At 46.3% G+C, this 71,401-nt stretch overlaps 2 protein-coding genes across 2 annotated transcripts; one reads left to right on the forward strand and one right to left on the reverse strand.

The window, feature by feature from the left end:
* Positions 1-1,962: 1,962 nt before the first annotated feature.
* On the reverse strand, positions 1,963-43,270 carry PAH (phenylalanine hydroxylase). Its single transcript, XM_074871868.1, has 14 exons — positions 43,171-43,270; positions 42,920-43,046; positions 38,671-38,778; positions 28,179-28,362; positions 19,394-19,482; positions 17,234-17,301; positions 14,249-14,445; positions 13,744-13,879; positions 12,374-12,443; positions 10,636-10,692; positions 9,531-9,626; positions 9,065-9,198; positions 5,963-6,078; positions 1,963-5,373 (listed from the first exon to the last, which is right to left on the reverse strand). The coding sequence occupies exons 1-14, from the start codon at positions 43,179-43,181 to the stop codon at positions 5,330-5,332; spliced, it is 1,437 nt and encodes a 478-aa protein (XP_074727969.1). The 5' UTR covers positions 43,182-43,270; the 3' UTR covers positions 1,963-5,329.
* An 8,527-nt stretch (positions 43,271-51,797) lies between these two features.
* On the forward strand, positions 51,798-54,532 carry ASCL1 (achaete-scute family bHLH transcription factor 1). Its single transcript, XM_074869482.1, has 2 exons — positions 51,798-52,933; positions 53,167-54,532. The coding sequence occupies exon 1, from the start codon at positions 52,236-52,238 to the stop codon at positions 52,908-52,910; it is 675 nt and encodes a 224-aa protein (XP_074725583.1). The 5' UTR covers positions 51,798-52,235; the 3' UTR covers positions 52,911-52,933; positions 53,167-54,532.
* The last annotated feature ends 16,869 nt before the right edge of the window (positions 54,533-71,401 follow it).

Here is a 71,401-nt window from a genome sequence, read left to right on the forward strand (position 1 = left end):
GGGCTCCTTTGTGGGAAGGCAATTAGCCTGAACCCCATTTACATCTCCCAGTCTGGGTTGCCCTGCACAATGCCCTTCCTCCCCACCCTTTCTTACCTCACTGGGGCCCTCTCTGCATTGACCATGCCCCCAGGGAACCAAAGGGGTCTTCCCCCAAACCCTATCCAGAGACCTGATCCAGAGTCAAAGTTCATTGACTGCTTCTGAGCTTTTACTGCCCACAGGATCTGACCGAGCTAAGTGCTGCCCCCAGGCTAAATTCCTCTGCTGGAACTTGTTTCTGTCATGAATTTATTTCCAGTGAAGTAGACTCCCAAAAAACCTGAGTCACACCTTTCTCACCTCTGGCAGAGCAAGTTCAAGGGGGATTCAGCTCTGGTCCTGCCAGAGCATGGCATCCCTTGACATCCACCGACATGTTCCAGCTACAGTGTGCTGGAGCCCCTGTGAAGTCATCCTGCAGGCTCACAGAGAAGATCACCTCTCCGTCCTCCCTTTGCAGATGGAGCCATCTCTGATGCACCCTTTAGCTGATCCTGCCTGGGTCACAAACCCCAGTGACATATTGCTCTTGTCTCCTCCCTGGCCGGAGAAGATAAAGACAGCACAAACAAATTTTTTTCTCCAGAGACCATGACAACACCCTGTTTCCCCTCGGCCCAAGACTGGGAAGGTCTCGCTTTCCCCCTCTATTGCCTGGCGGAGACAGACAAACCCCGGGTGAATTTTGGATCACGGTGCCCAGGAGGCAGGTCTCAGCGTCCTGAGGAGCACGGGCGCACCCAGACCTCGGGCGCTGGGGGCTTTGCCGGGGGCGGCGAGCGCTGGCCCGGGAGGGGCCGCCCCGGCCGGGCCCGGCGCCGCCCGCGGGCAGGGCAGGGCGGGCCGCTGTCCGCGGTGCTGAACCCGGCCCCCTCCGCGCCGCGGGACCCTCCGCTCCGCGGGCGGCCGCGGGCCCCCCACCCCCGCCCAGGGGGCTCCGGGAGGGCAAGGGGGCACTTCAGAGGCAGCTGAACTGCAGCTGAAAACGGAACGGGGCGGAGGAGAAGAAGTGGGATTTAAGGGGGGAAAAGGCTCTTCCCACTCCCACCTTCCCTCAGCAGTGGCGGCAAGGCTGGGCGCAGGAGAATAAACCGAGCTGGGTCTGACTATCTGAGTCCAAACTGGGCCTCTCCCATGAAGGGTGGGTGCATGCATCCCCACATCCAGGCCACAGGCATGGCACAAACAACAAATGGCACAAGGTCTCCTAGTCCAGCTACATGTGGACATGTAGGTGAAAGCCTAAGGGTTCAAGATGCATGATTAAGGCACTGGTCACAAATACTGGCAGAGCAGGGACGTCAGGGCCCTATGGCTGTCTTTATGCTCTAGTGTCAGAGTCCCATCTCTATACATTTGTACATGGTTCTGTGTATAAACTGAGGTTTCGCTATAGAGCCAGATTGGACTCACCAGCCAGTGTGATAGTTGGAGCAGCATAGGCAGAGCTTACAGCACAGCTTTGCAGCCCACTGCAGAACCAGCACAGAGAGCCCTGGTTCTCAAGGTGGTGAAATATCCTTGCCCAGCCAGTGGGCACTCCAATAACACCTTTAATCCATGGACAAGCCCAGGAAGGCCTCTGCTGAGACATCCCAGAGTCCTGCTTTCAGCACTTTTTGGAACCTCTAGCAGTGCAGAAGCAGAGGTCTCAGGCTGGGTGCTGCAGTTTAAAGGTCTATCCAAGGACCGGAGCACATTGTGTTATCCTTTCCCAAGGGGACAGGCAGCTTCTCCTTGCAGAAGGTGGGACTCTCCTACCCCAAGAGTAGAAACCCTGTCTCATGCAGCTCCCAGGGATGGGTGTTTTAAAAGGCTGTGGCTAATCACCACAAACAAAACAACCTGCCTGTTTTTGATCTGTTACCATCACAGATATCTCCACCCTGTATGAGCACACTGCAATTCATCTGAGATGGATACGGCATTAATATTTCTGTTTATTTAGGTTATTTTAAATGGTTACATTTGAACATCAAAAAAGTCTTCTCTGCCAACTGCCAGCATGGTTTGAAGCAGTAAATATACAGATTTTAAAAGAATGCATTCCTGTGGATTCTCCCTGTGCTTAATAATTCTCTTTCAATAATTTCTGCATCCTTTGGGGAATAAAGTGTCCCTTCTCCGAGTCTGCTGTCAGATCTAGGCATCTTAAGACACTCAGAGGAGACCACCTCCCTGTGTAAACTGTGCTGGGAAGCCCTCCTTCCATCACCATCACTGACCTTGGCCAAGGTCACTGAAAAGGAAAAGGGCCTCATGAAAGGGCTTCTCTGATACCTGAAACAGAGCTGGAAATAAGGACATTAAGAAATGTGATCATAGTGGGATAGAAGAGAGGAAGATTACTTAAAAGATAAACTTGGGATAGGTTAGTCAGAGTAGCATACAAAGATGTACAAAGTATGCAAAGGTAGGACAGTCAAAGCTTTGCTCTATTTCTAGGTAATTACACACAGCAAGAGATTTTTTTTAACATTAGTTTCATGAACTTTTCTGGATGAGTTGTAGTCAACCAGTGCAAGACAGCCTTTTTTTGAGTTGGAGCACACCTCAAATGGGCATTCTCCCCTAGCTGGGTATTTAATTCTGATTGACCTGTGTGGTTACCTTACAGAGAGGAGTTACACTAGACAGAAGGCAAAAAGCATTTTGCTACACAACTTTAGTTTTCTTTAAGTATGGAAATAAGAAGTACTATTTAAAATGCAACTTATTTGTACTATTTAAAGCACATATGCACAAGCTAATTTGTTCTGCAAGAAAATCTGCTTTCAGTATATTCCCTCTGCTTTTAAAATAGTGAGCATTGAACTTTGTCTCATCTATCAGTCTTGCTGAACAGCTATGTTATGCTGCTTTGGCTGGAGTTATTGCTCATTTAAACCTGCATTAAGGGACACAGAATCAGACATGTGGCATCAATACTCTTTGACCATTCCACTTGCACATAAAAGAAAACCATGAATCCTGGGTTCTCAATATCACTATAGATTTACTGCTGTTGTCACTCATAACAACAGCCAGAAGCAGAGGAGCTTGGAAAGCTGTCTGAGGATTAGTCTGAAAGACTTCACCCTTGGGATGAAATTGTCTCTTTGTGCTACACAGTTACTTTATGGGTCCTATTATATTAAGAGAGAAAAATATGGGCTACTTTCACACTGAAAATACATGCCAAGCGGGATTGAAAGATCTACGCAGACATTGTCATGAGAAAAAAAAAAAAAAAAAAAAAAAAAAGGAAGAAAAAAGATACAGAGATAAAAAAGCTTACTTCAAAGCACCAAAATGATACCATTTTGCATAAGTATATGTCTATTGAAAAGGGTTCCAGCTGGTATCCTTAGATTAATGTTATTACCCACCATAAATATAATGGAAACAGCTGTACTTTCTATCTTCCTAAAGGATGATGTTACATTAAAGCTCCATTGATTTTCAAACTATAAATATAAGAGTAGATAGTAGGTATGAGACTCATGAACTTTCAAATCCCTCTCCATCTTTGGATCTTCTAACAGAAATGTGACTCCTGAATCATGTTAGTATCATGATGCATAATTATTTCAAACTGGAAATACTGTTCTGGTTTGCTTTGCTCCATTCTGTTCCAATGTACAAGCGCTGATCTCCTTCTTCCTTCAACTAGGCAGCTACAGGGAGGCATTATACAATGTGGACCAGTCCAGAAGGGCATTTAGCTGATTTGAGTGAAAGTTATTGGATAAAATACAGAAATAACTTCCTGAACAGCAAAGCTCTTCTCTCTCCGTGGCTCAGCCATTGGGTTAAGCTGGAATCACCCTTGCTTCCATTTGCTGTCTCAGTTGAGCTATACTCCAGGAAGAATAAAACTGCTTTCACCAAAAAAAGGGAGATTAAGGTTCAAGTGGGAGAAGGAAGGAGTCTCTAAAAAGTATCATGATTTAGGAGCTGTCTTGTAAGACATCATGTTTGGGTTTGAATGCACTCAGACTGGGACACAGCTAACGCAGGTCTTCCACAGCTTTGGTGGGGGGGTCTAGCCACAGGTACAGTGAGTTAGGAGTTGGAAGACTCTGATGTCTTCAACTGCATTTTAAGAACCACTTCCTCATTTCCAAGGTGCTGGTATCCACCTTCTGGACTGTGAGTCCAGAAAGTTAGGAAACACCTTGTAGCAGTGCTGAATAAAACACTCTCAGAGAAGGACACACAAAACACAAGGTAGCCTTCACACATGAGCCTTCCACAGTGAGTAGGTGTGGAGCTATTGAGAGAGGTGTCCCTTTTCCATAAGCTGTCAGGTCCTCAATCAGCTCTGAATCCATGGCATTACACAACATCACAGACAGCACAGCTCTGAGACTGGACTAATAAGGCCTTGATGCCCTGCTAAAACATCTGCATGGCTTCTTGTTTGCACAAATCATTGACAAACTGACCTCACATCCAACTGCAAAAAGTCACACGGACTTGCCTTTAGGTAACTCTCCTCTGAAGGGGCTTTTTTGTGGGTACTGTACTGAGGCAGAGACTCCATGATCTGGATAAGCAGTCTCAGTGCCTTGCTGAGGGACTCTGCAACCCAATGACATATCACAACATACAGCGTTCTTGACTCACACAAACCTTTTTGGGATCAGTGCTTGTGCAAATACAGTGTATTTATACATGGTGATCAATCTTTGTTAATGAGGCTGCAGCATACTTGCTGTCCTTTCTGCTAATAGCAGCATCACATTTTTAGGAAAAAAAATAGTATTTCAGGATAGAGGTGCTTGTGTGTAAAAGTAGAGGTACAGAGGGCCAAACAGTATATGTATACCCCCTGAAAGGTGTAGAGTTTGGGACTCCATGGGAACCTTACACAAATGTGTGGGACCGAGGGGAGAATGACTGTGGGAGAAAGCAAGGTGGATTAGTCTGTTAGTCATTGATATCCTGTCCCTGGGCCCAGGGTGGTAATGCAACCTCACAGCTGCAGCAGAATATAGCACTGCATGGCAGAGATCTCCTTCTGCTAACCTTGGGCACAAGAGTTATGGAGGCTTTCCCCAGATTCCCAGAACTAAGGTCATATTTATGCATTAGTGAGAGAAAATGGATTAGTGTCTGAAGGCCAAAAGAGTCAAGGGTCACCTGCAGATGTCTATTTCTCTCCTAATCTATAGTAATTAAGATATATAACATATGCATTCATGCAGTACACAGGAAGATAATAGACTGAGGCTAGTTGAAGACTGGTATTTGCACATGGCAGCTTCTATTCAGTAGCCAGTGATTAGCAAGTTACAGCAAATCTTCATTTTATCTTCTGGAGGGCATTGCAAAGGATCCCCATCTCACCTGCAAAGGAAACAATCAGAGAAGTTAATTCTACATCTAGCTCATGTCTAACACTCCTGTATGTATTCACGCTTTATATTCATGCCCTGAAAGAATAAGGTGAGCAAAGAAGTGCTGGATTGGACACGTTTATTAGGGTCTTACTGGAGTAACATCTGCAGAGTCAGCCATACAAGGATGGCTCACAGGATCAGGGGTGCTGGCTTTCAGCAGTGGTAGGGGGGGAAAGTCTCAGGAAGAAGGCTAGAATGGCAAAAGGAAATGTAATTAAAGTCAAGCTTTTCCTTTTCTTCCTTACTGAGAACAGCTAGAGCCACACATCAGAATCCATCACAAGGCCTTCTGGCCTTTCCTAGCACCTCCACTAAAACTAGGTATTTCAGAGGTAGCAAACTCCAGTCAAGTGGAAATGCTATTTTCAAACTTGACTAGAATTAAGAAGCAGTTTTTGCACCAGAAAGGAGATGTGTACTGCTTTATCTTTGTCAGGCTCAGCGCATTAAATGCAACCAGATGAAATCTGCTTTGTGGTTGATATTTCTGATCCAAGTTTTAAGGAATTCAAGGTAACAAATCTGTAGTTCCTTACTATTGATAGTGTCAGCTAAGTTCTTCAGTTGCTTTGCATTGTCCAAGACTTCAATCCTCTGGGTGTAGGGGTTGTACCGAACAGAGAAAGGACGAGGGATTGTTTGAGCAAATTTCCTGAGGCAAAAATACAAACACACATACAAACTTGAAAAGATCCTTTTTTCAGTAACTCACTCTTTTCTTAGTGTGTGCATTTGTTGGTGAGGGGAATAAGAAAATCTACAAGAGGAAATAACTGAAATTCCTGCCAAGTAATCTGAGACCTACAGCATTCTGTAACATGCTTGAAGCTGCATTTGTCCTTACCACCTTTGTTTTTTTCTGAACAGGACTAATTATGCTATTGGCATGGCAACACCGCTCCTGGTATAGGTCAACTATGTAGCTATTGGGATTTGCCAAACTTCAAAACCTCATTTTCCTTTCAGTAGTGCAAAATATAGGAATTCTGATCCAAGTCTGCAATTTATGGAAAATAAAGTCAAGTACCTATGCCACCCTGGCATACCAAGGAACAAACAGAGTGTTAACTTCTGGCCTGGTTGGTAGTGGCTTCTAAATCATTGTAAAGATAGGAGATAGTCAGTGGAGTGAAGCAGCATTCTTGCCACCCCTTATTTGCAGCCTTCCCTTCTGCAAAATAGTTAATTCTGTGGCAGAAGCATTAAGGTTTTGGTATCTTGGGAAAACATTAATTTGCATAACCACAGAACTGTGGAAAGGAGGACTCTGAATGGGATGAGATGGTCAGAGCTATTGTTCCAGGCTCCTTGTAGACCCCAGCAGGATACTGGTTTATATATCTGCTTTGGATTACTGAAGTTATTGCTGAAAAAGGAAGGGAAGCACGCAGGAGTTGATTATGGAGCCCCACTATACAGACTGTGACTCAGCATGGTAAATCCCATATACCCAGAACAGTGGAATATGCTGGATGCCACCTCCACATTGCTCCCTCAGTTTAGTCCTAATTATTATCAGCTAAGGCCATTGTCTCAAATCGAGTTCAGTGTGAGCATGCCATAAGGTGGGACAGTGGAAAAAATTATGTTGGCTATGATGAAAATGCTTAGTGGCATCAGTCCAGTTTTGGTAAGAGGAGAGATCCACATTAGAAGACAGTCTTCCTAAATCTCAGCTGAAGGTAAGATCTTAGGAGATGAGTGCCTTAAGCTGAAATATTTTAGGTCAACCTCAGAATAATTTTTAAGGGAGATTTTCTAGTGCACACAAATACACATGTCCAGGTGCAAGCCATGAACACAGGCACTGGACCAACACCCAGACGTTTATTTCAGTTTAACCACTTTTCCAATTTGGTCATTGAAACAAATAAAAGAAGCTCCAAGATAGTTTGTATAGAGTAAGACAGCATCTTCCACTTTCTCAAGGAACTTGCTGCTCAGTTAGAGAAGTATACAGAGAAGATAGAAACTGTGTGCAGGATATTAGTAACACAAACCAGAAGAGAAGGCCATCTTTCTCAGGTGTTAGCCCAGAGAAAAGGCCAGAAGGAGATGCTGCAGGCTTATGATGACTGAGGAAGCAGCAGGGGAGGTAGCTAGGAAGATCTTGGAGCTGGGGAGCCTGGGACTGCAGAATATCTTGGGTGTCAGTATGTGTTTATCTGTGAATCAGGGAGAGAGAGAGAAGAGACTGCAGGTCTGAGACAAGTCCCTGTGTGGCATCTCTAAATGAAAAATTTGTTGAGCGTGAACCAAGGCTAACCCCCAGTGGCTTGGCTAACATCCAGAAATATGGTGGTGGTTTTTTTAAACAGAAATAGAAATATTGTTGTGAGGTGGAACCCAAGCTGAACCCCAAACACAGTCTGAGCCATTCCTGTTTCAAGAACCAGAACTGAACTTGGACCATTATTTCAAAGTCTTGTTGAACTGGAACTGAATCTGTATTTGAGTCACAGATGACTGAAAGATTTACTGTGTACCCCTGTAGTCTTGTAAACACACTGCTGGTAACAAGCTTGAGGCTCTGTATTAAGCTAACCACACAGGCCTCAGGATTGGGGTTATTAGTCTTGCTTGGAGTTTTGTTTAGCTGTAATAACAATTGTCTAATGACCATGTAACTATTACCTAATTTGTTTTAGCTTTGCTTAATTCTGAATAATTGTGTGCTATAATGCCCGTCGTTAATAATTTTTATATAGGCAGGAAAAGCAAGTAGTTACGCTGTACATAGCGAACTAAGTCTGACCCTAAAGTAATGCAGCATAAAGGAGTACCAGCATGGACTGATAACAGAGGTCTTAAAGGCGTGAGCATAGGATGATGCTGGTGGTCCCTAGGCTATCAATATCTCCCCGCTGATCAAATATTCACAGTAAAGCAAACTTAGGAGCTGAGAAAAAAAGAGTTTTAGAGGAAACAAAAGGGACAAAGAAAAGATATTTAATATAAATAGTAAAGTCAGAAGTAACACAGATTTGCAGACCAATGTAGGAAGAGCAAGATGTAAAACACATTAGGAAACATAAAAATGGCCCTGAGGAAACCTGGGCCTTAGGAGGAAGAAAGAAAACATCAACACCATCCACCTCCTCACAAAAGAGAGAAAGAAACTCCATTCATTAACATCACAGCCCTGCTCTGAAGACCTCAGGATGCAGATTACTTGACTACTGCACCCCCCACCACCAGACTGAAACTGTTGATTTAAGACACAAAAGAATCTGTAACTTCAGAGGAAAAGGAGTAGATATAGGAAAAATTTTTGTACAAGAATTTTTAACTATAGTTAAAACAAGAGACTTGCTTTGTACTGGTTAGCTAGCTTTGACCCTAGTGTTAATATCATTGCAATTGGACTAATAATTATTTTTTTGTTGCATTTTGGTTATACAGATGAAACACTTGACTAGACTAATCACAAATTCTTGGCTTCATGTATAAGGTATGTTCCCCTTATTGACCATCACAAGATTTTAAGTGTAACAACTGCTTAGTCTCTTTAAGCATTGCACAATTTTTTCTAGTGCCTCTCAAAACATTACTGTCAACCCAAGACCTCTTATGGCAATGGGATCCACTGTATTGGCAATGGACAAGAAATTGGGTTTTCTGTGAAATGACTGGATTACCTTAGCTTTTCTTTTGCATCTTTAAAACTTTCAGCAACATAATAAACAGGCTGGAACTCAGTAACAGGGTACTTCTGCACAGCAGTCTTCTCCAGGACAAGAGGCTGAATCTCAGGTTTACTTGATAAACAATACTATGAGCAAAAAATGTAAGAAATTTATTTCAGTTAAAAAGTGCTTGAATTTGCTGTGAAAGAAATATAACGCTACTGAATGCAACCCAGTTTCAGACAGGAAAGAGTTGCTCCTGTGGAATACAATGACAATGTCACTTACTCGGAAAGAGGAGGTATGAGTCCCCTGTGTGTGTATACACTGACACATTTATTAGAGCTCCTCAATGAAGTATGACATTTCATGCTACTTCTATGAATAAAGTACGAAGCAAAATAAGGATCTGAAGACATTCAGAAGATAAATTTGAGCTATTATAAACATCTTTGAAATGTTGTTTTATAGGACACACCTGCAGCTCCCCAAATGAAGACAGCAGCCCCGCACCATATGCCTTGAGTGAATCACCTTCTTTACATAGTCCAAACTCCACCGTAAACCAATAAACCTGGCAAGAAAAGTAGACAGAAGCATATGGTTCCTTGATCAAAAAGAGTAGGTGCACATTATTGATTTGGATACATTTGGAGTTTACATTTCTGTTTAAAATGTTGTCATGTGTCAAATATCAACTGTATAGATACAATGTCCTCACAGACTGAAATTCTTCTCCTGGAAGGACACAGTGCTAGACTCAGTGTGCCTGCAAATCAGTTCAGTTCCCTGACAAACACAGTTGTGTTTTACTGTGCTTACATTTGTCAGCAGAGCAGAGACAATGAAACTATAGCAATAAAATTTCATTTTGGCTGGCCAACCCAGCCGAAGTTTGAACCTTAGTTGATAGAAGTTTGTGTCCTGCTTCACACAGAGGGCGTCTAGCTGCAGCAGCAGGAGAGCGAATGGGCTGTTAGTGCAATATTGAAGGAAGATGGTGTGTGGCCTAACCTGATTTCTTGGTCTGTCATTCTGAAGGGACTCCTGCTCTGGCTCAGAGAACTACCTCATCTATCAGAAGCAGCAAAGATGGTGCAATGCTTTGCCCAGGTGAGTTGATGCTCAGGACACTAATCTCATAGGGGTATCTTTGTTTTTGTTTGAAGTTTGCAACTCAGAAGTCTCAGAGTAGGATTCAGCTGAGCCACATGGACTGCAGAGGACATTATCTGCCTGACAGGGTGGAAGAGAAGAGACACTTGCAGGTAGAACAGCTACTGAAGCTGCTTCCTGAAATTTCCTGTGGGGATGTAGTAACATGTAATCTCTTCTTGCTCAATATGTTTGTGCTGGAGGAAATCTTGTCTGGGCTTCTGTGTTTAATCACAACTGTCACTTTGAATAAGGGGTGCCAAAGCTATTTTCCTTTAATGCAACTGTTTCAGGGTGGGGTTTTCCAACCATGAACTTCAGTCTGTTCCCATTCAACTCTATGGGAGTTCTATCAGTGACTTCAGTGGCAGCAGAATTAAGACAACACAGGGCGCTTTGGAAAACTGAGCCCTCATTTATTAAATTACCGTAGCAAGTTTCTCGATGAAATCATCCGGAGCTCCCAGAGATGCCAGTCCAATTTCCTGTAACAATAAACCATTATTCTTCAAGCTGTTTATTGCAAACATTCTTCCTGTCTCTTCTTATGTAATTTTTCGCATTTTAAATGTTACCATCGCTTACTACCACACACAAATGTTTACAGAACATGTTCCTATCGTGCAACATCAATTTTAAACCAGAAATCTCTCCAGAAATGAACAAAGGGTCTTGTCCAAATGTCATTTACAAGGCATGATCCTTTGTGCCTGTTACAAAGCCCATTGAGGTCAAATAAAATTTTCCTCTCTATTTGACAGGCTTTTGGTCAAGTCTACAATACACATCTGAGAGAATGATACGGTCAAAAGGAGGTAAATCAATCACACCCACACATCTCAAATATTCCTCTTTGTTTTGATGGGCCCTGATTGCAGTAGTTTTCCTGGAGCCTTGAATGAGTTATATTTTTTGAATGACAGGGCACGATTTGAAAGAGCTTATTCATACCTTGGGAGCTAATGGAGACTTTCCCAAAGGCATGCAATAGCTGGATTCAGAGGACAACCACACAAGACTGTATATAACCAGGTTCCTTTCGCAGTTTGCTCCAGTGAGGACTGCACAGTAGAAAAATCAGAGCACCCCACACACACGTACCAAAAGCATGGAAGCAGCCATGACCATGTCAAATCCTAATAAGCCAAGGTGCAGTAGGGCTTATCTTGAAGGAAACCCCAGTTCTCTGAAAGGGCAGAGCCTGAAGGCAATACTGAGTGGTTACAAACTACATCAGGCTGACTTTCATCTTTTGAGCAGGATGTTACATCAAGTCCATTTCCTTCCTTCCTTCCTTCCTTCCTTCCTTCCTTCCTTCCTTCCTTCCTTCCTTCCTTCCTTCCTTCCTTCCTTCCTTCCTTCCTTCCTTCCTTCCTTCCTTCCTTCCATCATTCTTTCTGTCTCTCTTTTTCTTTCCCTTCTTGTCTTTATTTTTCTTTCTTTTCTTTTTTCCCTTTTTTCCTTTTTTGCTTCTTGTCTGTTCTTTCTTTCTTTCTTTCTTTCTTTCTTTCTTTCTTTCTTTCTTTCTTTCTTTCTTTCTTTCTTTCTTTCTTTCTTTCTTTCTTTCTTTCTTTCTTTCTTTCTTTCTTTCTTTCTTTCTGACTTTTCTGTCTTTGTGTCTTTCCATGTTTTCTGGTAAGATGCAGCCAAAAGTTTACTCCTTCACTGAGGTTTGGCTTCTTTTCAGAGACGTTAACACTACTAAAGAGAAAGCTCCTCTCCAGCCTTCTCCCATGCTTGCAGCTGGGACAGTTCCTCACTTTACTCAGCCTCCTCTGTGGCTTCAATAGAAAACAAAAAAAATCTCCACTTTCCCTAACATTTGGACTGCATGGTCGGGCAATAATTCATCTGACTCATGAGCCATTTAATTTAGCTCAGAAGGATCAACATCTTCAAAAAGGTTTTTAGATGATGGCTTTGAAAAGGGTTTGCCTGTAAAAAAACAACTCACACAAGACAGACATTTGGAGTTTGAGTGTATGAGTTCACCTAAGTGATTTGTGTCAAGATTTCAAGCAACAAATAAATCAGCCTCAGCCACTCTTAAACAGTATGCTTAAAGGTGAATCCACCCCACCCCTCATAGCTCTTGGTTCATCCTCTGAATTACTTAGTCTCTGGTGTGTTCAATTATATAAATAGTATAACCACTGAGTAACTTACCTGGGAAAACTGAGCAAAACTGGGATCAGCAAAAAGAGGCACATGTCCTAGCAGCTCATGGCAAATATCACTGCAGGAAAACATGACATCTGAATAACTTTAATTCAGGAAAAGTCCAGCAATGCTGGATGAATGCCATAGAGTCAGCACATGGTCAAGAGTGCAGTGCATCTGCTCCTGCCAGCAAATAATGCTCAAGTCTCACAGGAAAATATTTTGCTCTAAAATTATTCTTGTGATGGAAACTCTTGCACACTCCAGAGTTTTCAGTGCTTTTACCATCATACATCCCTCAGAGGAAGGCTGATATATTATTTGTTTTTCCTTATGGAAGAAAACCATCCATTCAACTGTCTGCCCCACTCAGGAAGGCCAGAAAGAAATCACCCCACCAAAGAGAACATGGACTTTTCAGTCTCAAGGACAAGAAACCTCTTTAGATGAAGTTCAGGCTACTACAACAATTCACCATGGTGTCAACATATAACTCAGATCTCAACTCTAGTCCCTGTTCATGTCCGCAGCCTCCCAGTGTGAGGTGGAAGCTTGCCCTTCCTCAGGTAGGATTATTTTCATCACAAGCTGAAGTTGGCAGCTGGACAGGCATGTTTGGGAAAGAACTCACCTAGGGACTGCTAGATTTTTCAAAGACAGAGAAGTGATTTGTTAAGATGGAAAGGGGAGAAGAATAAGATGGTCCCAGGAGGGCCAGGTCTGTGGAAGACATTTCAGTCTGGCTTTGTGCAAGATGAGAATGGGGTGAGCAGGGAGGAAAATCAGAATAATGAGGGGTAGAAAAATGGAGGGGAAAAGGAGGATGTGGGAAGAAGTAAGACCAAAAAAATGGTATGGGAGAAGAAGAAGAATTGCAAAAATATAAAGTAGAGGAAGAAAACTGTTTTGAAAACAAGTGGAAAACCACATTGGACAGGGACAGAGAGAAACATTACAGCATAAAACTGAAACAGAGAAGGGATCAATGATCTGGTCTTCCTCTATCTTGCTGCCAGAAGCTTGCTTGAAACATGTTGAGTCATTGCTGCACTAAATTTCACACCACTGTTTGGGTGCTAATAGCTAAGCTAAATGCCTTTGTACACTGCTCTCTCATGTCCCAGCCACCATGCAAGCATGCCTTCAGTAGCAAAACTGTCTCATCTGTCCCATAAGAACTTGCAGAAGAGGATGCAGCTTGTTAAAAAGACTAGAAATCTTCTGAAAGAGTTTTCAGAAGAGAGCAGTCGCTTGGCTGCTCTTCATTAGCTCTGTTCCCAGGAGTGCTTCAGAATCCCACATGGTTATTATCAGTTGGGCTGACCCTGCTGTTAGTCTGCTGCAACTTTACACATTTTCTGTGCCAGAGTACTTACGGCTCTGGTGTGTACATTGGTTTGGATGCATGGCGAATATACTGCGTAGAGTGGAATACTCGGAACGCCAGCCCAGCCAAGAAATCCCGAGAGGAGAGCAAGCCTGCAACAGGACGCAGGCGAAATCCAGTGCAGGCTGAAGGGACAAAAAAATGGCATCTTAAAAACAGCTAGTATGTTTGATTTATCCTTATCCAGACTCCTCACAGTGGAAAAAGGTTGTTAACTGATTTCTTTGTTCTTCTTATGTTAAACAGAGTTTAACTGTGAAAGAGGAGGGAATTTTCTACCCATGCATACCACCATCACCGTATCTGAGCATCTGTACTATTGTACCTCTGAAAGTTTTAGAGAGGGACCTGGGACACAGGCTAAGTGATGTGCCCAAGTACCATGGGGAGCCTGTGATAAAGCAGGGACTGCTTTTCCATCTCTGGAAGCACCACCCCCACTGAGAGCTGAAGTCTTTCATTTGATTTGGTTCTTTTATATGCTTCAAACTTACTCTGCAAAAATTTTGAAATATCTTCAAGCTGGGGAATGTTGTCCTCCTGGTAGCCACAGTACTTCTCCAGCAGAGGGAATACATGGTTGTGTTCATAACAAGCATGAGTTGGATAGAGACTCTTCAGCTCCCTGAAGACAGTGCCCCATGTTTTCTTTTCTTCTTCTGTGTAGATGACTCGAGGAATAGGTTGGCCACTGGAAAGAGAATGGACACCCTCCATAGGAGTGACAGAGAAAATGTCCCATGCCACCAGCACCATACTCAGGAGCTTTACATTGGCTGGCCGGGAGCACTGGTGCAGGAGGGGAGATGCCTTTGATCTGACATGCAGGTGCAAAAGAAGCCTCACTTGCTCCTAGGCACAGGCTGAAAAGGACTCTACTGACCTCATGAGATACTGGCCTTTGGACAACTCTTTGCATTATTGTGGTAAAAATAAATCAGTGCTCTTTTGTCTTATCAAAATGTTATTCTAAAAAATATTTGCTGCCTCTTGGTTTCAAGTTATTTTCTTTTCTAGATATGGAGCAGCTGTTGTATTTCTTGCTCTAATACACCATACATTAATTGTTTTGGTTACAACAGGGAAACCATCAGCTCCAGAAAACTCTGTTTGTTGAAGGGGCAGAGAAATTCTGATCTGTGCTTTATGTTGTAACAGATGCAGACTCCAGCCAGTTTGACTTTTTATAATTGTAATGAGTAATTTTGAGTCAAATCCCACCCTCAGGCCTCCATGTGCTTAGCTCATGTTGAAGCTAGCAGGAATTAGACAATCACAAGCAATGTACTTTGGCCTCCTGTGAATAGTCAATTCCTTAGCAATAATGATAGGGCCATAGGTGAATCCATCAGCTTTGAAAAATCAAAGGGTTTTAAGTAACTTAATAGGGTTAACATCACTGCTGGAATAATGCTGGAGCTTTCCAAGCCCCAGAGACCCATTGTTAAACTCCTGATGACACCCCACCATCTCCCACTCCCTCATTTTTTCCTTGAGCCTCAGGGCAGCTCCTCTGGAGCACCATCATTTTCTGTCTCTCTGTATCAGCCCTCCTTAATCTGTGGAGCTTTAAACAGCATGTTGAATTATGAGGATTGCTGCGGGATTGTTGTTCCTATAGCACTCCTAAGTAATCCTCGACCGCCTTCCAAGGCTACAGGGAAAAGCTATGGCTTAAAAACCTTTCAAATTTCAATTAAAAATATTTAGGGATCAACAGAGCCAGAAGCAAAGGAAAACAGAGGGAAGAGGCAAAATAAAGCAAAGAAAAGAGAAGTTAGGGAAATTAGGCATTCAACAAAAGCAATGGGTAAATGTATTGGGAAAGAAGGCAAAAGAGCAAAGGCAGAATAGAGAGGCAAACAACAGGAGGAAAAAGGACAAAATAGGTGCAAAAGAAGGGACACAGAAGAGGATGGAATTGATGCTGGGGAGAAGAGCACAAGACAAAACACCACAGACCCACCTCACCTTTGTAGCTGGGTAGCACCTTCACAAGCTAAGCACATTTGCCTTTTCAGATACTTCCCATGAAGCCAGATAACTTTGTTGCTCTCCTCCTGCCCAATTCTCTGCATCTCTGTCCCTTCATGCTAGAGACAACCCCTTGAGCTCTCCTTCCCATTGTAGACCCCGAAAGGCATGTCCACCAGGTGTAACACCCAGGGCAAAACCATGGATCCATCCAGGCCTTCCTGAATCAACACCCAAAGTCACAAAAAACACATGCTTCCTTACCACAGGTCCCAGAAGCCCAGACATGGGCTTTCACACCCTTTTTACTGCTCTGTTACCGAAAGACCTAATTGGAAAGTCCAAGAACTTTACATAAAAGGTGCTTTTGGGACACAGGTCCAGGTCTGTATAGACTCTGTTTCCAATGTGTCTGAGGATCTGGATAACCGACTAAATATTAATTAGTCAAATCTCGGAATATAATAGTTTCATCATCCTAAGATGGCTTCAGTTTGAATCTTGGGGGACGGGGTGGTTAACATGTTTTTTATCTCATTTCTAGGTAGGATTTGGTGAAAGCCTGCAAACTAGAGACCAGAATTTGCTATCCATTATGCAGGAAAGGTAAATCTTCTGTGGGATACCTATAAACAGGCATCACATTCATCCACATCTGGCCACAAAGTCTTATCCAAATATTCTAGTTACAAACTGGGCTCCTGACTTTTTTCACCTGACTTTTTGTCTCTCATTTTGTGATTAGATTATTAGCTTTTTGGCTCAGGGGCTATCTTTTCATCGCAGTCCTGTATAAAGTGGAGCCCTAAATGTACAACATATGTTACTTTATCCTTTGCAATCACAATTTTTACCAGTCTCAGCAAGAATCAGGCCCACTAGGACTGATATAGATGTGTGAGGGGCTCTGGGAACAGAATTTTATCTCTTCCAGATCTGATCACTGAAAGCAATCAAGCAAGCCTGTTCTAACTGAATTTATCATCTCCATTTATTTTTCTTGGGAAATGAGAGCCCAAATTGCAGACTGCAGCTGGGTCAGACATGATAAAAGTAGAGTATCAGGCGCTGGATTAGCATCAGAACCATAAGTTATTCATTATTTTAATAGTGTGTGCAGCTCCTGCTTTAATGTAAATGATAGGCACTCCTCCCCCAGCCTTGGTTTAATGGGAAGAATACCAGAAGCGGCTTTATTCAATGCTCAGGTCTTTGTAGTAGCAACGGAGTCTGCTGCTCAATTAGACAACAAAGCCAGGGAAGAGGGGTGTTGTGGGGAAAGAAGGGAGGCAACGTCCTCTTCTGAACGTGTGCCTGGAACAATTTAGTTTTGTTTTACTGCAATTTGGGGATAAATGCATGAACAGGAAGATTTAAACACATGGCAGAGAAAAGCCAACAGCAGGAGGATGCTTGTGGAGGAATAGGCTTTGCCATCAGGGTGAGAGCCTTAGGAGAGGGCAGGAGATGCAGGCTTGCTTTCTGTTAATGCACTGAGCACTCACTGTCTGTAGTTGTAGGCAATATCTGCAAACTCCTTCCTCCGGGCACGGTACACAGGATCTTTGAACCCCTAAAGAAAAACAGCGATGGTCAGTGGAAGGGCAGCTGGTGAACAGCCCTGAGCACCCTCGGGCATGGCTGGTCCAGTCCAAAAAGTGCAGGAGGGTGACTGGGGAAGCTGCCTCCGTCCTGCCTGGCTGCGCTCACACAGGGCACCACTCCTTCCCAGTCTGCAGGGCCACCAGAGCAGCCATTCAGTCACAGCCTCCCAGCAGGTCCTGCCCCCACAAGTCCTTTCTTTTTCTCATTTCCACTTGCTACAAAAAGAGGGAAACATGCTCCTTTACAGCACCAACAAGGTGCTCCCACAAGAGCAATACGCTGAATTAATGGCAGATAACCATGTCCTTCTGGTTTCTCATGAAGCTTGTTGCAGTCCCTGGCTGGGATGATCTAGAGGAGCAGAGTTAAAACACATTAGAAACATACTCATCAACTCAGTCAGACTTTTTAGGCGGATTTTCAGCATGAGCCACGCTTAAAGCTGCTCATTTTCAAACAGTTAGAAGAACAGTAGGCACTTACCAGGCCAAAAAGCCCTAATTGCACTACAAATTCAACCATTTCAAGGGATTTAATTACTACAGAGAGTGTCTAATAGGCCTTGTGGTTGGGAGCTTGACCTTTGCAGCTAATTACCAATAAAAATAGGGATAAGAAATATAATACCTAAACCTTCATCTAGGATAACCATTCTCCTATCCCAGTGTGCCTGCTATTTAGACTAAAAGTTCCTCAGGGCTAGGAGTGTCTTCACCAGCTAAAGTGGAGAAGCCTCCTTCCAAGCTAGGACACACTTCTTTAGGGCAAATAGCAACAACTGGACTGAGGGACTATGAAACACAACCAAGTACAGGAAACAGCTGAAGCAGGGTGGAGATCTAAGACTGTGAGTCAAAAAGAGGCAGAAAATGGCCTTAAAAATGAACTGTTGAAGATTAACCTGGCATAGAGGTATTTGTGATTAAGTCCCATATCACTTTACTAAAATCACAGGCTCCTTTAATTCCCTTTTCTTTCTGCACTCTGTATACTGTAACACCTATTTACCCCAGAAGCTGGGTTTCTTTTTAAGGCATAAACTGTTCACTAACTAATTCTAGGAACTGGAGCAGAGATGCTTCATTCCTTTTAATATCTTTTTTTTTGGTTTCTTTTTTCAAATACAATCTTGGTCTATTCCCGCATGACACACAAGGGGGCCATTGACTCACTGTATCTCCTTTCTTTCTGCCTTTCACATGACCACACTGAACATCATGAATCATTGTACATGATACATAACACATCTCGAATTAAGCAATAGGTAGTGAATGACTAATCACCCCATCTCAATTAAACTAATAGCAGCAATTTTTGTTGCGCTGCATGTAATTTATTTATAATCACCCTATCTCAATTAAACTAATAGCAGCAATTTCTGTTTCACTGCATGAAACTCAGCGTGTTTTGACAAATGAAAATAAGTTGTTGTTTGCTTGGAGAGGGAATAGAAGCAGAAAATATTCGTGTATCTGGAAGAGCTGAAAAACTGCTGAATAAATTTTTTTATCAGCTGTGCCAATGAACAAAACTTTCTGACCCTACGATTTAAATCACAAACTTTTTGAAACAAGGACCTTTCCTCTTGTTGTGTCTCACCATAAAAGAATTACGTCAGATTTAACAACCACATAACAAGGCACTAAGCTCAATCGTGTGTATGTAATCAAGGATGAAAAAAGCAGTCTTCCTATCTCTGGGCTATGATGTGTTGCTTCTGAAGTTTTTGTTGCTAGTGATTCACAAAATGAGTCTGAAGTCACCACATCAGAGCCACCTGGGAAAACTAGAGGTGTTCTTTTGGTGGCCCTGTGCTCTGATGACCACTATGACTTTTAAGGTCCCCTAGTATTTGCTCAAATTAAACAAACCTTTGGTTGATTTTCTTCATAACCAGGGTTTGGGCTGATTCTAACTGTAGAAATGTGGTACCCTTCTTGTCCTATACCATGTGAGACTTAGTCTACTAGTTCTGTCTTAAAGCAGAGCAAATCTAAATGAGAGAAACATCTGTCCCAATAACTAGAAACATGTTAAAAAAATAAAGGTCTGTTTCTTACAGGATGATCAGCATCCAATTCTGCTCCATAGCTGAGGATCTGATTGGCAAACCTGTCCAGCTCCTGGATACTTCTTGGGAACCATGGCACTACAAAACAGAAAAGAAATAGAGACTGGTATGTTTCTTCATTACTTGGTTTGGGCCCTTCTTATGGTCTTTCCATATTTTCATCATGAATATAAAGAAATATATGTAAGGGGCTAAATTCTTCAGGAAGCAATGGCCTTTCCCTGTAGTCAGAGGCAAGAGTAAACCCTGCAAATTGTCTTGAATGTGTGGCTGTTTTGCACTATTGGAAGAATACAGAACATCAGGAATGTCTAGCCCTTGGCACAGAGCTGGCTTGTATGTTTATGATTTTCTGTTTATTATTCTGGTCTTCTGGCTTACCAAAATGTAGGAATCTGTCCAGATTATCCTTCCTTTCACAGTAGCTAGAATCAGCCATTTCAAAGGAACAGTGAGAAACCCCCCAACAAGAAGGATACAGGATTATTTCACCCTCTGAAAATCTCTTTCTAAGACATAGGATGCTGAAATAAAATTATAAATGGCACCCTGATACCTCAGACTATCATTGTATTACTGTAGTCATTATACAATAATGCATTAATTTAATTAACTTTCTGGGCCTGGTTCTCTATTGCCTTGTAACTCACATACTATACACATTGCCTACGGCACAGGCAGGATGTGAAATGCGATCACACTGACTACACAGCATGTAATGCCCATGTGGCTCTCCCTTTACAGAAGGACATAAGGTAGAGGGCAAGGAAGAATCACAGGGTTTTCCAGATATGGTCTGTTCAGACAGAGGAAAGCAGAAGGCAAGTGTCTTCGTGGCAATTGCACTACAAGGAGAAGCTCTTTGCAGCTCGTGAAGTACATGGAGCCGTCATGCCAGGTATAACCTCCTTCCTGGAGCCATGAGTGTATTCATCCAGCGGTCCAGGCAGTCCCCTGCCACATGTCCCCTCCACAGCAAGAGGCTTGGCACACACATGCAGTGGCTGTACCAGGATGCGGCTCCCTCTTCCATCTCCTCCAGGAGGATCCAGCTGCATACCAAGCCAGAGATCTCCTTGTCAGCCACCACCAGACCTGGCCACCCCAGCCCTCTGCAACATTGAGACAAGGAAACAATGCAGGGAGCGCAGAGACTGTGGGCCCTTTCCCCTCCCTTGCCCCATCATCGCTTCAGGAAGTGCATCAGTAGGTACCACCACTAGGTACCACTGGCAGCTGAGCACATCTTGGGAGCTGCCAGTGCTGTTGGGTTCGGCTTGCTTGGTTTTCCCTTCTGCTGCCCCATTCTTACATTTTTGTCCCTTTGACCCTAGCTGACTACTTTTCATTGTCCCTTCCCTTACCTTCTGCCGAAGTCAGAGGCTGTAGCTATTCCTGAATTTAATAGCCTGTGATGACCTTCTCACAAATACAACTAATTGCTTTTTGAGCCCATGTATACATCTGACTCCAGGAAACTCTGCAGCACTGAGTTCTATCATTTCTTTACATGTGATATGAAAAATTACTCCCTTTTGTTTTAAACTTGATTATTTCATTTGATGTTAATTAGTTCCTGCATACAAACATCATTTGTTGTTATTCACCTTCTCCAGGCCACCTAGGATTTTATAGTTCCCTGTCAGATCCTCCATCTACCATCCATCTTCCTGGCTGAGACTTTGCCTCTGTATTTCAGGCACAGAAATCATGGGCTGTCTTTGAGCACTCTCATCACTTCTCTCTGCACCACTTCCAGTTCTACCATACTTTTTCTAAGGAAAGGGCACAAGACCTCCATCTAAGGATATACCCCGTGCTCAGGCTCTTCAATCATGTCCCATATGCTTCACACACTCAAGTCAGCAACACAGACTTCAAGGCCAATATCACCCCAAATTCTGCTGGTCCAAGCAGTCTCTCCATCAATAAAATGTTTGAAGTTTGTTTAGTGATTTTCTTGCACAAATGGGTGTCACTTGCTCAGTCAGTGCTTGGAAAACAGCTCATTCCCCTGTGTGGCTCTGCTCAGACGGGAGCACTGCCACTCAGCCATACCTCCCCGCCTGATTTTGGGTTTTGTGCCAAGTGAACCTGATCCCCAGCCGGCAGCTGCTGCATGAGCTCCCTGCCGTGTCTTGCTGATGAAGCTCATCCCAGACCTGATGGACCACCTACGGGATAAGAAGATCACTCTGTCTCCAGGACTATTCAGCCTTGCTTTCTGCTGACCCTGACAACACGGAGGGCACTTGTGGCGCTGGCTTTCTGCGAGGCACCTGCATGGAGGGGCCGGAGCAATAACAGCAGATTTACGGGGCAAACTTTGGGCGGCCGCAGCTCAGCCCCACGCAGGGTGCTCGCTCCCCCTGACCCACCACCAGCCTGGCTCCATCCAACACTCCCGCTGGGAGCCCTCAGTTTTCAGGCAGGCCAGGGAGAGCAGGCAGCTGGTGGCTGCCAGCCGGGGGCGGTCCTGGGCTGCCCGGGCTCCCCGGGCTGCAGAGACCCGGCTGGGCAGAGCTCCCGGCTGTGCCTCCCCTTCTCCCGCCCAGCACAAGTGGGTTTTGGTCCCCCGCTTTCCGAACGGCACCACCCTTCTGCTTTGCCCTAAAAACCAGACCTGAACAAGTCACTAGATGGCAGCAGCAGCCCCAGGAAGATCTTCCCGAAAGACTTCATATGCTGCGGGGTGTACCACTACCTTTTTAGTTTCTCCAGAAATACTCTCTCACCTTGCTGTTAGCAACCTTCCTGCACCTCCAACCCCTTGAGTTAAACTAGTCAGAGGGGTTGAGTGGAAAAAGGTGTGTTTGGGTGCTAGAGACAAGTCACTACTCACTCACACCAGGTGAAGGCTGAGCACACCCAGCCACCCTGCCCCTATATTCTATATGAGCTACTAGGCACTGGGTTTATATTCTAGCTCTGCCACTGAGCTTTGTGTGATGGTGGGAGAATCACTTCACTGTTTTGTGTTTCAGACTCCCCACTATCAGGCTGGGGTGAGGCACACTGATAAATGTTTTGGGATTAGACATGATAAAAAGCTGTCTGGCAGCCCCACAGCAAAGAATTTGCCAGTGTTAGAGTGAATAACCACCATTCTCAGAGATGCACCATGACTTGAAGTGTCCAGGCTGTGCAGACAAATTGGCGGGGGCTGAAGTCTGCAGTGGATTTCAGCAGTGATGTCTGTACAGTTTTGCTGCCCTGAATCAGAAAAGTCTAGCTGGGCAACATTTGAATCCTTGCAACTCCAAGAAGGGATAAAATGAATATATAATAGTGACTTACTTTCATTAAATACACTTTATTCTCAAGATGCCCAGAGTACTTGGTGCAGAGCTCATGATAAACTTTGGGAAAGACTGACTCCCGGGCTGATGCTGTGTCAGTACTGGGCATGGGGAAGAGTGGCTTTTTTTTCCCCTACACAGGAGCAGCACCTTATTCTCTAGGCATGCAGACCCTATTTCCAGCAGATCTCTGCCCTCCTCCCAGGTCCCCTCACACATCAGCGGTAGCTGAGAGAGAGCAGCTCTGAACTTGGAGATCTGGATGAAAGGGGCAGGCTGTGAAAGGGAAATCCTGAGGATGCTTAGTGCTATTTGCTACAGCATGGCTAATGTTGTCAGGTCCTGGAAAGTCCTGAACCTTCTCAGTTCTTGTGGAAACAAGGATCGAAGGTCCTGAGCACAGCCCCATGGCAGGCACTGCACCAAGTCCATACGGCCCCTGCATCAGGGACCAAGGTGCAAAAGAGCTACTGGGTCTCCTGCCTAGCTGTGGTGTGCCAGGAGGCTGTCCCCAGCCCTCCCAGCAACTATTTAAAAGATCAAATCAAATTACGCCCTGGCTGATTCTATCCCGTATTTTGTTTGCAACATCCTCCTCCAGCTAGTCCGCCAGACTCGCTGTCTGTCTGCACCACCATTAATGAATTGCCAGGGCAAGCTGTTGCAACACTGGGCCTCTGTGAAGGTCTGAAGAGCAAACGTGGGCTGATCAGTAATAAATATTGATTTGTCTGTAAGTGAAACAGCAGCATTTATGGGATCATGCTGGACACCCAAGTGGTGACCAAATTACCATGGGGTCAAATGCTTAGCAGAATGCTAATAAGCCATTTATATGAGAGGCAGCAAAGCAGGGGCAGTGATGACTTCTGCAGAACTCCTCCATTTGGACCATTGTGAGGAGGGTCAAAGACAGGTCTATGCAATTTATAGCAGTTCAAGGCCCAGGTTTAGACCTTTTTTAAGCAGTCCCGAATGCTTTGGCCAGCCTCAGGGTTTAGCAAACAAGGCCCCTACAGAACCTCAGCTCCCAGACTGTCTCAGAAATGCAATAAATTGTCTGCATTTCCCTAATGTTGCAAAAGAATAATATTTAATTCTGTTTATTCATGGGCTCCAAGTGGACTGCAGATACCCAGCTTGTTTCCAAAAAGAGACATGAAGAGATGCACTGTGTTTTCACAACAAATCTTCCCATCTTTACAAAGTGTTTTTGGCCCAGTGACTGTTAGCCCATCTCATCTGAAGCTCTAAAACTACCTTTGGATTTAGAGCATTTTGCTGGCCTGCTCTTAGCTAAAATTACATTGTTGATCCAAGTCTGGTATTTGTAACTATTTGGGTTTGTCAAAGGGAAACCAAAATTACATTTTGCATTTCATTGAGAAAAGACTCTAAAAGCAGTTAAATTGACCAGACAAAAAAAAAAAAAAAAAGAAAAAGCCATTAATTTATCCTTTGCCCAATAAAGCCCTTACACGTGTTTAACACTGAACTACACAGAAGGGGCAGAATACAGAAATTTCCTCTGACTGTCCACAAAGCAGTGCCCTAAGAATGGCACTGTGTGCTTCCTACAGGAAACTGAGCAAAATAGGGTTGGTTCTTTTTTCTCAAGTCATGAGCATGAGCAAAATTAATCCTTAGCAAGGAAGAACTGAGAGAATCTTTAGACAGCAGTGAACGAATTAGTCACATGGGACCCCAGACCGCCTCCAGGAAAAAACCTTCCCAGCCTTTACCTGCCCACTGAGAAGAGTGTGACAATAGCCCCATAAACCATATCTCTGAGTTTTTGCTCCCTGGAAACATATTGCTCTCATTCTGTGTTTTAGGAATAAAATTTCACACGAGGGTATCTGTGGATTATGACCAGATTTGCCAGGAGGATACATTTGAAAGGCAAGCTGACCTAAAAGGCACCACAAGGCCTGTTATTTGTTAATGCCATCACTGATAAAGGACAGCATCTTACCACACTTTCTACAGCTCAGGCTGTTCCCATCTCACTCTGCTCTTGTAGCTGCCTCAGCCCAGAATTTGCCACCCACAGTTCATCCCCTAAGCAGGGCTTGTTTGACCTTTCAAAATATGGCTCTTTGGGGATTTCAGTTTGACTGGACCCTTACTGCTCATGAGAGAAGTTGAAATTGAAAAAAAATAAAAGAAAAAGACAAAGGGCAAAAAGAAATATCAATCTTCCTCTCTTTCCTTGGCAATAAATTTCTCCCACTTTATACTATTTCTGAATTACTGAAACTAGCAAACAAACACAAGTTATCCTCTCAGACAGAAGGGGATAAACTCCCTTTCTGCAGCACTGACAGGATAATCTAGCTCAAAAAACCTTTGATCAACACAGTAACATGCAGTGAAATCCTAATCCTACAGCTAACCACAGGAGTTTTGACTTCTGTGAGGTCAGAATTTCACTCACAAGCCTTTCATGGCTGATATTTAGAGCTGTATCTGTAGCTGACTCTGGCCTATGCTTGTACACAACTTTATTATTTAATAAAGTTTATTATTAACTTCTTAATAATAATTAGAAAAACAGAAGTAATGGCAAGCCCTTCTAAGCCTGTAGCTTTCTTCTGGGAATAAAAAAGCCCCCAAAAGAGAACCTCTTTGATTTGACGTGATCATAAATCACCTAATCAACCTTTTGTGCCTTCATCTCATGAATGGAGAAAACTGACTCCAAAGAGTAGCTGCCTTCTTCTTTTTCATCTTCAAATGTAATGTCATGGATAAGACACAAAGGAAATGGTAAAAGGATTACCAGCACTGATCTCAAGAAGGTATTAATGTCCTTTCATGTTGTTCCTAGGAAGGAAGAGGAAGATCCAGACCTAAAGTATTTAAAGTCTGAAATCCTATTAAAATCACATCTGTTATCTGAAGAGGCATTTAAGTATGTCTCAGACTGGATGCTGGACAGCCACCACTGTACTGAGCAGCCTCAACTCCAGCAAATGTCTGAGAATTAGGAGCATGGACAACTCACAAAATCTTTCCTTATTTCTCACTGAAGGCAGAATTACAACTGACCTCCAATGAACTTCTTAGAGGAACAGAGAGTTATTCCTGCTCCCATCCAAGTGGGTAGCAGAGCTTCCCTAGTTTCAATAGCAGGAGTGAGGGACATCCACAAGCCCAAAAAGTGGGGAGACAGATGGATGGTGTTGGACTCACATGTACCTGTGTGAGGCAGAGCAGGGAGTGGGGGGGATGGTCACCCCATGGGGACTTTTCCTCCCCTCCTCTCATCTCAGCCCAGAGGTGCAAGGGTCCCACAAGGATGGGGCTGCAGCAGTCAGCAGCCAGGGTCCACGAGACCAAAACTGGAAAGTAAATCGAGGTGTTCGAAGGGACATACCAGCCCCGAGAAGTGCAGAAGAGCAATTCCTCCCTCTGCCCCATGAGGATGGCACCACTCCATACCAGGCCTTGCACAGGACTGGGTTCTTGTTGCCTCTGCTGCACTACAAGGTTTGTGCCAGCATGATTTGTGAGGTTCCAGAGATATCCAGTGTGGGGGAAAGCACTGAGACAGCACTTCATTGTCACTTTTTGTTTTGTTATGTTGCCCTTTACCGTCAGTTCCTACCTGAATAAGGAGAACCTGGAAGGCAGCTGGACTTTTGTGAAGGATCTATCTAATAAACAACAAATGAGCAAGCACTGGTTTAATAAACGGTTAATGAATTGCTTACCAGAGCAATAGAGTCCTTATAGCCCATAGTTATATCTAGGTTTTATCTAACCTACTGGAGACACTCCAGATAAGACCAACAAGAGCAAGGAGCTCAGAAATCAGGTGTCCCAAGAAGGGAGGGCTGAGGTTGAGCAGGATATTGTCACCTGAGACCGAAATGGCTGGTCTGAAGAGGAAGAGTATCTTCTGTCCCCCGTGTCCAAGGCAGGCAGGGGGAGAAGTCATCAGCTCTCAGTGCAGCAAGGAAGACTGGTCAGAGCAGGGCAGCCCCGCAGCACAGAGCCGTGCAGCCCAGGACATCTCCACTGTTCAGGGCAGACAGTGGTTTAGCTGGTCCTGCCTTTGCCAGGGAACAGACCACATAACTCCTTGCAGCACTTTCGTCCCCATCTTCTGATTTTAAAATTTATGTTTATTTTTAAGACAGTTTATCACAATCATAACGTACTCCCCTGCCAGTGCTTGCTGTATGTGGACTGACTCTGAATGGACTCACTATACAAAATGACAAAGTCTGACAGGATTCACAGGGTCTGTGTATCACTTAGAAGTTAAAATACATCTTTTCACGTAAGTGCTCTCTGGGATAAATGTTCAAGATAGGACAGTCCCCCAGCTGGGATGCACAATGCACAGGCATTGTAAATGTCTCCAGGGCACCCTCTTAGTGACCTCCCTGGGGACTCCAGGGAGTCATCCTTCCTTAGGAAGGTAAAAGGCAGTCTTCAATAGGTGACATTTTTCCACAAAATGGCACTATAGGGGCTTGAGTCTGCTGGGTACTGAACAGACACAGATTTGTTATGGGGATAGGGTGTGAGGGAATAAGAGGCAGATCAAGGCCTGGATTTCTCAGGGGAATTGATCTACCATCTGTAAGTCAAGTCCATGCACGCAGCTGCAGATTTTGCTGGAACTGTTTGCCCTTTTAGAATGTGATTGAGTTCATGTGGGTTTTTTGAATCAGGGCAGACAGTAACTAGACAGATGTGGTACACCCCACATGGAGATCCTTGTTGTCTCTCTTCTAAGTTCTTGTGTGGGCAAAGAACATAGAAAAAGGCTAAAAGTGTACAAACCCTGCAACGGCTTTCAGTCCTCAGTGATCCAAAGGCTATGGGGTGGTAGTCAGAGATTCAGGGGACATGTCCTTGGGCTTGATAAGCTAACCTATCTGCATTAAACATGGTGGTATAGGTCTCACTTGCACCCCTGTTATACCTTCACATTACAGATGTGCATCAAGAACAAAAGTTGCCAGCCTGTGTGACTTGCCAAAAGCTGTGTATATAAATGCTGTCCATTTTAAAATAGGGCAGAGGCTGGGAGCAGAAAATAGATGTACCTACAACTTCCTGCACCACTGCTTAGGTATTTACAAGTTAAGCCCTTAGTCTGTGACTCCAATCATCCTTTGATCCCTGTTAACTTCTGCAGGTAGTGTAACAAGCTACCACAACAAGGCTGTCTAAGAGACTGTGAGTGCTGCTAACCAACCAGACAGATGACAACATAACACCATAACACCAGTTCCCAAGAGACCTACTCAGAAACATGGCAAAATGTGGAGCATGGCAGTTTACACTGAGAGAAAATCTCCAAATGAAAAAGCTTATAACACAGACAAAATAGGCAGAGGGAGGGAAATGCAGCCATACAGATCCAAGAGTACCTCCTTTGCTGCAGGAAAAAGAAGTCATTTAAGTATGTGACATAAATATGCCTTGTCGATGTTATCCTTGTCAGTGTATCCTTACCGGTGTCCTTCTTCTTTGTTCGTGAAAGCTCATGGACTGTTGCTCCGATATCGTTTCTCAAGGACTTGATGATCTTGTCCAGTGCTGGCACATTCTTGCCTTCCAAGTTAATGAAAAATTCATACTCGTCTTTGTTGAGACGGGAAGGTCGGGACTCAATGTGGGTCAGGTTTATACCTTTTTCCTGTGAGAAAGAGAGATTTTCATCCCACAGGGTTTGGGGGAAGAAATATGCCATAAAGACTAGCTAAAATTCATGTGTCAGTCAGCAACCCACACTATACAATCCAAATAACTCAAAAATAGAGACTTGCCTCTGGTGGCCACTGGACTGAGGACTTTCACAACAGGGAGAGAGACAAAAAGGAAGAATGAGAAGGATGCAAGATTCACCCTTGTGAAGAGCACCAACATAAAGATTGTGCACTACATAAACCTTTGAAAAAGATGGAAGCAGGATACACGTTGTAAACAGGGGTTTTATTGTAATTAGTGACTCCAGTACTGCAAGTACATAATGGAAGCTTGTCTGTGTGGACAAGAATATTTCCCCAGGATCAACATGGGAATTAGGCGTTCCACCTGTAGGGGCCCCTGTCATGAGAAAGTGAATGCTGTATTTACAAGCATCTTGAAAGGAGGTTGGCAAAGCAAGCAGCTGGGCACCCTGTGCGATAAGCTTTGCACAGTCACCTGCAAAGCCACCTGCACAGTTTCCAGGGCTGTGAGCAGGTGTTGGGCAGACATCCAAAGGGAAATGTGGATCTGCACTAAAAAGGCAGCCCAGGTTTGTACAAATAAAAACGTGGTTGTTCTAAATCACGGAATCATAAAATCGCAAAATCTCAGAGTTGTTGAGGTTGGGCAGGGCCTCTGGAGATCATCTAGTTCAGCAGTCTGCTCAGGCAGGGTCTGCTAGTGCAGATCGCTCAGGACTGTGTCCAGTCGAGTTTTGAGTATCTTCACAGACGGAGACTCCACAACCTCTCTGGGCAATTGCTCCAGAGTCTGATCACTCTCACAGAAATTCAATTCCATCTCACCAGATACCTTCACTGATCAGCAGCAGTGCCTCCTAGGTCTGAAGAAAGGGATCACTGGCAACTGTAGTCTTGATGACTGTGGCCAGTGGGTACCTGACCTCAGACATGCCATCATGTCAATGTGTAACAAGTAGCTAAAAATCCTATTTTTCCAGTCACTTAAACACAAATCCAAGAAAATCTACCTCAGTTTAGTTGAACTCAAATGTTTTCCTGAACACTATAATTTGAATATGAAAATATTACTTTATTTTCTTTGAGAAAAACCTTTTAGATTTAAGTTGGTGCTGGTTTTACCACCTAACCTTTCTGTTAGGCTCACACTAGAGCCATGGCCACAGCACACTGAGGTCAGGTCTTGGCTTCTGTCCCCTGGAAGGATTAGACAAACCCCTTGAGGAAATTTGGGCCTGAAAATCAACTGCAGAAGACTCAGAGGAGCTGACACACAGTGCTCAGCAGCCCTGGAGAAGCTTTTTTTTGCTGCTTTCAGTCTTAAGAAGACCCCATACTACATAGAGTGAAATGATGGCCCCACTGGTGTCAGTGTCAAACCCCCTGCTGCAGTGGGGTCAGGATTTCATCCATGAAGAAACATTGCAAGGATCTACTTGTGACCTACAGGGAAGAAAGAGCAAAGCTTTTTTTCTGTACCTCCCTCTAGTTTGAGCTTCTCAAGGCCTTTAAGATTTTCTTTGCTCCTCACAGTGCTTGCACAGCACAGGGGGGCATCTGGCCATCAGCGGCAAAGCCCTCATTCACTCCATCACAAAAGGCAGTTTATTACTTGGTAGGAAACAGCATGCATGTCATTCCTCTGTTTCCTGAGTGTCGCACGCTACAGATGAACTTAAATTGTTTGGCTAGATACCAATACAATAAGTTGAAAAGGTCAAAAGCGCATTCACCAACTGCTGCTCTTGAGAGATGCTGTCCTCACGGGGCCGTCTCGGGGAGAGAATGACCACCACTGTCCTGGGCCCCAGGGACAATTTGTTTTAGGCCTCCAGAGCCCCATTTCACAAACAGACCGTACATTGTACCCTCCGCCTGATGAGGCACTGGGATGTGGGGCTGCCCGGAGCTGGAAGTTCAGAGGACTCGGGGCTGGAAAGCTTTTGACAGAGATCAGGCACAGGGGGCTGCCAGCCCCTTTACCACAGTTACTCCATGGAGAGTGCTGTGGCAATGTGGGGCTGGCATCTGGAGCCCTGGGTCATTTGGCCACTCTGCATAGCCACTCACAAAGGTGGAGAGTGGGTGTAAAGCCTCCCCCTGTTAAAGGCTCGGCTCAGGCACGCTGAGGTGCTGCCTTACCTTCATCTTGTACTGATGTGTCAGGGTGTTGTTTTCTGCCTCTGTGTAGATTCACAGGGCAATGGGATCCAGGGCCCTGACTGGACTTTCTACATTCTACCATGATAACATGGACCTACCTCCCTTTGGTGGTCATTATCCCCTGCTTCCCTCCCATACCCACAAGTGTTCATCCCTGCCTCAGCATCCCTCCCCTGGAGATAGCAGAACTGTTTGAGAGATCACACGGGTACCTCAACGATATCTTTTTTTTTTTTTTTGGACAGGTGACTTTTCCATTGTACCAGATCTCCCACCTGGCTTAGAGAGCAGCTGCACAAACAGCAGTGCCCACAAAGTGGAGGGAATGATGCAGGGGTTGGGAATGAAGAGACAAGCTGCAGGGTGGCCACAAGGCATACTTAAGGCAGCAGGAGCATCAATGCCTCTCAAAGTATCGCCACAAGCTAAGAGTAGGAAAAAGGAAAAAAAAAAAAAAAGAAGACAGGGAGGAAGGAGGTTCTTTCTTACACCTGAGACAGCAGAACAGCTTCCTGCAGAGTGTGAAGCTGGTTTGCTGTTTATTTGAGAGGTGCCTGCAGCTCAGCAATGTTCAGAGCCAGCCCGTTACCTCTGTGACAAGGCTTCAGGACCTCACAGCAGAGAAGCTGAAGGGAGAACCCTTCTGGTGGCTGTTTTCACAGCAAGAATTCAGCAGCATATGTCCAACTCCCTGAACTGGTGCTCCTGGAGAAACATGCTCTCATATGCTGTGCCTTGCTACTAAGTCCCTGATTTCAAAATATTTACAGTGGGTCTGTTACTAGAGTTGCTTTACAAATCTCAATCTCATTCTAGTCCAACTACTCCATCTAGCGTTTAATCTTCATAGTTTCACATTGTTCAAAACTTTTTTGTATCTTCAGTATTGCCAGATATTGCCATTGCATCCAGTTTCTCTTCTGGAGACAAATTGTTACCTGAAATAGGAGAATATGGGCATTTTTTGGTTTAGTTGTTTATTTTGAGCAGTTTTTCAATTTGTGTTTTTTAGTAGAGCTTGAAATTTTGATAATATATGTTCTCAAAAGACAGCTAATAGGAATTCTGTACTTATTTTATGAGACTTCATGATTTCTGAGCTATTTTTTGTTGATGGAACCTAATTCCTAACCTAACTGGTTCTGGGAGATCTGGGCCATCACATGTTTAAGACTGGATTCACACCTGAACTATTAACATTGGTCTCTTCTGTCTTTCTTATTTTAGAGCTGGTAGAAATCAGATGAGTCCATGGCTAGAGATTAGACATGCATTTGCTGAATTCACCTCATCATCCACTTGCAGCTGCAAAGCCCTTGCAGCAGGTTAGTGCTTCTCTGCTTCTCCTCAAGTTTATGACCAGCATAGAGGTTGAGTCTCTCCTACATGGACGCATCCTGTCATACAACCACATATCTGCTGAAGTTCTTCTGTGCTGGTAGAGGAGGGGTAGCTGTTCACTTTGCGTTTATTTCAAAGCAGTGTACTAGGCCATTTCTAATACACTTTTTAGCAAGTATTAAAAACTCATAACAGATTTTGCCTTGATGACTGAGGGTAGCATTAGGTGTAACACCTAATAGAAATTACAGGAGTACAGTATTGCCAGATCCCTTGAAATTAGCAGAAGTCACTCCAAATTTCTTGCTTTTTTTCTCCTCCACTCCTGGGGGTGAAAGATCTCAGCTTTCATTATTTGAATCTCTAAGTTAACAGTATCTCTATCACTCCCCGTTAGAGAAAGAAGTCTCAAGATATGTTCTCAGAGCTCAAAAATCAAGTTAGAACTAAGTCCATTTTGTGTAAGTCATCATTTTTGAATGACAGGGGTTAGTAATACAGATATCAATTTACAACAGAGCCAATGATGGACGCAGGAGGAGATTGCCCATCTCCCTGCCTGCCTTACCCCACAGTGCTGGATTTCAGCCTTGGGTCCCTCTCAGAGGCCATGAAGCAGCTCCAGTCCCTTCCCCAAGTTATTCCAGTTATGCCATCCTGACCAAACACCTCCCGTGCTCCAGCTGCCCCACACTGGTGAGATCAAACCAGTCTGGTGTTATACTACATCGGCAGTCTTGCAGAGGTCACTGCCAAGAGAATTTAGTCCCACCCTCAGAGTTTAATGGCCTGATCATTGGAAAAGAAAAATTGTGTTTTCATAGCTACATGGGGAAGCTTCCAGTGGGGATGGATACGTTCTGGGAGTGTTATGGGCTACTGCATCCCATGGCATTCATATGTCCTTCTGTTTACGCATTACTAAATGCTCCTGTATATCGTTGCTAAAACTGAGTACAGCTGTGAAATCCATCTGCAGCTTGTTTTCATGACTGTTGTCATTAAGTTTGGCTTCATCAGGAGACCCCACATTGTTACCAGATGCAGAACCGTTGACAGCGCTATGGTGCCGCTAATCAACATTCACTGAGAACTTGGGTGAAATCTCCCAAAACAAGTATTTACTTGCACTTTGCACCAAAAAAAAAAAAAAGTGATATGTTCTTTTATCCCTTGTCACAGGCTAGTTCAGGGCTTCCTGAAGGGACACTTTTGGAAGCACACGTAGAAACTCAGTGCCTAATTTTCACAGGAATTAGGAAGTTGCAGCAATGCCTTCAGCCATGGTTTCCCAAAGTGAAGGCAAACGCAGACAACTGGTTCAGCTTTACTGTCCAAGGGTCTGCTTCTCATCTGAAGAAAGTACTTCCCCATCTTCTCCTTCACATCTGCTAGGGTCTTCCTCACATGACAAACTCACAGAGGCAAAGGGACCCAGAGCTGACCGGTGCCAGCAAACAGCTCCAAAGGACAGTCAGCCCTGGAGCAGCCCTGGTGTCCATCACACGGCACTTCTGTTCCAACCCTAAAGTTTGGTATGAGGCATTCAGCATAATCTAGTCACAAAACACATGGAGTGGGACAAACCAAAAAGTATATGTGACACTGCGCAAGCACCTTACAAGAGGGCACTCCTCTCTTTAAACTCATGTCGGTTTACTAGATCAAGGAGCCCTGCTCTCCTGTCCCTGGAAAGAGGAGAGCTCAGACTGAGGACACAGATTTGGAGCAGTGAGTTCAGGTGTAATAAAATGATTGTAGCCGTTCATATGCATGCTATGATGAAAAAACAAGTCTCTTCGTAGAGTCACGCCTGGCCTGTTCGTCTGTCCCTGCAGACGGCACGCCTGGCCTGTTCACCTATCCCTGCAGACATCTCCAACACACCCCCTGGCCAAAGTGACTGCTCTCTTCTCCTGATTTGGAAACAACCCAAAACACTACAAAGCCAGTACCTTCCTGAGGGACAAAGAGATAACAGTCACTTTGGACTTTCTGTTGAATAAAGTAACCTCCTAAACAGAAAAAGAGCACAGTCATTTTTGCTGGCTCTGAACAGCACAGGTTCTCATTTAATATAGCCCGTTACTCTCATCCAGTCTTCCCACAGAGCACTAACTTACTCCAGGAGCAGGAGTACTACTCGGTGCAAATCTATGAGTCTGCTTTTGAGCTAGAGCCTTACTCATTTTAAGTAACACCACTGACAGCCAGACCTTGTACAAAGGTCTTGCTCTGTATTTGGGAAGTCACGTCAGTGAAAAGAAGATAGAAGGCTCCTCTATGAGAATGGGTTGACCAAACTTGTAATATATTCCAACCCAATGTTTGCTACATGCTACAGCTGACACGTCTCCTTCTACTTGTAAATCCATCAGGAAATGAACTTCTGAGGAGGTTAATGTCAAATTCATGTGGAAAAATGTCAATTAAAACTGAGGGCAATCCTTTTTACATATTGAAATGTTTAGTTCTGATATTTTTTAATGTTGAATTTAACTCTGGAAATGCCAATCTTTGAGGGGGGACAATTTCTTTTTTTTCTTTCAGAATGGGCTTTGTTGCTGTTTAAAAACGAGATCTCAATTTCAATAGGTTTTCATCACTACAGAGAAAAATAAACATTCCCATCAAGTGTAACACTTGAGTTAACTCAAAATGCTCTGCTTTGCTTTTTCAGTTTTGATAAGAAACATTTCTTTTTCTGACCTGAACTTATACTTTGTAACTTCTTGATGTGCCCAGTGAATCAAAAAAGAAATATAATTCCACAATGACTATTCTGTCTTCCTGATTTTAAGCATGTTATTTTACTTATGTGTAATGTTTTGTTTCAAACAAGTATTTATTTGAGTATTGTCTTCCTAGCTACCATCTTCTATAACAGCATGAACCAGATAAACAGCATATGGCTGCACCAAGCAGTGCCCTAGTGTACTGCAGGTCCTATCAAAATTAAATTGGTGTAAAGACTGGGTTTATGCTGTCACTACAGCCATCCTCAAGTTTGCAATAAGGGCAGAGGTGTTGCCCAAGCAGAACTAAAAGGAAGTTGCATGAACACTAGAACAGATAAAGATTAAAGCTTTTCAGCTTAAAAAGCCATATAGTCTTTCTTCAAATGTGTGCCTGCTCTTCTGAGGGTCCAGCCCTTCTTCCATAGACTGCTTGCTCTTTTTGGACATTGTGCATTGGCCCAACAACTGAAACACATTAGAGAGAATGTGAATCAAGAGTAAATGTAAGAAAAAAGTGGATATAATCAAGTATATTTTGGACATGAAGCCAGGAGACATAAGGAGCTGAGTACATAGAGGATATTCCTCAGAAGAAAAGTCTTCAAGCTACATTGGAAAAACAACAGTTGTCACTGTAGCCACATACTTGTCTGCAACTGGGACCTGAACAGAAAGCAAGAGTTTGGGTCTTTGAGCAAAAATACAAATGTGAGAGCATGCAGCACTCTGTCAACTGCATGATCAACCCTGAGATGGAGTAGGACAAACATTAATGTTTCCCCAAAACACATTGAAAGTCTCTTAAACTTGGTGTCTCAGTTACAAGATGTAATTCTGTGCTGTGAGCACTCTCTCTGGCACAAGCTGCTGGCCTTGTGCCTTCCCCTACCTGGATATAAGGCTCCCCTACCTTCAGTCCATCCTGGCCCACAATGAGGGCTCATCACCTGGGCTGTGTTTGGACACTGCGTCCTTCCCTGGGAGGTTTTCCTTCCTGGTGAGTACAGATTACATCTGTACTGGGGAGCAACCATGGTGCTTGGTGAGCCAGAAGTCCTGGACCTCCCGTTATCCAGGTGCAGGGCCAGGCTGGAGCACAGCGCAGCTCTCTTTGGGCTCTTGCTCCCCATGGAGTCAAGCTGTGTAGGAGGCTAATGCCTGGACAAGTTTCACCCCAGCACAGAAGTAGGACATGGGCAGGATGTGAACCTGGGAGTGAGGAGGTGCTCCTGCATCCCAGGCAGGGACACAAGAGTGACTGAACAGCCCTCACAGAGTAACAGAAATTTTTCCTCCAGCTCTTAAACCAAGGAGAGGATAGACCTCCACAGGTCCACACAGACACCTCCTTTACAGAAAGACATCCTGGCTGCTGATGGCACCATGAGATCTCTCCTTTCTTTAGGTATCCCCCTCTATTCCCTGTGTCTTCATCTGGATCTTGCTTCTAGGCTTTCTTCTCTGTCTTGAGAGAGGATTTATTTTTAAGACATGCATATTCACAGCTCACTTAACCCTCCTCCTCCCCCCTTCACTTCCCAGAGTAGTTTTATAGATTGGCTAGAGAAGAGGCAAAATCCTCAAAGCCAGTGCTGGAGGCACTGTCCCTTAATCACTCCCAAGAGCAAGCTGGGAGGAGGAGAGGGTTGAGCTGTGCTCTCTGCCTGCATTCCCACGGCGAGTGCCCAGAGACACCCCTGGTCAGCCCCCAGCCTCAGCAAGGTTCAGAGAGGCTCCAAACATGCCACGCACGGCCATCAGCACCAGAGGCCACACGAGGTCTGGCCCTTTGTGGGGGTCGACGGCTGCAGTGCCGTGTCCACGCCAGGGAACAGTGTGATCATATTTTGTGGCTTTTGTGTTTTTATTTTTCCTACTTCATGTGGTTGCGTGAGGCAATAACAGCCAGAGCAGCCGTTTCCACATTTCCTCCCTGCGCCGCCCGTCTGAGACAAACCCACTGCATCTCCCTGGGCTGGCGCCCAGCCGACGACAGAAACCCTGGGGACAAGGCAAGAGGTCTCCCTGCCCAGAGGAGCCCACCAACAGAGAGTCTGAACTAACTCTTGTAGCTAACTTGCATCTCGCAGTTGATTTTATTAAGCAGGGAAGGGGTACAGAGGAAAAAGTCCTCTCGAGGTCTTCCTCCTGTCCCCACCCTTCACCTGCATATCACCACCTTCCCCTTCTCCGCTGCAGATGTCACTGAGCACAGTCTGTATCTCTGAGGCACCATGGTTATGGCCCAGGTAGGAAAGGGTGGAGGTTATCTCAGCCATGCATGCACACTGCTGCACACAGGGTGAGGTCCTTCACACTGAGTTAGAATTGCCCAAGGGCTGCCCTGGTTTAGACACCCCAGCACTCATAAATTCACCAGTGACAGACCTGAGGAGCTACAGCTGCAGGTCAGGCTTGTGCCATTAAATCCCTTTCCTCCAGCCGTCCATCTGTTTCCCTACTACATTGCCAACAGCATGCAAAACTGCTATAAGAGCACCTATGCCAAGTCTCTTGACAAGCTTTGGTGGCTGAGACACTGAAGGTTTGCACAGAAAGAATTGGCTTTGTTGGGCTGGGAAACCACCCAGCCATCAGAGCAGACGTCTTTGGCTGAGACCCAACCCTGCAGTTGCCATCAGGGCCACTGGGGAAAACCATGACTCATCCAGTCTGGTTTAGGTACCTGCTTTGGGGCAAGAAGAATCACATCCAATAAGTGGCTACTTCTCTCTTTCCTATACTAGTTCCCCTGCAGATTTTCCTTTAGAGATGACAACAATTTGGTTAGTAGGCAGCAGTGCATTTAACCAGAGAATATCAACAGCCTCCTTAATTCACTTACAGACATGCATGCCACTGACATATGGACATTTTGCAGAACTGTATTACAGTGGTCAGTTCACAGATTTAGATGAGCTCTGCTGACATTGGTATGAATTTCCCTTCATCTTAATGAATCAAATATGTCCTATAAGTCATAACTATTTTTCATTTGTACTAATACCACACAAACCTTTCATTTCCTAGTCAATTATGTTTATGAATGGAAAGTATGCAGGCCACAACTTTTTACAGTGTTCTATAGAAAGAACTGCTTTCAGGCACAACTATTACATGATGATGTTCTAAAAAAAAAAAAAAAAACCAAGTCACTAAACCAATAGAACAGTGTATTTGCGTGCGAGTGCAGAGTACACAGCTCTGTGTGTTGCAACACAACCACCCGGAATTACAAGGATTTTGTGCTTTTTAAACAGCATCCATGACATCTGGGAAATATTTCTGCAAGAATAAATAGGCACACAGTGTCCTGAAAGGTAAAGGGCTTCTTGTTTCCTCAAAAACGTTCCAAATCAGCCAGTACAAGTTGCTGAGTCCCTTTGGCATAAACAAAGTGCTGTCATTTTGTTGCTGTTTTGTAGCTCCCCTCTACCGCCTCTGTAGAAGTACCACTGGTGGGAGATGTGGGCTTATTTATATTAGATTTACTGTGGTGGACAAGGGCTAAGAGGATGGTAGCTGTCGCCAGCAGAAATACTTCATGCAACCTGTGCACTGTGAGTCACAGGGCTCACATGCATGTTATATTTGCCTTTCTATACATCTACATATACATACACATATACATGTACATGTACATAAGTGTACGTGTTCCTGTACATATACGTATAAATATATATACTCAGATGTCAATCTCAGGTTATGGCCCAGTTCACTTCTGCCTCTTACTCAAGCAGTTACAGTGGAATATTTTCTTCTTAAATGGAGAATATGCATTTTTTTCCACCCTCATATCTGTTAAAAGTAGAGGTTTTAATTTAAAAGTTTGAAATCAAATTTTAACTTAAAAAGGCTACTTCTGCTCCAAGACTTTAAGGGATTTTAACCCCTGAAAATAAATGTGTGCTGCTTTCCCCCATTATGGCAATGAAATGGAATCATAAACATGACCACAAATACCCTGAACAAATGTTGTTGCAATGCAAAAATTTAAAGATCCGATCAGGTCTCCTGAAGGAAAATATTTACCTCAAATGTGCGGAGAACTTTAGCCAATGCCCCAACTTCTTCTTTCAGAGAGAAAATCAAAGAAATCACACCATTTTTATTTGAGGACTCTTCAATGTACATAGATTCCTGAAAGAAAAGAAAACAAACAAACAAAAATATTTACATTCACCCTAGGAGTCAGTTTTGGTTTGCTCCATTTTGCATGGCATCAGCAATGTAAAGAGGGTATAAAGTTGCCTCAAGTGGAAATCAAGGCAACTGTTGCTGCCAGAAGAAGTAGAGCAGCTCCGGGGCTGCTCTGATTTTTGATGGCAGAGACAAATCCCTTCTCCCCCACAGGGCCCATGTGGGAGCGAGGTAGTCAAAAAGGACGTGAAAATAGTCTATTACCATCTCTGCCTTGCTTCACCTCTCAAGTATATCAAGCTTAGGGATGACTGGAAACATTACTGCACTTCAGTTCCAGCTACAGCGCAAAGCCCTTCCCTCAGGCATTCTTTTCATTAACACGCAGGATTAAGCAGAGCAACGTAGATGAGCTCTGTGCAGAGATGTAGTCCGTGATCTATGTTTCCCTTCAGTTCTGCTTGTACCTTCCAAGTAGCCCCAGGAGAGGTGGTATTCACTAGAGGGATATGGAAGGTAGTTTAAAAAAAAATAATAACAACAACAAACAAAAAAATAAAGGGGAAAATGTTGGATCAAACACTTAGGTCTTCCCTAAATCCCACAGTGAGTAAAGACCCAGTTAGGGCAAGATATGTTTTCATTTATGTTTGTTCCATTTCTCTTATTTATTTTCTCCTCTGCAAATTCCAAAAGGCAATTTCCAGTATTCCCAAGCAAGAAGAAGGTTTACTTTAATTATTTTCATGGTTCTCATTACCAGAATGTCTTAGTGCATCTCAGTACATGGGAAGAGCTACTTCACCACTTCAGAAACAGGAAACTGAGTCCTGAATGGGGCCAGATTTTCAAAATTATCTGGATACCTGACATGGCACGTAAGTGCTTGATGAGATTTCCAGAATCACTTAATTTTTCTGATGTCAGAGTAAATTTGATGCACAACCATTACAAACTTTTGGAAGTTACATTAATGCCTTATTTGTTGGGGGTTTTTTAACATCTACTGGCCGTGGACAAATTGCCCCTGGTTGGTATTTCAAAGATCACACCAGACATCTGCAACACAGATGGGCACAGATGTAACGAGTCCTGAGTCAAAACTTGACTTGAGGTATCCATTCAATTTTGCTTTATGAAGATCTCTATTTTCAGTCAGAGCATGTCCTCATTACAGCTATTGTTTAATTTAACATATAAATCAGAGTATAAAGAGTCTCGGTTCCCAAATATTGTACTTAGAAAAGACAGTCTTTGTAGCAGACAAATTAATAATCATATCCAGTTGCCCTGAAGCCATAAAGTTCTTGGTGGGGGCTACATTTTCTGAAGCAGTGTTATAAGGAACTGCCTTCTTTTGTAAAGTAAATAACTGCTGATTCTTCAGGCTGTCTCTGAGGCTGCCTAAGAATTCATTGCCAGAGACCGGCAACAGATTTTTCTATCCGGCTTTATTTCCAGAGGTTGCAAAGGTTATCCAAATGTTTTCCATTTCTATGGGGAACCTCTAGTGGGAACTGTAGTAGAAATACTGGTTTTATGCAGCAGAGGGAAGATTGTCACCTGTTCAACTGTGACACTTCCCACAGCATCTCAGTGTCTCCTGAGTCTTCACCCAGCCAGGGAGCTGGCCCAGCTCTTACATGGTAGGGACCAAGAGAAAAAGCAGTCAGGAGTGATGTGGCAACTGGCTAATGAAACCCATTTACACCTCAAGCAACCACAAGGGAAAATGATGGAGTCTGTCAAAAGACAAACCAAATGGCAGTAGTCCAGAAATTTTATGATAGTGTAACCAAAACTGTCCTGTGAAATACTGTCCATGCATTGCTTTGCGCTTCTGTTTTCTCTCACCACAACCAAAACTGATCTTAGTTCAGGACAGAACTGTGCTACACCAGTGTCTATCCAATGGACTGAGAATTTCATTTTAATGGTCTGCACTGGAAATGTTTTAGAAGCCATGCAGTTATGTATTTTAAATACTCTTCCCAAGGCATGCCATGAGGATCTTCTATGGTGGGTCGACTTGAATCTGTGTGACAAAGGGAGAATTTGTTGTTTGGACACTGCAGGGGATACAGTGCAAGGTTCAAGTCCTGTAAGGTAATTCTGATGTTAATTGGTCTCTTTGTAGCATGAGATTACCCAAAAATGCCTTAAAAAACATCTTTCCAACCCAGGTAGATTCTCACTGGTCACTAGCCTTGATGTGTTGAGATCAGCCACTTTCAATCTGTCCTCACTCATTTTCCCACTCTTGTAAATTGATTTATGTTGGTGCTTAAAAGTAAGACATACTTTAGGGAGTAGGCACTAATCTTGCAAACAGTGATACTTGCTTAACTTCTTGCACATCTGCATATACCCTCAGTTCACTGGAAGATCTTTGTACAAACATTAGTTCATTCCTGAATCTGTCCACAGAGATGACAGCTTTCATTGTAAGGAGAAAGAAGAGTAAAATGATTGTTTTCCCAGTACCCAGTTCTTAGCAATATATATGGAGGCAATACACATCAATACACACTGGAGACAATATACATCAATATATATGCTGGAGGTAATATACATCAACATACACACAGGCAGCCACATTTATTGCTGAGCTTTTTGTAGTACCTATGCATAGTTTTCACTGTTGATCACAGTTTATCTGTGCTCAATTCTAATTTCTTGTTTTGCAACATACAGAGAGGAATTGCAACTTTTGGGTAGTTCTAGTGTTCTGTTACTACTGTCATTATGATTAAGAGTTGAACAAATTGTTTCATTTTCATTGAAATATTGCTTATATGACATGTATATATGATTTATAAACATAGTGTGGAATAAATTAAGCTCTAATTTTCTTCCAGCTCCTTTTTTTTCAGGAAGTAAAATAAGAACCAGATGATGAACATCCATTCTTGGACTTAATACAATCTCTAAGGTAGGTGATGTGTAGATGCAAGGATGGGTTTTCCTGAGCACAATGCAAATCTGCATTTTTAATTGACCACTTTGCACATAGATTGATATTGCCTTCCTGACACATGTGGCAGCATTGGAGGTCAATAACACAGACCTGTCAGCCTAATCCTTTTCTGAGCTGGTTAGATAAAGCCCTTCAGAATGAATTCCAACACTGTTAAATCCAGAGGAAATTTTGCTTGCAGTTTCAGTGAGAAAAATTTCACCTCTGTGTGGTAAATTCCAGACTTACTAGATATAAAAAACAGTAGAAAAAGAAATGCAAAAAAATATTTCAAAGGAAATAAAATTCCTAAGTTACTTCTGAAAATGGACCTAGTTTCCAAGTCAGATTTCTCAAGGCATTTAGATGCTCAGCTCCCATAGATGTCATTGGGACCAAGCAATTATACAACTTGGAAAAGTAGCAAGGTGAGACCCCAGAGAATTGTAGTTCAACCTCAGCACACAAAGCAGTAGGAAACCAGGATTCCTTGGCTGCTCCACTCCTAAAAAGGCTTGTAGAAATTGAAGCCCTTTTTTGCACATATTCTGCAGCTTGTCTCTGCCTTCAGAGCATGGCATAGGATACATACATGCAGAATGTGATCCTAATAATTAACCATGCTGGCCTCAGGTTACATCACTCGCCCCTGCAGTAACTATAGTGCCTGAAATGGAAAGGCATGGGCTTCAGGACCTCCCTGTATTTCCCAAAGCAAAGGGTTCAGAGTAAAGTCAGTAAACATTAAAAAAGGGGATGTCAGAGTCCCAAAATTTAACTAATAGCTCAACCAGAAGAGCACATAACTTCAGCTGCTTTCCTTTAACAGAAGACAGCTTTCTTTCATCACACAGGTTTAAGACCTCTAATTAGCTGCTGCTCTTTTCTGCTTCTTCTTCTCTTTGCCATATATGCAACGATACTGTTGAAATGTTCATTCCCATTCCCCCTGTACTTTTGCAAGCACAATTAACAACAGACAAGTGTGTCGGCTGCCAAAAGGGAGAACGGTGGCAACCAGGCACTGCAAAGCATTGAGACAGGAGCATTGTTTCCTCCTATCTTGGGTCCCACTGCCTCTCAGAGAGCAGGGGACAAGATTTGGAAGGGGGGGGGGGGGGGCGCAGAAGGGAGGCAGCCACAGCCCCCCCTGTGAAAAGCAGGCACACAGACCCCATTGCTTACCTGGAAAGGGTCACCATTCAGCTTGCAGTGCTGTGCATCCATGTTGCAGAGACAGCGATGCCCACGCAGAGAGGCCCCTTCACCACTGCAGGTGAAGCCTTCTGACCTTATTACAGTGGCCAAAGCTCTGTGCAAAGGTATTTAAAGTGGAGTGAGTGAGGCAAAGCCATCCCCTTCCCCCCCCTTCCCCAGCTCCCTCCCCTGAACAACATGCCAAGGGGGCGTTCTCCCTACACGCCCCCCCCACCCACCCCTGGCACATGGACAAGCTGCTCCATGCCAGCCGGCCCCTGTGAGTCCCACCCCGGTGCGTAGCGGTTCTCCAGCATATTGTTTCTATCTGCGCCCAATGTGGACAAGCAGCATGCTTTGAATTAACAGCCTTCCTCCTCCTGATCAGCCGCTGCTCTCATTTTTCCACGTCAATGTGTCATCTTCAGTTCATCCTCCCCCCCATCTACTCCCACCGCTGCATGTGTGTTCAGCCTCAGGTGGGTTTCTCATTAGGGCTCGCTCCACGTGACCAGAGATCAGATGTCCTCCAGGATCTAGTTTTTGGATGCCAGACTTGGGGCCAGAGAGGGCTGTGGCACAAGGAAGCAGCTGGGGCACTTGTCCTTTTGGAATGCATCCAAGAGGTCAGAGATCAGGAGACATCACTCCACACACCAGACATTGGAGAGAGAAATACCCTGTGCAAAGGAAGCATGAAACACAAGTTGGGTGCATGAACCTCACACTGGGATATGAGTTTGGATATGGAGAAAGGGAAGAAGGTAAAGGAAGAAAAGGAGCAGGGAAGAGCAGGTCAGAGCTAGAGGGAGGATGCAGAACTGCAGATGTATGTATGCTTGTATACAGTGTCGGCCATGAAGAGCTACAAGGGGAATGGGAATGGGGGACATAAATTATTTCAGAAAAAGTTGGTAAAGAATTGGTATAAAAGAGCCCAGATTTGGTTTAGAAAGAGTCACCAAAGGGTCTGAGGGAATAATGGAAAATTGTAGCCCAATACCAGAGGGCAGGTGAAGCAAAAACAGCTAACTGGTCATCTATCTGTCTTGTTATTGGGAAAGATGAAGTCTGTACCAAGACAAACTATGTCAAGGCAGGTAATCTTGCTATACTTTTGTGATGAAAATAAATTCTGTGGAATAGAGAAATCATCTCTTTACAGTTATTTTAGCCTTGAGGGAAGCTCTACTACATGCACCAGTGAAAACGCAGATTGGTGAATACTAATACTTACCATGAATTATTGGTACTTACAAAATCCAATAGCTGCTAAATCCTATCAGCCTTCTAGCAGGACAACTGAGTGCAGCCACTTTCAGGGATTTCAGTCCGACCTCATGTTGAACCCCATGACTGTGGAGTCAGAATCCAGCCCATTGAAATCATCAACTGTACAATGTGCATCTGAAGTAACTCAGTGCTTTGGGTGTGAACACATACCTTTTTCAAAGAGCTGCTTGTTTGTGCATCCTGTGGCTGCACACAGCAGTAGAAAGTGACTTTCTGAAGTGATCAGCAAGCCTGTGGCATGGGGCTGGCAGGTCAAGGTAGGCAGCCAAACGCGATGCACATATAACACCGTGGGCCCTGCTGACACCATGGGGAGAGATGGGGCAGTAGGAGAAAGGAAGGTTAACCTTGGTAATTGCCAGCAGTATAAAACTACTTTTTTTTAACTGCTCAGCCAGTAAGTTCACTACAGGAAGGAGTATTTTGTGTCCTGTGTTCGTGCAGCAACTGACAGTCCTATCCATGATAGGGACATTGAAGGCCACCTTGCAAAAAAAAAGAAAAAAAAAAAAAGGCAGTGAGATAAGGGTAATGACAACACTGGTTATAGTAGTCCCTGTGCAGGGCAGGACAGCCACCTGCAACTGGTCTTGTTTACTTTCCCCACACATCATGCCTCGCTACCTGGTATATTTTTCAACTAGATTTTAAAAAACTTAAACGCATGTCCTAGGCTGGCCAAAATAACTGTGGCATCCAAAGTCAAAAGCTATTTTTTTCTGTCACTTGTTTATGTCTGTCTTTTTCTTTCTTTTTTCCTTCTCTTTTCACCAGCCTTTGATCAATCTTTTTTTTTTCTTCTCTGTGGATTTTACATGTATTTAATCTTTTTTTTTCCTTTCTTCCATCCCTTTTCCTACGTATTACACGCTCTGTTCCCTCTACCTTGACAGGAATGGCAAGGTAAAGTGAAATATCGGGCATGCAAAATACTGCTCATGACCAATCCTCGTAATTATCTATTTTGCCTTCTCCTACCCCCTGCTTTTTCTATTTATGTTGCAGCTTCTCTCTTACTCTTATTGCTACATAATCATAATAATATCACCAGTGTAATGCCACCAGTTTACTGTTTAATCAGCCTGAACTGTCAGGGGTTGCCTGGTAGCAAAAGGTACTGGCTGGAGGAAGCAAAGCTCCTTCTTTCCAGGAGGAACTCCCAAATTTTCGTGTTCTGGAGCAAAGGGGTGGGGGTGGGGGTGAAGGTGGGTGTGTCCAGTGTCATTACAGTATGAACACACAATTGCATCAGTAGTGTTACCTTGGACCATTTCAGAGTCCAAATTGCCTGAGCCTCTCTGTCTTCTTTGAAGTACTAGTTCAGCATACCAAGCATGGGTTTGTCCCCCTGCAGTGACATTGCTAACTTGGGTTTCAAGTTGCCCCATGAGTCTGGTTCCCTGGCTCCTGAGTGAGCACCTGAGCTTTCAGTCTACCACCCAAAGCCCTGCTCTGGGCTCTCGCTGCAGCACCGTGCAACCCCACTCCTTTCAACCACATGCAGCACTGATGTCCCACGTTGCCTCCAGCTAAAAACACCTTTTCGCCCTCAGAAACACACTTTCTTGGGACACGCGCAGACACACACGTGCGCGCGTGTGCATCCATTCCTGACTGTGCTGCTCAGCCACAACTGAGAGGGCTCTTTGCACTGAGAGTTGGCAGGTTCCCCTGGCTGGCATGATGCAAGTTCAAAGGGCCACGGACTTTGGCTGCTTTTCAGACTGCTCTTTCCCGCCTCTGCCTTTAGCCAGTATTTGCTGAGCGGTGGCTTCCCTGGATCTGTGTGTTTTCCAGTTGGGGCAGGGATGCCCTTGCTGTGCGAGGACACTGGGACTATCCTTGGCCTGCAGCTCCCTGCCTGCCCTGCTGCTGCACGATGCCACGGGCGATTTGAAGGAGCAGTGAGCAATGGAGAGAAGCTTTTCTAGCAAAACCAGAAGCTCCTGAAAAAATCCCAAATGAGGATTCAGTGAGTATCTCAGGCGGTGTGTGTGATGACAGCCCCCCCCCGCCGTGTAGCACTACTGTGTACGCATTTACCAGAGGTCTCTGGGGCCTGCAGCTCTCCGTTAGGTGCCAGCCAGGCTGCATTTCCTCACACCCCGGTCTACACTGCGATTGTAAAACCGCCCAGCCACATGCCCCCTCCCTGCAGAGCCGGGCTCCCCGACATCTCCTGCAGCCGCTGCTAAATGCGTTTTGGCCGCACCCCATCCCCTCCCCAGAGGATTTCCCCCGGCTCCTTCCCTCCGGAGCGCGGCGTGGCCGGGAGGTGGCACTGTGTCCTCACGGCAGCGACAGCCCGGGCCGGGAGCGGGCTGGGGGACGGGGGGGGACACCAGGCTGTCCCCGCCGCCTGCCTCCGGGGGGGGTGTCCGCCTCCCAGGCTGCGGCAGGCATCACCCAAAGCCCCCTCCCACCCCTCCTGCCAGGGCACCGCCGCCTCGGAGGCGCCGGGCAAAACACCCCCCGGCCTCCAAAATTTAGTTCTCCAAAAAGTGGCGATGAGGGGGAGGCGGGGGATGGGATGGGGGGGGCAGCCCGGTGTGATTTATCCCCCGGGGCTGTGATGGACGCGGGACGCGTGGCCGCACAATGGGGCCACCCGGCGGGGCCGGCGGGAGAAGGGCCCCGCTCCGCGGGCGCGGAGGAGCCGGGGGCACCGCGCACCCCGGCGGCGGCGGGGGGCAGCGCCCGGCGGAACCCGCGGGAGCAGCGGAGGGGCGAGCGGGCCGGGGCCGGGGCGGGGGGGACGGGACGGGACGGGACTGTCGCGGCTGCTGCTTTTTTTTTTTTTTTTTCTTTTTTTTGCAGCCCTATATGCAAACTGTCACTTCGGGTTAGCACAAGGCCTGATGTAGCTCATTAGCATGAGCTGTATCTAATATGCTTAAAACCTCTAATTATTTATTATGCCCTAATTGGCAGCCCAAGAAATGTCTGCAAAGTGATGAGTGCTCATCCCAAGACGCCTTTCGAGAAGAATTCAGCAGTGTCCCTGATCAAACGCCATTTTTAATTCTTCATTGGGGCACAAGCTTTATACCTCCTATAGACGATACAACGCTGAGAAAACTCGTACAACTCGCTATCCCGAGGACTAGCCTCCCTTCACCCTGGGCAGGAACGGGCAACGATTACTCACAAACACGGTTTAATGCTCAAAGTCCTTCTTTCTGTAAAGGGACGCTTAGGAAGAGACGTTAAAGTTTATCAAGTATGGAAAAGTGTAGGCAGATGCTCCTTGGAAATTACTTACCCGAAGGAACAGCCGTCGGGAAAAAATCGCTTTCCCGCTTTCTGAAAGTACCAAAGTTTTGAAAATTATATTCACATAGAAACTGTTTCAAAATGAGTTTACCTCTCTGGGGTCGCCCCCCCTCCCTCCTAATTGCCTTTTTTTTTTTTTTCCTTCCAAGTCTGTATTACGTTTATTCGGGCTGTGCCAACTATTTATTTATCTTTATTCTTTCTCTCTTTCTTTTCATTCATTATTCTCTCTCCCTCTTTTTTTTTTTTTTTTTTTTTTTTTTTTTCCCCTTCCTTGTGTGTGTGGCTTCTCGGTCTGATCTGTAGCTTGTTACCACCCACTGCACGCTCTCTCCTGCAGCCGAGGTGTTTCTATACAAACTTCAGCGTCCAGTTGTCATATTAATTATTACACTGAGTAATGACTGAAATAGTCAAAATAAGGGGAGACTCAAGAGAGCTTTTTCTTGCTGCTCAAAGATTCAGCAAAGAAGCCTTGCAACAAAGCACTAATTGGTCCCCAGAAATACTCTGACAAGGCATGGAAGATAGGTTTCATAAAGCCCAGCAATTGTGAAGGGGGAAAAGATCCTTGAATAGACCCCACGCTTCTTTTCTAAACTCTCTTGCTGAGCAAAAAATGGACTGCTTCTTGAATACTGGACTGATCTTGAATGCTATACCCAGCAGAGAAAAAAATGCACCATTTATTGTAAGTTTTTTTTCCAGCTATTCATGTGTTCTATGTGGAGAATAAGCTGGTTTTGTTTACCATGAAAGACCTTTTACTTTATTTTCACTCTTGGGGGGGAAGCTGGAAAGGGGAGGGGGAGGGCGAAGGGAGGGAGAGAAACACATGTGCCCAAATCCAGACGAGCTGCCTACTGTAACAAAATGGAGTGTAACAAATCCTACAGAAGTCCCAAATGTATCGATTCTTTGAAGATCTATATAGATTAACGACTTTCGTTCTGCTTTTCCAAGACGGCATTTAATCATAACGTAAATGGCCTTTAAAAAAGAAAAGGGACAAAAAAAAAAAAAAAGGCATACCAAAGTTTTTTTTTTAAAAAAAAAAAAAAAAGACGGCAAGGACTTCAAAAGACCTCATGAGTGTGGCTACAATTTAGGCGCACAAAAAACCCCACTATAAAATAATGACAGTTCAAGATTAAAAAAAAAAAAAGGGGGGGGGAGAAAAAAAAAAGAAAAAAACAATGAAAAGGGCAAGGGCTATTTATCATTATGTTAGAATTAAGAATTTCCAAGTGCAGGTGCAGGACTGCGCATACGAGTGGGTGTAGACGAGGGACCTTGAAACAATATTTATTATCTATAAATCTGGCAGCCCCCGACCCCTTACTCTGCGCAGCGAGCAGCCAGGGGAGCTGGCAAGCCTGGCATCACTTCGGACAACGCGAGGGGTGCGTTTGCTCCCCGGCGGCAGCGGATGGCGAGGGACGTGCTGGGCGGCGGGAGGAAAAGGCTCTGCCCTCCCCCTTCAACCCCCCCCAGGCCCCGGAGCCGGGGGATCCGAGCGGGGACAGAGCCAGGGAGGCAAAATTACATGCGAGTTACACTCGGTGACCTCTGGGACTCGCGTCTTTTGCTTTTTTAAGAGCCCTCAGAGGCTCGAGAAGGAGGATCTCAGAAACTCCGGCCTCATTCTGCCATTTCAAGGAAAAGGGGCAAGAATTTCCCTATGTGGTGTTTCCACGCCAGTTCTGGGAGCAGGCTGCTCCAGAAGAATTACTCTGTTTAAATATGCATATAGTTTACAGGGCTACAATTATTTTGATGTTTCTGTTTCCGCTTCCCAGAGCACTGGGATGCGAATCCCAGGGCTGGTTCATTACTGTTCTCTCACTGCAGTGATGTCACAGCACGGAGGTGATAACGCAACAGCTATTTCCAGTGCAGAGAATTCTGGTGTCAGCCAAGGGATGTTGAACAAACCATCCAGAAGACTTGGAGCTGAAGAGAGAGCGCTCCCTATACAGAAAATGAAAATGAATGTTTTATCTTGCTTAGGTCTGGCTGTCCTGCCCAAGAGAGAATAAAATCATTTAATATGCATGTTTCACATGCAATGAGGCAGGAGGCTAAAAATCAGACAGAAACTCAGAAACCAGTGAAGAGGGCCCTGAAATAAAGATGATAGAGGTTAGACCAGACAGGACTACTTCACCTTCTTCATCATACAGGTGCATTAAAAGCTGCCGCGTTAAAAATTACTGAAAGAGTGGTTAGCAGGTGCACATTAAGGTTCTGCCATACCACGTTGCTGCTTATCACTGTTTAAGCTCGCATGCCCAGCCAGGGTCAGGGATCCAGTGGCAGACGAGAAGAAGTGATCTCTACAGCTCCAGGCTGCCACAATTGAGGCCAGCAGCAGAGCAGGGCTTATTTTTGCTTTCATTTCCACTGAAACCTCAACAGGGACTGTGCAGGCCCCCTCCTTCCAGGCTTTAGGGCTGGTGTGAGCACCGGAGATGAAAGACACTTGCCAGGGACTTCCAGAGCCATAATCTCACCCATGGCAAGACTGTCATACCATGGCTCTGCTTTTTTTAGTAAGCACACACAGCTGAGCTTTCAGAGCGGAGGTGAGGCACAACTGAAGGCAGAAAATGTGTTAAAGCTTGCACAGATCGTGGATATGCGGAAGGCAGGAGGGCAGGGAGAGGCCATGCCGGGGTTCTCACCGCTGCTCGTGCCAAGAGCAGGGCCACCAGCGTGCCCTGGTGCTAAGCCTGGCCGTGTCTCCCAAGGCTGCCCACACCCCCCCAGCCCCAAGGGCCGGTGTGACCCCCAAGTCATGCCAGTCTCACGCTCCCAGCGCCTCAGCACCGCTTTTCCACATTTGGTCCTGAGCCAGAAGGGAGACTTCACCCATCAGCAGGCAGAGCTTCCCCTGCATAGGCCAGGTCGAGTCTGACTCCCCAGTTACAAGCAAATGCCATCACCCGCTTGGAAAGGTGGTGACCTGCTCCCACGCTGCAGGGCGCCGTGGAAGGCAGCAGGGGCTCGGGGAGCTGCATAACCTGGGAAATGGGCTCTGACAGCGAAGGGAGAGCTGACTCCACGCCCGCTTGCTTCGCTTAGCCAATCTGTCTCCCTCCGAGACGAACCTCCTCTCCCCGTGCCGGTGACAGCTCTGTGGCACGGGTAACCGTCCGCTTCGGACGCACCCAAAGAGGGGGTTATTCTTTCTCTCCAGACAGGCACTCGCCCCTTGGCACTCAGCGTGTCACGGGGGTAACTCAGGGTGGCTTCTCCCGAGGCTGTGCACGTTCCTGCTCCTCCCAACACCCGCACCGGTTCGCCCGCCGCTCTGGGAAGCCAATGGAGCCGTCCGGGCACACGCGGCTCCGAGCGGGCCCCGGGCGGCGGGTCGCGGACGCCCCCAAAACTCAGGCTGGCAGTGAGCGGAGGGAGCGGTACCGGTGCTTCCCAGGGACAAGGACAAAACGGCCCTTTCGCGGTCGCGCACACGAAGTTTCCCCTCCCGGCTGCCTGCGCACATACACACGCCGCGCCCCGGCGCTGGCGAGGACGCTTCTCCCGTGGGCACGCACCGGGCCTCCCCGCCCGCGCCACGGGACGCCTCCGTGCCAGCACTGCCCGCCCCGCGGGTCTCCCCGCCAAACCCCGGCAGGTGCCGCCGAGGTGTCCCCTCCGCAGCCCCCGGGCGCCCCGGCGGCAGCCGGGAGCAGAGGCCGCCCCGCACCTCCCGGGGCTGCCCACACCCGTCCGCACCCCGGCGCCCCCCCACCCCGGCGTAGAGCGGGAGGACGCGGCGGCAAACGGCGGCTCCCCGGGCAGGGCTCCCCCCCTTCCCCCTGCGCCTGCACCCCGCAGCCGCGGCTCCCGCCCACCCCGCGGCGGCCCACGCGCGCCGCCTCCCGCCGCCGCCGCCCCGGCGCGGGTGTTTGCTCAGGGCCGGGAGCGCGGCACGCGCCGGGCGCACGCACTTGCAACAACAAACCCGCGAGGGGTGGGGGGCGGCGGGGCGGGGCGGGGGAGCGGGCGCCGGGGGGCGGGGGGAGGCGGGGCCCGGCGGCGGCCAGCGCGTGTGCGCCGGGAGGCGCGGGGGGCGGGGGGGGGGGGGGCGTAAGGGGGATGGTGGAGGGGGGGGGTGAGTGGGTGGGTGTGCGCCCCCCCCCCCCCCCTTTGCCCCCCCCCCGCGCTGAAAAGGCGGCGCCGCTCCGCGACTCGCGGCCGGCAAAGCCGGGGAGCGTGGAAGGCGCAAGGTGCAAAGTGTGTGTGTGTGTGTGTGTGTGTGAGCGCGGGGGGGGCGGCGGGGGGAGAGTGCGTGTGTGTGCGTGTCTGTGTGTGTGTGTGTGTGTGTGTGTGTAGGAGGGGGGGGCCGAGCCCCGTCCGCCCCTTATAAGAGACACAATCCCCAGCCACTTTTCTGCAAAAGGGGCTTTGCAAAGCAGCGTGCGCACACGCGAGCGCCACGAGCCTCCCCGCGGCCGCCGCACGGAGGGCGAGAGGGAGGGAGGGGGGCGGGCAGAGCCGCCCGCCAGCCCCGGCCGCCCGCCCGCCCGGCTCCGCCGCCCGCGCCCTTTGGTCGCCGCTGCCCCTTTCCCCTGCACTCCGTCGCCTCTTTTTTTTTTTTTGTTTTTAAGCGAGCGCCGCAAATTCTGATTTCCCACCCCCCCTCCCCCTCTTTTTAAATTTTTTGGGGGGCGGTGGGGCGACGGGGACCGGCCGCCGCTCGGGCGCCCCCGCCTCGCAGGACGCCCCCGCGCCCATGGCCAGCGGCAGCCCCGCCAGGATGGCCAGCGGCGCCGGGCAGCCGCCCTTCCTGCAGCCGGCCTGCTTCTTCGCCGCGGCGGTGGCCGCCGCCGCCGCCGCCGCCGCCCCGCCGGGGCCGCCACCGCCGCCGCCGCCGCCGCCGCCGCCGCCGCCGCAGCTGAGCCCGGCGGGCGGGCAGCCCTCCCCGGGCGGCAAGCCCTCGGGGCCGCGGGCCGCCAAGCGGCAACGCTCGGCCTCGCCGGAGCTGATGCGCTGCAAGCGGCGGCTCAACTTCAGCGGCTTCGGGTACAGCCTCCCGCAGCAGCAGCCGGCGGCCGTGGCGCGGCGCAACGAGCGGGAGCGCAACCGGGTGAAGCTGGTGAACCTGGGCTTCGCCACCCTGCGGGAGCACGTCCCCAACGGCGCCGCCAACAAGAAGATGAGCAAAGTGGAGACGCTCCGCTCCGCCGTCGAGTACATCCGCGCCCTGCAGCAGCTCCTCGACGAGCACGACGCCGTCAGCGCCGCCTTCCAGGCCGGCGTCCTCTCGCCCACCATCTCGCCCAGCTACTCCCACGACATGAACTCCATGGCGGGCTCCCCCGTCTCCTCCTACTCCTCCGACGAGGGCTCCTACGACCCGCTCAGCCCCGAGGAGCAGGAGCTGCTCGACTTCACCAGCTGGTTCTGAGCGCCGGCGGCCCCCCGCGGCAGGTGGGTACGCGCCCGCGGAGGGCCGGGGCGCCGCGGGCCGGGGGAGGCCGGCGGGGGGAACATCGACACGCGGGGCGGCGGGGGGATGTGCAGCCGCCGGGGGAGGGGGCGCAGCCGGGGTGCCCCCCAAGGCGGGCGCCGCGCCTCCCGCGGTACTTACGAGCGGCTCCGGCCGCCGGGCGCTGCGCAGGTCCCGGCGCGGCTCTGATCTCCTCTCTCTTTTATTGTTACAGGACAGTTGCAAAAGGGAAAAACAAACAAACAAAAAATAGATCACACACAGAAAGACAGACAGAAATCCACCCAGAAAAAGAACCTGTTGCATTTCCCGCTCCCCCGCCGTCGGAGGGCGGTGCGGGCACGTCTCTCGGCGGGCGGGCACAGCGCTGCGCGCCGCGGGGGCGGTCGGGGCGGCCGCCCCCAGCCCCGGAGCCAGGTCGGCCTTTGCATGCCGTCGCGCCGCCACGGACTGCGCGCCGGCGGAGCGGGTGTCCCGCGGGGGGGGAGCCGCGGAGGCTCCGGCCGGGCCGCCCCCGCCCCGGGCCGCGGGGAAGGGCGCTGCGCTCCTCGGCCTGCGGAGGAGCTCTTCCTTCTCCCCAGCAGAAAGCCACCCCCCCCACCCAACCCCCGCGTCTCCTCCGCACCCCGCCGCCGCCGCGGCCCTTCAGAGACTGGCGTTCATCGCTCTGTGGACAAAGTTAGTTCCCCGATGTTTGTGGAGATGTTGAAATGAAGCTATGCTGTACTCAAAGAAGCCCCTGGAGCCCCGTCTCCCCCCCTGCCCGCGCCTCTCCCTCCCCTCGCTCCGCGCTTTTCCTCTCGTTTCCATCATAGAATGCTTCCAATCTTTTTTTGTGAATTTTTTTATTATAAGAAAATCTATTTGTATCTATCCTAACCAGTTTGGGGATATATTAAACTATTTTTGTACATAAGAGAGAGAGAGATTTATAGAGGTTTTGTACAAATGGTTTAAAATGTGTATATCTTGATACTTTTTTAATATGTAATGCTTATTACCTCTTCATGTTTAGACTTGTAGTCGACGTTACCTTACAACTCCCATTTTTGTATGTGGTTTTGTAAAGGACTTGGATTTCCTCCAGATGTACTTTAGCACCAACGTGTCTTACTTTATAGAAACTTTGTTAATGTATTAATAATGTTATTAAACAATGTTCAAAGTGAACAAAGTTTATGCAGCTATTGTCCAAACGCAAAATGGTAGCCATTTGTTTTTATATGCTGCCTTTGAAAAAAAGAAAAAAACAAAACAAAACAACAAGAAACACAAGCAAACAAACAAACAAAACCCTATGCCACTGCCTTTTCTTACTGTTTTATTACAAACTTACAAAGGTCCTGTATAACCCTGTTTTATACAAACTAGTTTCGTAATAAAACTTTTTTTAATTAAAATGATCGGCTGCCTACTGCATGCAATTTTTTTTTCTTTCTGCCATTGACAACGATGAATGTAAGGACAAAATGTTAAATGATGTTATGCCGGAGCTAAGTTGCATATGAAGTGTTTGTATCTGATGGATGTAACATATATATCTTTATCTATCTCTATATAAATATGCAAAGATCTAGCGGTATCACCATTGTTTTCTTGCCCTTCTGTGTTGCAAATGTGTATCCAAATCAAAAGGCGAGGGGATGATTAACGATTGCATTGTCCTTCCTGAAATCACTGCACATTAAAGAATTCTCCCCAAAGCCCAAGTCCTAAAAAAGAGGGCGCTCCATCCCGCATTTCGGCGGTGTGACCCTGTCTTCCGCGGCTCTGACCCAACGGGGCAGAAAAACACAGGGGGAGGCCCAGCCGCCGCCACCGAAAACACGGGCCACTGTGTTGCCTCTGCAAAGATAGTGGCTGGATAAATAAAACGGTCGGGGGAAGAAGGGAAGCAAGAGGCGAGGGGAGATAAAATTAAATAAATAAATAAAGTAGTAGAAATGGGTGGCAGCTTAGAGACACTGGTCTTTCTAAGCTTGTTATTCTACCCAAATAGCGTGATCTGCCTGTAAAAGTACCCAATTACCAAGACTCAAAAAGAAATTGGACTCTTCCCCCCCGCCCCGCTTTTTTTTTTTTTTTTTTTTTTTTGGCTAGCCTGCTTGTTGTCAGTTAGCAAGGACGTGACCAGAATTCGCCTTCTCCTTTTCGCCTGGCTCCTGCATCACTTGCAAATTCAGTTTGCGTGCACCAAGCCAAGCGGAAAGCAAAGCGCAAAATGCATCTTACAACAACAACCAAAAAAAAAAAAAAAAAACCCAAAAAAAACCTACCCAAAAAACCAACAAAGACCGGGGGGAGAGTCAGTGTGTCCTACGGAGTTAAAAAAATCTAGTCCGCTCCGCTACAAATGTGCTGTCGAGTTGCGAGAGATGCGCTATTTTTAAAAAAGAGGAGGGAAAAACTTTGATGGAGCACCCCGGATTTTTTTTCTGTGTGTGCATGTATGTGTAACTATATATCTGCACGCACGCATATGCGTACACGGCCATACATGTGTGCGTACCAGTGTATAGTCCTTTCTGCATCGCTTTAAAAGTATACGCACATTTGCTTCTTCGCCTCCTCCCCCCACGCCCTGAAATGATCAATATGTGATTTAATCGGGGGGGGGGGGACGGGGGACGGGGGACGGGGACGGGACACGCTGGGGTCACGAAATCCCTCATTACTTCAGCACAAACACTCATTGTTTTAACCGCTCGTGGAACTAATGTTTAGTTATGAAAATAATAACCGTTATATGCCTCCATCCGCTCTCCCTTTACGGCATCTCCTATTTTATTTACCCACTTTTGCAAGTGTACAGATAAGGTATGCAAAGAAAGTGTAGCGAGTAATTTATAGCTATGAATATAACATTAGGATAATGTTTCATTCTGTTACAAAGGCGAAATTTCTCTTCCTTGTGTAGACAGGTGTTCTTTTTTGCTCACTTCTGAATAGTAAATATCCAGACTCATTAAACTAAAGGCAAAGTTACGCTGTTGTTCGCTACAATGTATAAGGCAGGCTCAGAAATTCACCACCTCCTCCCTCCCTTTTCCCCTCAGCCCCCTCCCGAAAGAAAGAAAGAAAGAAAACACACACACACAATTTTACTGAAGATAGGGAAAGGGCAAAGCAGGATTGGGGTAAATCTCATTACATCTGCTCTAATCGCTTAGCAACACAAAGCCTTTTCTTGTATTAGCGCGGAGAGCCTTTCAGCGCTGCCTGACAGACAGTATTCAGTTAGCATTAGTAAACTCCATAAATCAGGGACTTCTTTGGGCGCAGTATAAGTTTTAGAGTTACTCAGGGCTGGGGGGGGGGGGGGGGGGGGGGGGGGAGAGAAAAGCCGGGGGGGGGGGGGGGGGGGGGCGGGATGCAGATGGAGGTTGGAGGGCCACGGATTTATTAATTTATTTACCTATGTATTTATTTACCGTAATGCTGGAAAAGTGTCCCGTTAACAAATACCTCTCCCCTAGTCCTCCCCCCCTCCCCGCCCCCAAACCAAGGCCGTCGGGCAGCGACGCGGAAGCACGGCCAGACCCCCACTGCGGCCGCGCTGGGCCGCGGAGGTGGGCAGCGCCCCCCCCCCCCCCCCCCCCGCGACGTGCGCGGCGGCCCGCGAGGTCCGCGCCCGCGGAGCCGGGGGGGAGCCGGGTGGAGGCTCCCCGCGGCGTGGGTTTTCCCCTCGCTCCCCATCCCTGCTCCCGCCGCTGTCCCCTCCCCACAGGCCCCTCCGCTGCCCAAACTTTTTTCCGCTCGCGGGACCAGCGCCGGCCCCGCCGAGCCTCCGCGCGGCCCCCCCCCCCGCGCCCAGTGCGCTCAGGTAAGAGCGGAGGGCGAAGCTCCCCCCGGCCCTGCTCCCGAAAAGGGGCGTAGGCACCCTGGAGAACCTCCCCTTACCCCCAGCCCGCCGCTCCCACCCTGCCCTAGGAGCGAGGCGCCGACCCGCACCCAGCCCCGCAAGCAGCGGGTTTTGGGGAGCCCGGGTCGCTTTCTCCCTTTTTAAAAACTTTTTTCCTTTTAAAATGTTTTATTTAATTTTTGTTTGTTTGTTTGTTCCCCATCTCTTTCCTTCTCCCCTCCCTTTTATTTTTTTTTTTTTTCTCTCCCCCTTCCCGCGGCGCAGGTCTCCTGCCTATTGTGTGCGGGCTCCCAGGGGCACCCGGGGGGGCCGCGGGGGCCGGGCAGGCAGCGGGCAGCGCTGCCCCCGCGCGTGTCACGCCTCGGCCTTTATTCCGGCGGCGGCGGGGTGGGTGGAGGGGGGGGGCGGGTGTCCCGGCCGGGCTCGGGGGCGTCGGCGGGGTCGGGAGGGGGGTGGGGGCCGTCCGGGCTCGGGGCCGTCGGGTCCCGTCCGGGCTCGGGGGCGGTGTCCGCCCGCCGCAGCTGCCGCCCACCCCGCTCCGCTCCGCTCCGCGCCCGACCTGCCCTGGCCGCGCTGCGGCCGCGGGGGAACGGGGGAGGTGGGGGGGCCACGGCACACAGGCAGCACGCGAGGAGAGCGGGCACCTGCCCAAGGCGAGGCGGGCGCGGCCGGGGGGGCCCTGGCTCGCCGCTGCGCGCAGCTCCATAACGCAGCGCGTATTACTCAGTGCATTCAGGGATTAGCTCGCCTTGAAGTGCAGGGGGGATTCTGAGTCTCCCCCCCTCGCCGCCTCTTGGAAAGGGGAGCGGGGAGAAGCGCCCCCCCTGCCCCCCGGCCGCCACCCCGGTCCGTCCCAGCCCACAGCAACTTCTTGCTCCCAAGCGAGCTTGCTTTTAGCGTGTCAGCCCGCACAATGCAGGGCTAATTCCCGCTGCAAAAGGCAAGTGGTGAGGAATCAATCGCAGGCTTTATGCAGTCAGAAGGGATGATGGGTTTGGGGTTGGAATTTTTTTTTTTTTTTTTTTAAAGTTCCCTGCCCCAGACTGAATTTCTCCTGCTCCTTACCCCCGTCCTATTAATAATCCCACGCAGGCGATTGCAGACCGAGGAAAAGCTATCATTTGTATGCGCCTGAAGATTAATTTCCCCCATGTACCAACTCAACGGCATAGTTATCTCTTTAACAGGGAAAACAGTTTGGCTCCATTGTCGGGTTGCCAAGACCGCCTTTTGAGAAAGGGAGCCCGGCTAGCCTCTGATCAAACTCAAAGGTTAGTTAAAAGACAAAAACAGCTGAAAATCTTCATGAATAATGCTGTTTCCCCGAGCCCAGTGTAGTGCAAGCGCACATTTCAATGCCAGAGCATTTTGTTATGCTGCTCGCCTAAGTCAGAATTTCACAGAAAAGGCAGAGAAGAAAAGCTCCAACAATTAGAGGGGGCCTGTCAGAAAACATTAACGCCTTCCTCGCCCAGCCTGTCAAGCGTGCTGGAAATAAAAAACTGGCATAGCGAATCGCACCTCCACCCTCCGGAGCTGCGGGAGGGGAACGGAGGGGGGGTTAGAGACAGAGAAGTAGAGAGAGAGAGACAAATGGACAGGCCCAGGCAGTTAACAGTCCCCCTCGGCTTTGCAGTTCATCCAAAAGCAGGAAAAAGGGGAAAGGGCCTGCAGCTGGATGTTCTCTCTTAATATTCATCCCTCTGTTTCATGCTCCAGAATTATATTTTCTCTCAGGACTGTCATGCACACTCTCACTGCCTCTCCGCATCTTCAGCCCTTTCCTGCATCAGTCCTGCAAAGCACACATGAGGTGCCCAGAGAAACAGCAGCCTGGCAGAGTTGTTACCACCTTTTGCTCTCTGCTCCCTCCAAAGTCCCACTTCTAAGTCTCCGTGACTGTGGCCGTGTGGGTCTCCTCTGTGGTTGACCCACAGCTGGGCTGAAGCACCTCATGTCAAAGGAGCTGTGTGCATGTATAGCACCAGAGCTATCTTGCTCTTTAATTTTTTTTAGGGAAACATAGTTCAGATGTACAGCTTTAACTACCCAGACTACCCACATGCTTGAGCCCTTTTCCCTAGTGAAATACCTACTGAAAAGGACACCAAACTATTTAAAGTCTCCCTTGCACTGCCTGTAAGTGAACATCTAGGCTTTGACTTTCCTGGCCAATGCATGGATTTTTCCCAAGCATTTAAATTACAAGAGACCTCTGCTCCTTCTCTTACTGTAAGCAAAACCTTAGACGATCACTTAAATACTTTTTTTTTTTTTTTCCCTGTTTGCCTTTGTTGTCCCATTGCAAGTACATGTATATGTTAATATCTGATAAGGACCAGGTCAGTACTTTACAGCTTCTATAGCCAGCCTTTTGGTGGGGGGGAGAGAAAGAGCAGCGGAGAGTGCTGCTGTGTATTGTAGTATTTGCATGTGGGTTGAAAAAAAATAAAATTCCAGCAAAAACATGAAGTGACTGAAGAAAAGCAGTATCTCTAAACCCCATCTGAGGTGTTCTAGAGGGTTATAGCAGCAAAGGGACATGGCAACACAGCTCAGATGACATGTGAAAGAAAGACAAGTCAGACTTGCCCATGGTTAAGGAGCTGTGTGATTCCTATATATCCTATGGGGAAGGAGCTCTGACCTCAGGCATGGGAGCTCCAGCCCTCCATCCCACACAGGCCCTGGAGCAGCACAGTGCATCCAAGCAGCATGGTGCTTGCCAGACCCCTCCAGAGAAGGCGGGTGTCTCCTGCAGCTCTGGAGCCAGGTGTGTCCCCAGAAGGGTGTAAGCAAAGGAAGAGCCCCACTGAGCGCTGGTACTTGTATGGGCACAGACACTTCAGTCCTGTGCAAACACAACCAACCAGAAGGAGAGGGGGGAAGTTTCATCAGGTCCCTTTTCTCCCTCTATCTGCCTACCTGGTACTTACTATACTAATTGCAGAGGGAGAGATTGGGTAAAAATGAACAGAAGGGCAAGTAAGGGAAAGCTACTTTTTTTGTGACAAGGCATTGATCTTGAACTGAAGCTATTCACTGCTGTCTGTTGTTTGGTCCTGTCTCAAATCTCTTTTAGCCTGAGATCCAGAAATGCTGAACAGAGACCATGAGAAGTTCCCCACAGGTGCCTGGGGATGTGCAGCATTCAGAGAATGTGAGAAAGCTGGCAAGACAGAGAGGGTCACTGATCCAGGCTCTGCTCTTGTGCGAAGTGCCAGTGCATATTAATAGTCTGCGTTATTTTTCTAGGGGGCAGACAACCCATGTTTCCTTTCAACCCACTGTGAACAGAATTCAATCCTGTTTATGTTCTTCACCAGTTACGTATTTTTCCCAGAAGAGCTACACTTCCCCCAAAATATCAGAGCAAACATCTATTTGTTGTCCTACATATCACCTGGAAGCTTCTTGGGAGCAAAATTCCTTTGAAAAAGTCACCCACCAGCCCATGTGTTTCAACCTTCTCTTAGACCCTGTAAACAACCGCAGCAGTCAAGTTGCCCAAGTTTTCTGCTGGTCACTGCTTTGCAGCAACACATTGCTTTCTTGCTTTCTGCTTTTATAAACTCCCAATAGCACTGGGGAAGGAAAGGTTAAAATCACAAAGATGCCTATAATCAGCCCCAGTGGCGTAGTCCAGGCCTTTGAGGTCAGAGTGGGGAGCGTCTCATGAAATGGAGCCCAAGCTCATTTGGTCCAGTTTCACAGAAGCAGATCACAGAAAGAGCATGTATTCCCCTTCTGGGATGGGGTTCTCCTCTCTCCCCTCCTGCTGCTGGTTGGAGCTGTGAGCTATTTTAATTTGCACTTGCTGCACTGGCAGGGCTATATTACTCTGGAACAGGAAAGGAAAAGCCCCATATTAGTAAAGTGTGAAATGCAGTTTTAACTGAAAAGGGAAGCCATTTCGACAGGATTATACCGTGACAGTGCAGATTAAAACCCTGCCATATGGCCTAAGATAGGCTTCCTTTTACTTTCAGGTAACAACGCATTGCTAATTAAGTGATGATGACATTTCTAAATGAAAAAAAAAAAAAAAAAGAAAAAAGAAAAAAAAGCCACCTGTGTGTGAAATAAAGACAGTCAAGTGAAGGGAAGACATTAATCGGCGCTAATAATACTGGAAATCAGCCCTCTTTTATCATTGCGGTTTGCTTTGAATAGGGGAGGGAATTTGTTTGATTTGTTATTGGGTAAACAATAATTCACGTGTGCCTTGGAGAAGTGCACGTGGTGCTCCTGAAAGACACCTGACTGACAGCATGGGAGAGCAAAGTCCTGCATCACATCCAGGACAAACACAGCCCAGGCAATCGCGTGGAGAGGTTCCCTGCCCTGCTTTGCCAAGGGCCTACAAGGGGTGGTGGAGGGTTTCCCTGAGCAAGGCGGGACGCCAGCCCATCTGCTTAAGTGTTGGTTACCTTTAAGCATGTGCTTAAATGCCTCACTGTACTGGATGGGAATCTTCGCTTTTGCATCTCTGAGGGCACACCAACGAACAATGGTATAACCAGTTGACACAAAACCTACAGTCCTTCCTACATCCACTACTGTGTCACTGTGGGACAGCAATAGCTTTAAGAGAATAAATAGGCTAATATCAGACTGTTGGTCTACAAGCAAAGAGTCACTGGTAATTAATAACCAAGCCCTTGAGCCTTTCAGATGAAGGATGTTCTTCAAAGACCTGAGACGTTTACTTGAAGTTTCTAAGCAATGCCTGTGTATATTCCTCCACACCACACAAACTGCATTTGGAGCTGTTGACCCACAAGGCTGAAGAACAGGCAGTGGGACACACTTTGCTTCATCCTGTTTTAACTTTTATAGCAAACCACATTTTAGGTTACTGTAATGCACATCGTGTTGGTCTGCCCAGCTACGGGCCCTGACCTAGCAAGGACACTGACAGTGTCATATTCTGTCAAACTTCAGGTACTACCAAAAACCAGAGAAGCACAACTGTATCTTTTCCACCTCTCACTGGCTGTGTTGCTGCTCAGATGAACTCCCATGTTTCACGTGGTTCTCACAGATTTTGCACGCTCAATGATTTGAAGTTGGAATTGAGCACCCAGGTAAGGTTCTAGACAGATGCCCTGGATGAGCTTGATAGCACTTTACACTTTCTGCTCTCAAATCTTTGCTTCCTTCTCCTCCACCTCTTTGGCCTCCTGCTTCTTATATCTGGGGCTGTGACAGCTCAAGATTTATGCCTTGAACCAGCTTTCAGGGTAAGTACCCATTTGCATACATCTTCATGCAGGCACTCTCACATCCCTCACCACCATGATGTATCAAGAACAAGTGTGGGGTGGAATGAGACCAGCAAACCAAGGAGAAAGCACAGACATAACTTTCAGAAGCATCTCATTGCAAATACTACACACCTGAATCCCAAATTCCCCTGGGCTTCACCAAAGGTTTGGGTTCTGCCTCTTAGGGACCTGCTGGTGAGGATGGTGGCCCACTTCTGCCTCTGAGGCCAGTGAGCCTGTAGGAAATGGGTAAAAATGCTGACACTTGCCCCCACCTGTGCAGAAAGGGGGATGGCATGGACCTGCAGTATCACAGGATGCAGTACAAGATGCTGTGGCAGAAGGTCACAGTAATCATGGAAGAGAGAGAGGCTCCCTACCAAACAGCAGTGCCAGATACTGCTGGGCAGGGTGTCAGCACAGAGCAGAGTTGCTAATGAGCACAATGGGAACATGTAGAAAGAGCAACACTGGACAGAGACCCCTGAGACTCAGGCACTGCCAGTCACAGGAGATGATCCTGTAGCAGCAAGCAGAACCCCGGGGCTCCCACAGCTCCCTCTCCTCGTGTTCATGCGTATGTTAGAAGAGAGGTGTGTTCATGCAAGTGACTTGTAGAGGAGTCTGGGGGGAGTGTAAGACAAGCACAGGAGTGTGGTGGCTTTATCCTCCATTTACCTACCTGGTCTCTTTCTGAACCCAGATATATTTTTGTGTTCTACAACACCCCGTGACAATCACCGTGAAGGGATTATGATGTACAGACAACAGAAATAAAATAGCTGCTGGAAGAAGCAGTGAGCAAACCTCCTTCCCTCCTCTGCTCCAAAGTTGCTTGTCAGAAGACCACTGTGGCCACGATGAGGACAATGATGGGTCCATGAGGGGCACTCTGCTCAGTCTGGGTTGTCCCTTGGCTTCTCTGCATGGCCAGACCCTGTCTTCTTGGCACATCACTTTTAGTTACCACTGCTCCTTCTCGCTTTCTGTATGGGGAACTGCTACTGACCAATGGAGCATTTATAAGTAGAACAATGTTTAATTAACACAACAGTAGGACAGACTTGTTGAAATACTTCCCAGACAGCAGGCAAGAGTCCTGACAAGGAGACTATTATGGGAATTTTAATGAATCCTTCCAGAGTGGGACAGCTTCCATACACCTACATTGCAATGACTAATTTTGTTTGTGAAAATTGTATTGGTAAATGATGCAGAGTAACAATAACATTGGGGACCAGCAAATTCAATAAAGTCACTGAGTGACTATGTGAAATACTGCCTACAGGACAGAGCAGAGTGCTTCTAAATGCAGTGCAGTCATGGGTCCGAGTGCCCAGAAGCCCACGTCAGACCCAGCTACAAATGTAGTTTGCATAAGGCAGGCAAAGAAGCAATTAAATAACCCAAACAAGGGTCTAGCTGTGCCAGATGCCACCACAGCATGAAAAGAAGCAAGGGCTGCACAACTACTTCTGTGAGACACGACCAGGAGCATGTGCCTTATTAACACCACTGCTAAATGCCTGCCTGCTAGCTGCTACTGCTGTAATTGAGACAACACACACATATCCTTGCCATCTCCCTATCTAAGAGAACAGGAAATTAAAATTGGCTACCTCAGTGATGGACCTGTGTAAGGTTCCCACCTACCATACAACAGCTCACTTCTTCTGACAGGAATGCGTGAAATGTGAATCAAGGGACACTGAAAGGACAAGGTTTACAATGTCAGTGCATTCCCTTGAGTCCATCTCCTCCTTGTTCTGTAAACTATTCTTATCCTCTAGCAGAGACATTGTACACCATCAGTAACCCAGCGGCCATAACCAACAAGTACCAGTGAGCTCAGAAGTTCAGAAACAGCTTCTTATCCTTCAAGATTTTTAAGCAACGAAGCTCCCAGGAAGACAGTCTGCAATGACAAACGGATTATTCTCAAATTTGCCAGTTCAGCTGTCCACTGCTGTACTGTATGGACAGTAGCTAGCAAGGGACTCTGCAGACCCTGTTCTTCTGACTTCATCATGATTATACATCTGAGGTTCTTTTTCCCAAAAGATCTAGATATTAATGGACAGATTCAAGAGATGCATTATCTAGGCAGGGACCCTGGGCACAGCCAGTTTTCTTCTCTAGTTTTGCCATTTTCTGTCCCTTACAGGCATGTGACATTTTTTTCTGGGGCATGGTGAATTAGGTGAAGGCACATTGATTATTGAAATATGTTGCACTACAGTCCAAAATGGTGTTAGCTTTGCATGGAAGTGTGTGCTAGAATACTAATAAGCATAGTCAAATACAGGTTTTGGGGCATTACTTCACACTTTCAGGAGCAAAATCATCTCTGATTTCTTGGGCTAGACAACGGCATGCACAGAGCTGACTAAGAAAGCCAACAAAAATTATGGCTGAAAACTTCGGTAGCATAAGGATTTCACTGAACTGGAGTGAAACTTTGCAAACTGCTTGCCATAAGCCTTGGTTTGCTGAAGAAAAGAGATGAGGAAGGAGAGGATATGTCCTTTCTACTGCTACAGACGCTGCTGTGCTCAGAGGTGCAGGTTGTAAAAACATTGGTTATTTTTATCCACATGCATCTGTTTCCTGTTGAATTCTTCTTTTTGCATAATGTGGAGTCTTGCCTGTCAGATTAACGCAGTGCTTCACCCCCAGACAAAAGTGCTGGCCTCCAACAAATCCATCTACAGCACACCTAGCTCCATCGGTGGGCATATTATAAAAGGTAATGAGCTTGACACTCCCCTTAGCTCCAGCTGCCATAGCAGCGTGTAATGAGCCTTGCTCTATGGACTCCGTCTCTCACACTAAAACGCCATTGAGAAGTGAGACAGCATGCCACTGAATTTAATTTACTGCTTAGCATCAGCTGGCCCCAGATGATGGAAGGTCATCTGGATGGAGGGTCAAGTGGTATAAACAGCTCCAAATCTCCCTTCTGCCCAAGGGCTCAGAGCCGGTAAGCCCCACGGCAAGCAGGCGCAGACCCAATGGGGGCACATCAGCTAGGCAGCCTCCACAGGCAGATTCCATCGGAGCATCTGCTCTCCCAGATGAGGAACCCCTCCCATTGATTGTATTCCATCAGCATTTTCACAGCAATTTAGTGAAAATCCAATGAAATAGGCCAGGTTCCTTGGAGGAGTTAGTCTGCTATTGTAGTTACTTCTGGTGGAGTAACTTTTCTACCTCCATAACTGTATTTTGCTTGTAAGGTATCAAGGATTTTCAGATCACAAAGTGCCATCATTCTGTTTCAAGAAAGAGAAGCCAGAGGGAGGGTTTGAGTAATCCAGAAAGGGCTGATGCCAGAGGTCGAAGGGAAAAATTAAGAAAAGGAGAGCACGTGGTGATACCACCTTCAGTGACATACAGCTCAAGGATGTGCAGAGCCAAAGGCAGTGACATATTTAATTCCTCACAAAGACTGTTTTCTGCCATGGACTTGTATAAATATGTTGGATAAATATGTTGTAAATGGCACCAAGTGTGCATTTAAAACTAAGCCAAATAAATGAGCAATCTTAAAAGATTCATTTCTTATGTTCAACCTAAGGGTCAGACCTGCCTCTGCTGACAGAGACTAACTAGTCACGCTGTGGTCCAGAGGATTATCATCCTGGGAGAGCAGGACTGAGACACACTAGCCTGGCAGGGGAGGGGTACTCTTTCCCATTGGGAAGATGTGTAATGCTCTTAAAGGATGTCCCAGCCTTAAACCCAGAGATGTGATTGTCCATTAAGAAACAGCACAGCCAGATCCAGGCCCCTGAAAAATGGAAAGCTGCTAGTGGGGATGGGGGCCTGGGGCATGATGTGCTCCAGGCAATTTCTGCAGCTGCTCTTCAAAGACACAATCATTGAATCCAGTAAGACCACCTGAGGAGTAGGAAACCTTCTCGAGAGAGCAACACAGGCAGAATCAGACCCCCACGGAGTGAAATATGGGTCTTGAAAAATTTACCTCACTGTGTGGTGGCAGGTTTCTAACTGGTTTATGCGCCTGGACGCTTGCCCGCCTGTCTCTACAGCACAATGTGTGTGCTTGGCTCAGTGCAGCCCATACATGCGCATGTTCCTTCCCCACTTACAGTGCACCAGGGGCTTTGTACAGACCAGGGACATGCATGTGGGGTTGCGGTGGCCCAAAGACAGAGCTGCACAGCTACGTCCATGCGGGCAGGCTGTGCAGCACAAAGCCAGGTACCATTGCTTTTCCCACATACTGGTACTGCATGGACTGAGCGCACGTTTATGCCCCAAATGTTTCTCTTTCTTTGGATATTGCCACCTCTTCCAGCACAGACAAAGACCTGTTTGTGAGGCTGCACTCCTTTTCTGCGGGGATGACAGGTGGGAATGGAGGTCTGATATAAATATACCCTGATTTGAGAGGGTCGTGAGTGGGATCTAGTCTAATTTTCCACCCTGAACAAACAATTTTACTTTGCACGAAACTTTCCCTAAAGAGAATGAGCTCAATTAAGAAAACCACAACAACACAACTTTTAAAAAATACCGTCGTATTGTCCGTGTGGGTTTTGGGTGGGCTGTGGAAATTGATTTACGAGTCAACCACTTTTCTCTTTTCTTGCCATCTCTCGCTTGAGTGGTTTGTAGGCCTTGGCCCTTTCTTTCACTCAAGGAGAATAAGGTTGTCTATGGAAGAGGTCAGCATTTCAAATTGGTGGAGTTCAACTGCACAAATGACATAGAACTGACAAGAAAAGACAGGGGGTTTGGAGGTCATAGACTGCATAGGTCCTGGTTAGGGTTTTTGCTTTGTGATGGGACCTGGCACCAAAATGAATTAAATAACAGGCTTAAGGACTATTGAGGGAGGGCTGAATGCAAATCAAAGATAAGTAGAAGTTTTCTTTCCTAAAAGGGGAATAATTTTTTTCCTTACCTCCCCCTTTCCATATCTGCACAGGCAAGGTCTGCATGTTAAACATGATTTAGCAGGCATTATTCTGGAGCCTTTTCATCAGGTTTCTGCAGTGATTGCCTATCTTGGCCTATGATTAATGATCTGCTGTGCAATTTGGAGGCTATAATGACTCAACAATCCACACACAAACTATATAGTCGCATTCCTTTTGCAGATTTGCCAAGCTGTTACCAAGGGGCCCACAACCAAGCAGGATTGTTAGAGAGATAGCTAAGCATTTCTGCAAATGCCATTCTGCCCTTATCTTGCTGAGAAGTGCGTTGGGCAGCAGGCTCATTTACAAAATTCAAAGCCTAGATTTCAGCGGTTCCTTTAAAAAAAAAATTCTGGACTGAAATAATCATTAAAAAGGCTGGTAAGAAAAGATCCTGGTATATGGCCTCTCAGTGATTATACAGACAAAATACTTTCTTTGTTTCCAAATTTTGAATCTGATTAATTGAGGCCTAATGCTATTAATGCAGTTTGAAAGAGAAAAGTTAATCTTTGGAAACCCACGCCATAAATGAAATCTGAAAATCTAAGGAGATTTTGAAGTGAAAGCTTTGTCTTCATTTCAGTTTCTATATAGGAATAGGTTATGAGGATATATTTATAGATTTCAACTGGATCTGTATCTGGTTAAAAACTCTATAGAATAACCACTTTATAAACTTTTTGTGTTCAAAACATGGGTCCTGATGAGAGTCATCTTGGAAAATCCATAGTTCCTGTTTGTGAGGTTGTTTTCAATAAAAGTAAATGCAAACAGGAAAAGTGAGGACAGAGATACAGATGGACTCCATCTTTTACAAGGATGTCAGTTATTTTATGAAAAATAATTACAGAATCATCTATATATGTTCCTGTTTCAATGATTATTAATTGTTAGATGCAGCCCAAATAATTCAAAAGAAAGAGTTCTGGTATTAGTTCACTGCAGTCACATTCACTTTAAGGATTCATCCAGTTTTAGCTTCCTTTTTGTCTCGCTTGAGGGCATGGCAACTAGAAGGGTGTATAGCAGATCCATCCTGTACATCATATTATTATCTTTATTATTATTATTATGGAAGTGCCTGGAAGCTTTAAAGAAGGATGGAACTTCACTGTGCTAACACTGAACCCTCATAATACATTGTAACCTCATGATGAAAGTTATTTATTTCTTAGTCCTGTACATAATGTACTGAGACCCTGATTTTGCAAAGCCTTTATGGTTCCAGATTTAAGTACAAGTGTAAGTGCTTCTCTACATCCAGGCCTAAGCAAATATATCACACTTTAGCCTATGTCCAGAGTGAAGACTGAGATGTCTCCAAGCCATTTGGGAAGAAGACCTTTCTCTGATCCCACTGTAGGCAACAGCAACCTCCCCCTGCTCTGGCTTCAGAGTCCACCATGTTAGAGAGTGCCTGTTTAAAGAAACATATTTCATATCAAATACAAATAGGAAATATACAGTAGGTAACTCAAAAACTCAGAGCTGTTAGTTTCCTGCTGATAGGGAGGAAGGAGTAAGAAACCTCTGGCTATGAGCATGCTCAAGCAAAGCAGCATTTACCCTCTCCTCTCTGTACAGGGGCTTTCACCCTTATGCCAAGAGCCAATGCACAGTGATGTGCCACAGAGGTCCTACTATTTTGTAGGTTTTTAACTAATCTTTGCCTCAAATATGTACATAAATAAATAAAATTATCTGTGAGCACTCTGCTGTACAGACATGATAGTCCTGCTGTGTATTTAAGTCTATTAATCTATGAATGGTTGTGTAGCTGACACTGCCTTCAGGGCAAAGGGATGGACTAGATCAGGGTCAACAACCTTTCAGTGGTGCTCTGCTAGCCTGTGGTTATCAGCCCCAAAGCAGAGGTTACATTGGACAGCCAGAGCTCTCAGCAGCTGTAAGATACTGCCTCTCAGAGAGGCAAAAACCTGCTGCTGCAGTGGGATCACTGGCCTGTGTGAAACAACCACTCCTCCTGATTCAGGGAGTGAAGTAAAGGCAGCAGCGTGGGGCCCTCAAACCTCTCAGATTTCACCCTCAGGATGCCACGGCCTCTAGCTCCCAGTCTTGCCTGTGCCTCTGAAAATCAGTACCTGCCCTCCTCAGGTGGATGGTGTCCCTAAATCTGTTTGGGACTTTTCTTTGACTTCCTGAAAGTCAGGAAGCAGCAAAAGTATGTACTTTCCACACAACAAAAAGGACCAGAGCAGGTCTTTTCAAGGAAATATTTTGTCTGGTAGCCCACAGGGAATTCTGAAAAGGATGAGAAAGTCAACAAACAATGAATGCAAATATAAAAGCCTCTTTAGTTGCTTTCTATGTGAATAGAGTTTGCTCTGCGCCTCTGTATCCACATGGATAGTACCTTGGATGGGAGCAAGACAAGGATCCCCACTGGCATCAGACCTCCACCACCCTCTGTGGAAAGCTTAGCCCTGAGAGGGACACATAGTCCCCACAGCAGCTATGTCCTTGGCTTTTCTACTGCAACCAGCTGTTTCAAATGTGGGACATGTTTTCTGTGAGCCAGCCAGCCGCCCGCTAGGCAGTGTGGTGAGGTCTTATTTCACACAGCTTCATCACATCTCAGTTCCTTGTGTTTAGTGACCTTAGTTTGAACTGTTGCTTAAAGGTGAACTGAACTGAGATTTTCAGAGGTCATCAGTGAGTCTGAAGACCACAGTGTCTGGATATGCAAGAGAGAGCATTTCAGGAGTTTAATTTTCTTGAAGGATGTTTTCAATGCTTTCCACAAACCAAGCTCCTTCAAGGTATCTCTCCCTGACCACTCAGAATTACTAGTCAGTTTTTGAAAAGCTCTTTCACAAATTTTGTCACATTCCCAGTCATCTGAGTGAGTCAGCTTCACACTTGACATGAACAACGTACATCTACAAATTGAACTGGAATATGGATGAGAAGATGAGTTGTCCATCAGGTTTCTTAGCACACCACCTTGGATCCAGTCAGACTGGAAGCCTGCTAGAACCAGGTGTTTTGAAGTATTCTGGCATTTTCCTTTCCAACTCTGAAAAAGAAGCACAAACAGGATTGTGTGACAGAGAAGGGGAAGTCATTTAAACCATTTCAACCTTCAGAAAATGTTCGGTTAAGATGTGGCTCAAATATTGCCATTGATTATTGGCAGAGATAGGGCTGGCTTTCTTCCCTCTGATTTCTCATCCCAAGGCATTTCATACACTGTAAGTTCCCAGATGATGCTTGTGTACCTATGTTTGTGCATACTGCTCAGTGTGCAACAACCACAAAGATGGACAATAAAGATAATACAGAGAAGATTAGTCATTCTCTTTGAAACTGGGTGACTTGGCAGTATGAAAGAGACAGAAACTATGTTTATATTGACATGTCATACTGTGTTACTATCAGTTTGCATACATGTTAAATTTAACTGGTAGACACAGTTTACTTTCTAAGAATGACTTGCATATGAACACAGGAGGAATAAGAATCACTCCAGTTTTGCCCTTGGCAACTTTTTGTAGCCCAGGTGTTCCAGAAGAAAGACTCTGGTCTTGAGTGATGGCTCAGCATCCTGGAGGGCCAAAGTTCAAGCGCTGGGATTCAAGTTTTAGGGAAGTTAGAGCCTTTTACACATGGCTGCAAGGCATGTACTAACACGTTTTGAAATCTGAGAATGACTTAAGTCAGAACTCTGCTTTGATGAGAGAAAAGTCAGTTTAGGTGAAAGTATTGTAGCTTCAAGAATGTGTGTAATTTTCCACAAGGCAGTGAGAAGAGAAAACTATGAATTTCATCAGAAGCTGAAAAATCTGCCCCAGAATCACCCAGAATTACTTCAAGCACTGGCATACATATCGATGACCATTTGCCAAACTAACACACAGTGAATATTTGAGCTAGTAGATAATTTCTTTGAAATGAGTGTAACAAACAATCCTGCCGGCTGTTGGCAAACAGTGGTTGACAGTTGCAAACAGCATTTTTGTGAGTTATTTTGGAAGTCATGAGTATACAATCTGAGACAGGCAAACAGGGATGGTCACAGCTATTTCTAAGGAAGCCTGTCCATAGAAGAACAACTTGCCCAGAGTTGTATCTCTCCACTTGCGAACATCATTTTTGCCCAGCTTACAGGATCACTTTTAAGATGCATGTCAGCCAGCTGCGAAGACAGAAGCTAGAAGTTCACCATTGTAAATAAAAAGTATTGAGTTCCTTCTATAGGGAATCTTCTTTTTCATGCTTCTTTTTAAGTTGAGTACCTTTATCCACCAAAGATAGGTAAAATGGGGTCATAGGGCTAAAATAGCTAAGAACCTGGGAGAAACTTTGCAAATAGGAATGCCCTTTTTTTCTACACTGCCTGTGGTCACACAG

Source organism: Strix uralensis, chromosome 5 (genome assembly GCF_047716275.1).
Source record: "Strix uralensis isolate ZFMK-TIS-50842 chromosome 5, bStrUra1, whole genome shotgun sequence".
Lineage (NCBI taxonomy): Eukaryota > Metazoa > Chordata > Aves > Strigiformes > Strigidae > Strix > Strix uralensis.

What these genes read in the sequence shown, in the direction of transcription:
- PAH (XM_074871868.1), bottom strand. An exon ending in TATTTCAAAATTTTTGCAGA is followed by an intron (nt 13,880 to 14,248) that starts GTAAGTTTGAAG and finishes TTGTCCCTTCAG; the next exon opens with CCTGCACTGGATTTCGCCTG. An exon ending in GATGCAAAAGAAAAGCTAAG is followed by an intron (nt 6,079 to 9,064) that starts GTAATCCAGTCA and finishes TTTTTGCCTCAG; the next exon opens with GAAATTTGCTCAAACAATCC.
- ASCL1 (XM_074869482.1), top strand. Translation starts at nt 52,236, where the DNA reads ATGGCCAGCGGCAGCCCCGCCAGGATGGCCAGCGGCGCCGGGCAGCCG.